We start from the raw sequence: 72089 nt of genomic DNA, 5'->3' as shown, positions 1-72089 counted from the left end.
TTTTCTTTATCAAATTAAAGTTTACATCAAAGTAGGTTGTCTAGACATGCAACTATGTGAGCAACCTATATGATGCAACAACAACAAGCACACTAGCAAGTAAGGGAAATAACACAAATAAGCTTGCACAAGTAAAGGTACGAGATAATCAAGAGTGGAGCCGGTGGAGACGAGGATGTGTTACCGAAGTTCCTTCCTTTTGAGAGGAAGTACGTCTCCGTTGGAGCGGTGTGGAGGCACAATGCTCCCCAAGAAGCCACTAGGACCACCGTATTCTCCTCACGCCCTCACACAATGCGAGATGCCGTGATTCCACTACTGGTGCCCTTGAAGGCGGCGACCGGATCTTTACAAACAAGGTTGGGGCAATCTCCACAACTTAATCGGAGGCTCCCAACAACATCATGAAACTTCACCATAATGGAATATGGCTCCACGGTGACCTCAACCGTCTAGGGTGCTCAAACACCCAAGAGTAACAAGATCCGCTAGGGATTAGTGGGGGAATCAAATTTCTCTTGGTGGAAGTGTAGATCGGGGTCTTCTCAACCAATCCCGAGCAAATCAACAAGTTTGATTGGCTAGGGAGAGAGATCGGACGAAAATGGAGCTTGGAGCATTAATGGATGTTTTTGGAGGAAAAGGTGAGTCTTCTTGAAGAAGAAGACCCCTTTATATAGTGGGGGACATATCCAACCGTTGTGCAACCCGCAACCCGCATCTGGGCGGTATTACCGTAGAAGAAGCGGTAGTACCGCTAGCAGCGGTACTACCGCTGTGGCAAGCGGACATAGGTCAACCAGGGCTGAGGAAGAAGAAGCTCGCGCACACAAACGGTACTACCGCCCTGCGGGCGGTACTACCACTAGTGAGCGGTACTGCTGCTCCCTACAGCCGCTGGACAAACAGAGAAGGGAAATGAGCTGTGCGACAGTCGGAGCGAACGTAGGAGCGGTACTACCGCTTAAACAAGCGATACTACCGTGCCCTACTGTTGTCCCTACTACCACCCCCTGCGTGGTCTTTGACGAAAAACCCGGCACGAAAAAGTCAAGACCACAGCAGGGGCGGTAGTACCAGCGGTACTAACAAGCGATACTACCGCCGGTTGGCGGTACTACCGCCCTGGCCGCGGTACTACCGTGTAGCACAAGGCACCCCTTGTTTTGCACAGCACGGAAATGCCAACAGGCAGGAAGACAACGAGGGTGCAAGGAAAAAGTGTACGTGATGATTCTGCCCATACTCTTCTGAAACGGATCCCCTCTTGATAGTACGGTTATCCCTACGACTCAATTCCACCGAAAAGAAACGAAGGAAAATAATCCGTCTAAAGTGAAGTCCTCGAGGGGAACAATTGCAAAGTGCCCCTGAAACACTTAGTGCACACGATTAGTCCGCAAACGTATTATCATCAATCACCAAAACCACTTGAGGGATAAATATGCCCTTACAATCTCCCCCTTTTTGGTGGATTGATGACAACACGGGATTTGCACAAAAAGTGACTGAAAATAAGCAATCCCCTTCTAACAAAATATAGACGGGCTCCCCCTAGAGATGTGCACCAAGGAATTAGCATGAAAGGCTATGTGCACATCTTTGGGATCAAACTCCCCCTATATTTCGTAGGCAGGCAACATCCTTGCATAAGAAAATAACAACGAGTACAACTAAGCAAGGACGAGCATGAGGGCACTAATATAAATGCTGAGGATGAAGCCTCTCACAATATACTAGGGTACTTGATACTAAAGAGATAGGATAGGGTAGTTCACATCTGTCTTACACCATATGGTCTTGCTCACAGCCGAAAGAAAGCGAACGAAAACGAACCAACACAACGAACACGAGACACGAAAACATGAACACGAGACACGAGAACACGAACACGCCAACACAAGACCTAAGGCAAATCCCTAACTCTCCCCCTTTGGCAGCAAGACACCAAAAGGGACGACACGACCCACGATGGCAGTAGGTCTTCATGGCATCATCAGTCATCCTCCTCCTCCTCCTCCTCCTCAGAGGCCTCTGCAGCACAGGGAGAAGCGTGAACGCCGGTGTCCTCCTCAGTGTCAGACCACGGGCAATGCACTATAATCCAAGACTCCTCATCAGTGATCCACTCCTCAGAGCCATCAGCAACCTCAAGGCCAACCTGTCTCATAATGGCCTTGTCACGACGACGAGCCATCTTGGCCTCCTTGTGAGCCTTGTACCAGCCTTTCGCCTGGAAGCAGAAGAGACGCTTCATCTTCCTTTTGAGTTTATTCGCCCAAGAGGGCTCTTCAGATGGGGGCTCATACTCCGGCCCATCATCATCCTCCTCCTCATCATCAGATAGGACAGTCTCCTGCACAGGAGGTGCCGGAGTAGACGAACTCCACTTCTCCTTCTGACGTAGCTCGATAGTGTCATGAGACACCATGTTGTCTGTGACAAGCTCCTCATCTGGAAACTGGGTTACCCAAGTGTCCTTGATAAGCTGCATAAGATAGGGGCCATAGATGATGCACTTGCGCTCCATGACAGCAAAGTGAAGCTCAGACCACATCACATGTGACACATCCAGCACCTGTTGAGAGCCCTGATGTTCTTGACAGAACAGAAGCATATCCACAAGGTAAGAGTGCACCTGATCCAAGTTGCCAATCCGAGGGAATAGGGAGTTCCGGAAGATCCGATGCATGATGTCTAGAAAGGGCCATAGCTCATAATAAATCTTTCCAGTCTCAGACACCTTCCTGGTAGAATAGGGCCAAAGCTTTTCCTTGTGAGTAGCAGCAACCTCCTTATGAGGGCGAAACCTAAGTGGGGTCTGGGCACCCTCATCATTGTATGTCAAGCTCACCATGAAATCTTTCCATGGTGCGGACAGACGGCGACCATTGGTCATCCAAGACAGAGCACTGGTCGGATCATGCCCAAAGTGAACGGTGGCAAAGAACTGGGCCACGAGCTCAGCATCAAAGTCTTTGTTGAAGGTGATGATCCTCTTGATGTCCAACTCCTCACACCTCTGCAAAGCATTCCCAAAGTATGGCAGGTCCTTCTCCATGTGTGTGAGATCGATAGATTTGGCCTTCACAAACAGGTTCTTCTTTTTCTTCAAGACATCATGGTAGATTGACTGTTGAAACCTGTTCCAAAATGGACGCCTCTGAGGAGCAGGCTCTTGAACCACATGATAGGGATTGTGCTTCATCTTGGTGCAAAACTCCATGGTAGACATCAGGTTAGCAGGCTTGCGTCCAGCGGAGATCTTTGATGTTGGAACCTTGGCCTTGCGCTTTGGCGGCTTAGAAGAGACACCCTCACCACCACCACCAGCAGACCCTACAGCATCTGACGAGCGAAAGCGCTTGGAACCTGTTGCATGGTCTGGATTCCTGCGACGAGCCTGATTCCCGGAGCTACTACCACCTGAAAGCACATGCACACAAAGGCCACAAAAGCAAGAGAGCATAAGCCAGGGAAAAACGACGGCCAAAAAAAAGAATTAGGTATAGAAATAGGAGCAATAGCATCTCAGGGCGGTAGTACCATGCACCAAAGCGGTAGTACTGCTGTAAGCGGTAGTACCACTAGGGTACATCGGTAGTACCACTAGGGTACAGCGGTAGTACCGCTAGAGCGGTTGTCAGCGGGCTGACACCTACCGCGGCAAGATTCGGTACTACCGGAGATGCACAAGATCATATTTCTACACCTAATCGACAAACACCCTAGTCTAGCAGTCTCCCAGGTCCTTCCTAAGCCTCGAATCAACAACTAAATCGAGGGATGCAACGAGTATAGCCCCAAAACCTAGATCCAAGAAGGAGAACCAAGAGAGAGAAGAACGGGGGCAATACCATCATCGATGGCACGAGGAGAGGGTGGGGAAGGATCCCACCAGACGGAAACGAGGGAGCCGGCCTGAATCCGGCAGCCGGACGCCGAGCCTCCGGTGCTTGGGGAGACGCTTGAGAGAGGAGAGGACGAGGGAATGGGGCAAACTGAATGGGGGGGGGGAATGGGGCTGTTTGTGGCTAGGTCTCATTATCATCATGAGGGAGTCACCGTAACTCCGGCTCTCCTAGTTGTGTCTAGGCTTAATGATTATTCCCCCTCCCCTCTTGGGGTGCCCTGCGCCTCCTTATATATGTTGAAGGGGCGGGTTACATGTAGAGTCCAACTCGGACTTAAGACTTAACTATTCTGTTTTCTCTCCATGGGCTTCTCTCCATGGGCTTTCTTTAACGTTTTGGGCTTCTTAACTGTTAACCTACAATCTGGCTTAACTGTCCGGCTTAACTGTCTGGCTTAATTGTCTGGCTTAACTGTCCGGCTTAACTGTCTGACTTGACTGTCTGCTTAACCTTCTGGCTCATATGACTGTGTCTGCCGGGTTTACATGACTGTGTCTACCGGCTTACATGACTGTGTCCGCCGGCTTACATGACTGTGTCCGCCGGCTTAACTTGCTTAACTGTTCCCGCTACTTAACCTCTGGTTTAAACAATCTGCCGGATTACCAATGAAATACCAAGTTTCAACCGGGTCATATCTCCGGCCGGGTCATACCGTGGGGTATATCCCCGACAGGACCCTTTTTCCTGGTTTCAAAAACGAACTCGGACCAATGGGACTTGCTCCTGGCCCACATCCATTGGTCCCAGTTCCAGCCACGAACCGGGACCAATGATGTGGCTATATATACCCCCTCGCCCGCGAGCAGAGCACTCCACTGCTCTATTTTTTCTGACCGGCGTGGGGAGGGCTTTGTGGTGCTCTAGCTCACCTCCTATGCACATGAGGTGTTCGATGAAATGCCCGAGCCACACTACTTAAGCTTTCTCCTCTCCAAGCTCGACCTCCAAACTCTATTTTCCTCAAGATTTGTCTAGATTTAGCGGTCCGTCCCGTCCCGTCCCCGTCTTCACCGCCGTCGGTCGCCCGCGCTGATCTCGTCGCCGGCACCATCGTGCTGAGCCTCTTGTTATTATCTTCTTTCTAAAAGAAAAAAAATCTTACTTGTATGATTTAGATCAATTTTTTTTGAACCAGGCATTACCCCTTTCCATTACTGCAACATAACGGAAATACATCAAATGTCCAGAGAAAGAGGCGGGAAAGGGGAAAGCGAGTTCAGGCATCGCCGGGAAACCCACTGTAAGCACTCGCCATCGAGATTACCTACTGTGGGGCGAAAACCCGGTGACACCATTACATCACAGCATCAAACCAAAACTACCAGACTGTTTTAAGTAAGCAAGGATAAAAGGGCCTAATCACCCAACCCACACAAAACCCACATAAATAGCTTCCCTCTTAGAGCAACAGCAGCAGGAACCACCTCGTTTGTACTTGGTCTTCTTCATTTGTTCTGGCCTCAGCAGGCTCCCTCATCCCGATGCGCCACGGCACAGATCTGCATCGGTCTTGAAGCATTGCTCTTCAACATGTTCGCTCCAGTCCTCAAGTCCTCTGCATCCTTGTGTTGTTTCATCAACCCTGCCCAGTAACAAAGGAGAGCACAAGCAGAGAAAATGCGTTCAAAAGGGTTTCTCAGAGGTACAAATTCGAATGTAACTCTGTTACGACACGTCCAAATTGCCCAACATATGGCAGCAATGCCCACTGTGTAAAAAACTCCCCCTTCTGGGAAAAACGAGTGGCACCATACATATGCTTGCCATAGATTATTTGGGCATAAGTCAGTCCCAAACATACAAGCCACTGCTCTCCAAGTTACCCTGGCCACTGGGCAGGTAAAAAAGAGATGCTGGGATGTCTCTTTTGCTACACAAAAGGAGCATTTTGGATCTTTTTTCCACCCCCTGTGCTTCATTACATCTCTAGTTAAAACAGCATTTTGTGATAGTTGCCACATAAAAATTTGGATCTTCAGAGGTATACTTGCCCTCCAGATCCAGTTATAGTCACACCCCACAATATGATTTTCCAAGAAAGTGTAAACTGAGCGGGTGGTGAAATAAGTTTTAGACCCCAGCCCCCATTTGATTTTGTCATCCTCACTAGAAACGCAAATCTTACTGACTGTATCCACTATCTGATGCCACTATTCCCCCATTTCATGGTTTAGCCTTCTTCGAAAGAAAGACATGGGATCAGCCGTAAGACAAGTTTTGACAGTACATTCAGGAAAAATGCATATAGAGAACAATCTGGGAAATTGTTCACAAAATGGAACTTGATCCCCAATAGGATCCTTCCAAAGTCTGGCAATATTACCAGATTGTATCACCACACGTCTACCTGCCATATAGAGATCTTTTACTTTCATTATTGCCTTCCAACAGGGGGAGTCGCTAGTTTTCCCTTTAATCGAGGCAATAGTATCTCTTCGAAAATATCTAGCCTTAATAATATCTTGCCATAAACCCTTTTTAGTCTCCAGTTTCCACCACCACTTGGCGAGCAAACTGAGATTCTGTTTATGCAAGTCTTTAACTCCCAGCCCCCCTTTGTTTTTAGATCGACAGATCCTGGTCCATTTGACCAAATAATACCTTTTCCTATTCTTAGAGACTTGCCAGAAAAATCCCCTTCTGTGCTTATCCAATCTTGCAATCATAGTTTTTGACAGCAAGAACATGGATAGATAGTAAAAGGCAATGCTAGAGATATTAGCATTAAGCAAAGTAAGTCTGCCTCCCGAAGAAGCATTACTCCCTAAATCGGATTCGCATCTTTTAATATACCTTTCTTCCAAAAATTCCCAATCCACTCCTCTTAAAGTTGAGTAGCTCACTGGCACCCCCAGGTATTTCATGGGAAAGTGTCCAATTTGACAGTTAAACATATCAGCGTATGTTGTCAGAATATTATCATCCCCACCAACACACAAAATCTCACTTTTATGAAAATTGATTTTCAATCCTGACATTAATTCAAACATATAGAGCAACATTTTCATATTTAAAGCTTTCTCAGGGTCATGCTCAATGCATATCACTGTATCATCAGCATATTGCAAGATGGCCACACCATTTTCCACTAATTCAGGGGCAAGCCCAGTAATCAATCCATTATTCTGCGTTTGACGCACCATTTTGGACAAACATTCAGCTGCGATATTGAACAAGAAGGGAGAGATAGAATCAATTGTTACATTGGTTGCGATTATGATCGCATTTTCTTACTTTTATTATTGTTTGTTATTATATAGTGCGATGGTTTTGGTATCCGCCTCCGTCGGCCCTCGTCCTGTATATGATTCGGATGTGGTATATATTATCTTTTATAACTATTTGGTTCATTTATTGTTTATGACAATTATGCTGACCAACGTGAAATATATTTTTTATCTAAGAGGTATGTGAACCGGAAATTCCAACCGACCCTATTGTCGAGAGGTTAAATTTAGTTGAAGAAGAAAACAACTACTTGAAGGAAAAAATAAAAAATAAGGAGGAGAAGATGATATTGGAGTTGCATGTTGCGGATGTCGTCGATGATCACAAGATCAAGATGAATGCAATGCGCTTGAAAATTAGAAAGGTTAGAAAATATGTCACTCATACCGAGGCTTGGTATCATTATGTCATTGGATCAATTGTTACCTTGGTTGCGATTATGATCGCATTTGTTGTTGCATTGAAATGTTTTACATAGTTTCAATGTATGATTTAATTAGATGCTCTGGAGAGCTATATGTTGTTCAATGAGAACTATGTATGTACTTTGGTTTTAATGTGATGATGAACTTCTATTAATTTGATCACTTATCTATTCATGATCTTCTATAATGGTTTTTAACACACTTAATTATATATAATGCACGCAGATGAACTGACAATGGATGTACGGTGACAGACACACCACACCTCCGAGTACATTCAGGGTGTGCATAATTTTCTCGGAGTGGCTGAGGCAAACAAGCAGAATGGTTTTATGTGTTGTCCACGCCCTATATATGGGAATACGAAGTCTTACTCTGACCAGAAAAATCCTTCACACCCACCTGCTTTATCGGGGTTTCATGCCACACTATAATGTTTGGACCAAGCACGGAGAAATAGGGGTTATGATGGAAGACAATGAAGAATAAGAGGATGATGACAACTATGTGCCCCCTGAATACGGTGATGTTGCAATGGGGGAAGCTGAAGATTAAGAGGAACCAGACGATGTTCCCGATGATGATCTCCGCCGGGTCATTGTTGATCCAAAGAGACAGTGTGAAAGTGAAAAGGATAAGCTGAAATTCGATCGCATGTTAGAGGATCACAAAAAAGGGTTGTACCCCAATTGCGAAGATTGTCAACACAAAGCTCGGTATCATACTGGAACTGCTGCAGTGAAAGGCAGAGAATGGTCTGCCTGACAAATGATTTGATAAGCTACTGAAAATATTAAAGAAAAAGCTTCCAAAGGATAACGAATTGCCCGACAGTACATACGCAACAAAGAAGGTCGTATGCCCTCTAGGATTGGAGGTGTAGAAGATACATGCCTGCCCTAATGACTACATCCTTTACCGCGGTGCGTACGAGGATTTGAACACATGCCCGGTATGCGGTGCATTGGGTATAAGATCAAACGAGATGACCCTGGTGATGTTGACGGCGAGCCCCCCAGAAAGAGGGTTCCTGCCAAGGTGGTGTGGTATGCTCCTATAATACCACGGTTGAAATGTCTGTTCAGAAACAAAGAGCATGCCAAGTTGATGCGATGGCACAGAGAGGACCGTAAGAAAGACGGGAAGTTGAGAGCACCCGCTGACGGGTCGCAGTGGAGAAAAATCAAGAGAAAGTACTGGGAGGAGTTTGCAGGTGACACAAGGAACGTATGGTTTGATTTAAGCGCAGATGTCATTAATCCTTTCGGGGAGGAGAGTAGCATTCACAACACCTGGTCCATGACTCTATGTATCTATAACCTTCCTCCTTGGATGTGCATGAAACAGAAGTTCATTATGATACCAGTTCTCACCCAAGACCCTAAGCAACTCGGCAACGACATTGATGTGTATCTAAGGCCATTAGTTGAAGAATTTTCACAGTTGCGGAATGGAAATGGCGTACATGTGTGGGATAAGCACAGACATGAGGAATTTGACCTGCATGCATTGCTGTTTGTAACCATCAATTGGCCTACTCCCAGTAACCTTTCAGGATAGACAAACAAGGGATACCACGCATGCACACACTGCTTAGCTGACACCGAAAGTATATACCTGGACAAATGTAGGAAGACTGTGTACCTGGAGCATCGTAGATTTCTTCCGACCAACCATCAATGTCAAAAAAAGGCAAGCATTTCAATGGCAAGGCAGGTCACCGGAAGAAGCCCGCCATCTGTACCGGTGATCACGTACTTGCTATGGTTAATGCTTTACACGTAATCTTTGGAAAGGGTCTCGGCGGACTATCTATTCCGAATGACGCTGAGGGATGCGCACCCATGTGGAAGAACAAATCTATATTTTTGGACCTACCCTACTGGAAAGACCTAGAGGTCCGCTCTTCAATCGACGTGATGCACGTGATGAAGAATCTTTGCATGAACCTGCTAGGCTTCTTGGCGTGTATGGGAAGACAAAAGATACACCGAAGGCACGGGAGGACCTGCAACGTTTGCACGAAAAAGACGACATGCCTCCAAAGTAGTATGAAGGTCCTGCCGGCTACGCTCTTACCAAAGAAGAGAAGAAAATCTTCTTTGAATGCCTACTCAGTATGAAGGTCCCATCTGGTTTCTCATCAAATATAAAAGGAATAATAGATATGCCGGAGAAAAAGTTCCAGAACCTAAAATCTCTTGACTGCCACGTGATTATGACGCAACTGCTTCCGGTTGCATTGAGAGGGCTTCTATCGGAAAATGTTTAATTAGCCATTGTGAAGCTATGTGCATTCCTCAATGCAATCTCTTAGAAGGTGATCGATCCAGAAATCCTACCAAGGTGAAGGAGTGATGTGGCGCAATGTCTTGTCAGTTTGAGGCTGGTGTTCTCGCCATCCATCTTCAATATCATGAAGCACGTCCTAGTTCATTGATACGTCCATTTTGCGTCATGCTTTTATGTTAATATTTATTGCATTATGGGCTGTTATTTCACATTATGTCACAATATTTATGGCTATTCTCTCTTATTTTACAAGGTTTACCATGAAGAGGGGGAATGCCGGCAGCTGGAATTCTGGCTGGAAAAGGAGCAAATATTGAAGACCTATTATGCGCAACTCCAAAAGTCCTGAAACTCCACGGAATATCATAAAATAAATAAAGAAAAATCGTCGCCAAAGATGAAGGTCAGGGGGCCCACACCCTGCTCAGGAGGGTGGGGGGCGCGCCCCTCCCCCCTGGGCGCGCCCCCCTACCTCGTGGGCCCCCTGGTGGCTCTCCGACGCCCATCTTCTCCTATATGAAGTCTTTCGATGAGAAAAAAAATCATAAGCAACCTTTCGGGACGAGACTCTGCCGCCACGAGGCGGAACCTTGGCGGAACCAATCTAGGGCTCTGGTAGAGCTGTTCTGCCGGGGACACTTCCCTCCGGGAGGGGAAAATCATCACCATCGTCATCACCAACGCTCCTCTCATCGGGAGAGGGCAATCTCCATCAACATCTTCACCAGCACCATCTCATCTCCAAACCCTAGTTCATCTCTTGTATCCAATTCTTGTCTCTAAGTTCGGGATTGGTGCTAGTAGGTTGCTAGTAGTGTTGATTACTCCTTGTAGTTGATGCTAGTTGGTTTACTTGGTGGAAGATCATATGTTCAGATCCTTTATGCATACTATTACCCCTCTGATTATGAACATGAATATGCTTTGTGAGTAGTTACGTTTGTTCCTGAGGACATGGGAGAAGTCTTGCTATTAGTAGTCATGTGAATTTGGTATTCGTTTGATATTTTGATGAGATGTATGTTGTCTAACCTCTAGTCTTTTGAAAACAGCGTCAGTCTAGGTTAGTTCTAATTAAATCATACCAAAACCATATAAAATTATTGTAAACATGGCATGAATACTTCATAAATTATAGATACGTCGGAGACGTATCACGATGTAAACCCCATGCCCTTTGCATAGTGTGTTCTAGGGCATTGATGTTCATGGGTCTTGAGGAGCAAACTTTTGCCGTTCAATGAACACCACATTGCGGCGAGGATCTCCTCCACTAGTTCTTTAGACATGAAGCCCCGAACTTCCTTCTCTGTCAACACCACCCGCCGAGTCTAGCCGAGAGGCTTGCCATCGCGTCTGGCGTTCTACTCACCACCGGCGAATCCCTACCACCATGCGATCGCCGCTGCGTCACATCTGACCTAGATCCGCCCTTCACCGCCGCTCTTGGAGTCGTCCCTTTTGCTATGATGCATCAGCTTGCCTCCATCGTCCTTCGCCATCTCCCCCCCCCCCCCCCCCCTCACAAGAGAACCAAACTAAGACGATCCGTGCTTTGGGAGACGCCGTCGCCCGCCCAGATCACCACTGTATCCGGATGACCTCCGATGAGAAACCCTCACCATAGCGGCAGCCCGGGATCGCCAACCAATCGCCTCCTGTCGCCCGAATGGTTATCTCTCGAGATGGACCCTCCACCTTCAACCGTCTCTCAGCCTGGTCCGAATTCCCCCATTGCCCATTGGCCAAAAAGTAGAATAATAATAATCTCGCAAAAAAATCATAACTGGTGCATCCCATCGGAGTTTGCTTCCATCACAGGCAACAGCGATCGACACGGACTTTTGGCACCATGCATCCAAATGCCGTCCGCTGATTTCAGCTGTCAGAAATGGTTGATGGTACAGCACCAGTTCCAAATGAAAACACCACTGGCGTGACGGTACGCACCCGCTCCGCTCCAAGAAAAAAGATAGGTCGTATTTTAGCGTACGTGGCCCAGGTTCAGCCCATGACTCCGTCCGGGCTCACTAAAAATGTCCTTTTAGACTAAAAAACACTAAAAAAAATCCTTAAAATCTGGGTGCTCACCTCATCGAGCATGCGGGGGCAGCTAAGATTGGCAACCCATTACGCGCGGGCCAGATGTTTAATCACCTCGTAGTACATCAGTCGCAGTGGCCTAAACTAAACTAATGCAATCATTCTGTGTGGTGCGAGATATCTTTCTATCACTCAGTTAAGAAAACCACTATATGCAGCAAACGGGAAAATAAATCAGTATAATAAACCTGCGACAGTGCAGGTGGGCCCTTTTTCCACGGCATTGCAAGTGAGTAGTAGGAACGAAAAATAGTGTTTCCTTCTCCTGGCCGGTCTTGTAAGTGTCAAGCCACAAAGCAAGCGGGTCCCATGGAAAGGCGGACCGGTCCAAGTGTCCAACTCACAAGTCCATTTCGAATGGTCTGCTTTATTGTTGGCAAAAGATAATCATGCATGCACACCCCATCACACCTTTCGTTGTTGTTAAACTATGATTTGTCATTTGGTGTTGTCGCTCTCAGCAGAGTGTTTGCTCGATCAGGCCTCTTCTCCATCGGGGGGCGCCAGGGTCCACAGAGAAAGAGGGCGCAGAGATTCCAGGATATGCCGGTCCGGTTTACATCAACGACCGAACGGTCGATCGAAGTCGGTCGTCGTCTTCTAAGTACTACTACCTCCGTCCTGCAAAATTTTAACCTTAGATTTAATTATAAAATGTTAATGCATGTAGCCAAAAGTAATACTTATCACTAAAACTAAGTTCAAATACGATCGAAGGATATAATTTTGATGACATGCATTGTTATTACTTTAGTTAAATACTAATAGTATCAATAAATCAGGACGGAGGTAGTTCGTCCGCTCACAACTCCAAGCCTGTCTCGTAATCGGTCCCATGGGACGGTCGGGAGTCGTCGTCATCGTCGGAAACCGGCCGTAACGACGGCGCATGCACGATCTCTTCCAAATGGGCGGGCGGGCGCGCCACCGTGCGTGCAGTGCAGCTAACAGTGCCCGTGTGGGGTGGTCGGTCAAGCAAAAGCAAGCATCAAACCGGCGACGTCACGTCATTTCCGCACGTTGTCGCCGTGCCTGTGCCTGTTGATTGTGGTGACGGCACGCTTCAGCTGGCCGCACGTACCTCGACGCGAACTACGAGTACCGTTCTACGGCGCGAGAGGCACTTGCGTGCGTACGTTTTCCACGCAGAGAAGAGTCCCTCGACCAGTGCATGAATTCCAAACAGATCTCCCGTCCCAGATGAGCCAGTCACGGCCGGCGGGCGGCGGCTGATCGACCTTTCAGCTTGGCCTGGGCCGATGACCGAGAGCCCGGGTGCGTTTCATCCTGACAGCTCCATCACAATGTTTCATCCTGACAGCTCCATCACAATGTTTCATCCTGACTCTCCTCTCCGGCCGTGCGTTTCATCCTGACAGCTCCATCACAATGTTTTTTTATTGTAAATCAGAAACAATCTTTCCAGGGAAGAAAAAACAGCCTTCCCAACTGCACGCCATGCGTGCACCATGCGTGGCCGGCCCCCACAATGCGGGATGTTCGGTTCAGATGCGGACAGGCGTGCTCGTGACCGCCCAGGGGTACGGCACACGTTGCTCGCATACGGCGAACAAACCACAGCACAAGTTTGTCCCATGTTTGTCTCTGCTTCTGTAGTTCTGTATGATGAGTATCTTAATTCAAACCCTCGTACACGATCAATTTGCCAAAGCCAGCTCGTCCACCATCCATGCCTAATTAATCACTATCATGCAAAACCGCCTGGATTAACGCAAAACTGTGGTCGGAAACACTATTAAGAAAAGGGAATTGCTGGCATTTTTAATGCAATCGGCTGTCAAGCAATTGAAAATTCGGAGCCAGTTGGAGAAGGCACTCATTCATTCGTCCCCCTTTTTTTGGGAGAGTATAGGAAATCATGAAATGTGTGTCTTGGTTTCTTCCTTGGCTAAGATTTAATTCATTCCCTACTAAATCCATTTAGCTCTTTGATTCAAATGATTTTTCATAATTTCTCGAGTATCAGAACCCTTAGGAATATTTTTGAAAAAAAGTTACCCTTAGGAATATTTTCTGCATTTGATTTTTTTAGTTCATAGAATCGAATAATATAAGATGTTTTTTCCTACGGAATCATTTGGAGGAGATCATCAAGCGTCAACTAAAATGTTCGATGATGCAGTCAAACTAACTAAACACTTCTAGGGCTTGAATAGACAAGTCATTCTTTTGCAAAAATATTAATAATAGACAAGTCATTCAAATCATGTGCTTTTTTATTCCCATGTTTTCACAATAAGTTAACAAAAGTTGCAAACTTGCAATAAACACAATAAGTTCTAATAAGCATGCAAATGGAGGATATATGTCTCCATCAGATTCCAAATGGACATAATGACTTGCATTTTTTTTAGAAAAGGAGGATGACCCCCCGGCCTCTGCATTTGGGAGATGCATGCAACTACTTTATTAATTATTCACAAAGACCTATAATGACTTGCAAATAAGTGAAGCATCATTAGTACTCGTAGTTTCATTATCTTGACCTAATACATGCATTATCTTACCCTAACCCCATAAAGTATCATTTAATATCGGCGAAAACCAACTCATCCACTTCGCTTGTATAAATCAATTCATCATTGTTGTACGGTTGGGCCAAGCAAATGATAAACTGTGGCCTGGTCGGAAAGACCTTTTCAAAAAGGTAGATCCATACTACCTTCGCCTAGGTTTATTAGTACCCTTGAATTTGGGTCAATGATTGACATTTAGTTTAACTATAAAAATTAAGTTATATATCGTAAAAATAATATCATTGACTTTTTAATACAAATTCAACAATTTAAGTTTTTTGACATTAACTTATATTTTGGTAGTCAAATCTACGGTTAAAATTAGCCATAGAATATGAAGATGGCCAGTAACGTAAATTTGAAGCTTTGAAATTGCACTAGCTAGTCTTACTGACTTAGTGCGATGTAGTCCGGTCCACTGATGAAAATTAAAACTCTGAAGTCCATTGTGTGCTCCAAGATAAAATTACACTATAACCAGCGTCGAGCCTAACCATCCATCGTATATCTAAATCCGGGTGCTCATCTCATCGGACACGCGGGCAGTAGCTAGCCTATCACTTGGGTAACACACCAGTTGACCGTGACAACCCACAAGAAAACACCTTTGGTGTAGTGCTACTGTGTAAACTGGCTACGCACTCCGCTCCAAGGAAAAATCCAGGTCCGCCCAAGACTCCAATCAAATACTCTTTTCGTCACATAATATAAGATCGTTTTTAAAGCTATGTGACGGACGGAGTAACTAAAATCCAGTTGCTTACCTCATCGAGCATGCGGGGGCAGCTAGCTTGGCAGCACGTTACAGATGCAGATGTCCCTTTGGAGTTTGCCTCCATTACGAGCGCCAGAAAATGTTAACAAAATTCTTGATAGGACACATAAGTTATGCAAGTCCTTGGCAGTGGCCTAAGTACAGCAATCATTCATTCATGTTCGGTGCGAGATGTCCACCATGACCCAGTTAAGAAAAGACGCCATTATATGATCCAGGAAATAGAAAAACAAGTCAAGATGGCCTCGACTTGGACCTAGCTGGGGGATCGACAGAGTGAGTAATGTATTGTTCCAGTCACGGCCAGTGTAAGCTGCAAGTAGTGCAGGTCGACCCTTTTTCCACGGCCTGACAAGTAGGGTCAAAAAAAAGTGTTTCCTTCTGCCGGCCGGTCGTGTCAAGTGTCAAGCCACCAATCAAGCGGGGCCCTGCAGAAAGGGCGGACCAGTCCAAGTGTCCAACTCACAAATCCATTTCCGAAGGTCTACCTTATTTATTTTTTAATTATTTTGAGATAGGTCTACCTTATTTCTTGCTAAAAGATAATCATGCATGCCCAGCGCATCACAGCTTTCGCTGTTGTTAAACTATGATGATTTGCCGTCGCTGTCACCGGTTGTCTCTGGACCTTTTTTTTGGATTGAATTCAAACCAATAAAAAAAAAGGTTCAGAGAGAGATGGAGAGCGAGGCAGAGGTCCCAGGATATCCAGATGCGCGCCCGAACAGCGCGCTCAACGGCCCAACGATCGATGGTTCGACGACCGCGCGGTCTCTTCGTTCCAAATGGGCGTGCGACCGTGCGTGCAGCGCAAGCACCAAACCGGCGACGTCACGTCATTTCCGCACGTTGCCGCTGTGCCTGTTGATTGTGCCGACGGCACTCTTCAGCAGCTGGTACGTACCAGGACGCGTACTACTACGACTACTGTTCTACGGTGGGAGACGCACTTGCATACGTACGTATTCCACGTACTAGCAACGAGAAACCGTACGTCGCCCCGTGCATGCATGAATTCCACACAGATCGACCTCAGTTCCAATCGACCTTGCAGCTGACCGAGCGCCGGGGTCGTTTCCTCTGCTGGCCTCTCACTTCTCTCCGGCCGTGCCGCAGTTCCATAAAAAAAAATGGAAGAAAAAGAAAACATTGCCACTCCACGGCAGGCATGCATGCACCATGGGAACGTGCCCGGCCCCCACAATGCGGGGCTTGCGGTTCAGATGCGGCCGGTGGGCCAGGCCCCAGGTTGGCCACGACGATGCTCTCAACGACGGCGGACCCAACCACAGACGTTTGTCCCATCTTTGCATCTGCTGCTTCTGCATGAGTATCTTAATCTAAAACCTCGTACGCGATCGACTGGCCAAGGCAACTCAACCACTACACCTACCTAATTAATTCATCGCCATCATGCAAAACCGCCCGGATTAGCTCAAAACTGTGTTCGGAGACAGCATTAAGAACGAATTGCTGTCAAACGTTTTAAAATTCGGACCAATCGGAAGGACATAGCACTCATTCATGCGTCCACTTGTGTATAGAAAAGCATGAAATGCGTATATTGGGTTCTCCGTTGGCTTCAATTAAGTTGACTTCCCAGTAAATTCACCAGGACCTCTTTGATTCAAACGTTTTTCACTGATTTTTCGAGTATTAGAATCCTTAAGTTGATTATTTAATTGATATAACTGAATTTTACATGATTCTTTGCCTACGAATCATTTGTAGTACATTCTACAGGATCTAGCATCATCCCAAAGGTTTAGAAAAAAATTCTTTGTATTTTTCCATGATACAATATAAGAGCATCTATAGCCGGACTTGGCAAATCCGCCTCCCTAACACACGTGCAACAGCCGACAACACCACCATCTGGGAGAGTGTCATGCGCTGACCATCAGACGCAAAGATCTGCTCCTCGGCGCCGCCCATTAGAGTGCCTCCGAGATGGAGGAACAAGAGAAGCAAATTATTTCGACGCCATTGATGTAGCATCTTTGAAAGCACACTATACCTCTACCAAAGAGAAATTGCAGGGTCCCCGCCCGCTCCCACCGCTGAAGCGGCAGACGGACACAGATGAGGACCCAACATCGCTGGCGTTGAGGAAGGCAAGAATGTTGCCGCCTGATCGCCTCTCTCGAGCGGTTCAGGAGCGAACGAAGCGGTTCTAGCATCTTGATTTTTGTGCGAGGGTAAAGGAGTTTACTCCAAATGAATCGGGTTACAATCGAGAGGCAATAGTTTCTCAATACAAGACAGACCTCTACCTAGCCACACATCAGTAGTACTCTTCGTGCGACTATACAAAACCAATCAATCTGCTACCTTATTTTGCTCACGTTTAATCTTCAACGAAAAAACTCCCTCTGTACCATAAGATGCTTGATCTCAGCAACTAAATGACCATATGCCGACCGGGATAGCTTGTCTCCAGTCAAAGCGGACAAAGCCTCTGAAGAATCGGACTGAACGATGACCGGCATGCTAGTATGTTGAGCTGCTAGTGCCATACCTTGCATTAACACATGTAACTCCGCTTCCAACGCATCGTTAAAATTAAATAGACAACAGTAGGCTGCAAAGATCACACTCCCGTCATGTCTTCCCAAGATTATTCCCGCCGACGCCGATTCATCCAACATGGAGAAGGCCCCATCAATGGATAAGGCGACCATGTCCGCCGGTGGTTTATGCCATGGCAATGAATCAGTAGCCACCCTTTCATGCACAACCGGCCTTTCCTTCAACAATGGCATTTTCCCTTTAATGATTTCCTCCATGTTATATTTCTTGGATATGCCAAGCGGTTGCATGTAACTTATCTTGATGGTTGAATATGAAGGATGTCGAACAACTCAGATATTTGGATTACGTTTGAGGGGCTTGATTGAGAGAGTATTTATGACACGCAGATGCAGGGGCACCAAGGGCGCGTTCGGTGGCCCTCCACTCTGCTCCGCTCTGCTCTGCTCCTGGAGTGGACGGGAGCTGGAGTTATAATCCCTGGAGCGAGCTAACAGCTGCTTCGTAGATTCTTGAATTTGAAGAAGCGGTGGAGTGCCGAACGCGGCGCAAGTCCCACAGTGTGATTATTTCCTGCCGGTCCAGGTCCGCCCCAAAGACTCAATCAGCTGCTCACTTCATCGAGCATGCGGGGGCAGCTAGCATGGCAGCACGCTGCAGATGCAAATGTCCCGTTGGAGTTTGCTTCCGTTACGCGGCGCCAGAAAATGTTAATAATCCTTGGCAGTGGCCTAAAGTAATGCAATCATTCGTTCGTGTTCGGTGCGAGATGTCCATCACCCAGTTAAGAAAAGACGCATGCATTAAGGATATTAGTTGCTAAGCATTTTAATGCATTTAGCATCTTATTTTAGCACCAATACATTGGGAGAGGTATAAAATGAAGAAGTATTCCCTCCATTTCTTTTTGCTTTGCATATAAGATTTGATCAAAGTCAAACTACACAAAGTTTGACCAAATTTATATAAAAATATATGAACTCTACAATACTAAAACTATATAATATGAAAATACGTTTCATGGTGCATCTGATAATATTGATTTCGTATGATGAATGGTTATATTTTTTAATATAAAGTAAATCAAACTCTACAAAGCTTGACTTTGACCAAGCTTTATATGCAGACTAAAAAGAAACGAAAGAAGTATATAAAAACATAAAATAGTGTTTCCTTCTGCCGGCGGGTCCTGTCAACTTCAAAGTGTCAAGCCAGCAAGCAAGCGGGGCGGCAGAAAGTGCAGACCAGTCCAAGTGTCCAACTCATTTCGGAAGGTCCACCTTATATTGTTAAAAGATTATCATACCCCTAAAAAAATGCTAATAGATAATCATGCATGCCCAGCCCATCACAGCTTTCGCTGTTGTTAAACCACAGCACGATTTGCCGTCGCTCTCAGCGGTTGCTCGACTAGGCGCAGAGATTCCAGGGATATCCCCAACAGAATATACCGGTGCGATGCGCTCAACGAACGACCGACCGAAGCCGGTCGTCGGCTCGTCGCTACGTAAACAAGTGACTACATACGAAGTAAAATAAATGAATCTATACTCTAAAATATGTCTACATACATCTATATGTAGTAGTCATTTGAAATGTTTAGAAAGATAAATATTTAGGAACGGAGGGAGTACGTGCCTAGAGTTCCCAGAAGCGTGCATGCATGAGCCGGGTTCCGACGCCGCACGGTCTTTTCCAAATGGGCGTGCAGTGCCTCCCAGAACATCAATGCGTGATCGCATCCGAGCAGTGTATGAAATAGGGACTCATCTTCGCTACCACACATTGGGCATATAGCATCATCTCTGATGTGCCTCCTCCTCATCTCCCCATGGACAGGTACAAAATTCTTTAGTACCCTCCACTAGAACACCCTAATTTTGGGTTGCACCTGTAATTTCCACAGTGCTTTCTACCATTCTTCACCATGAGTGGATGAAGACGGGCTCCTTTGGTTTGCTGTTTTGTGCTCCATCAGCATTCTGTACGCCGATCGTACCGAGAAAACACCCGTGTGCTCTCAGGCCCAGGCCCAAAAGTCTTCAATCTGCACTCTTGGCCTCGGCATTTTCAAAATTGCATCTGCATCCGGTGTTATAAACAGTGTACGAACTTTAACTTCGTCCCACCCTCCTGTATCATCGTCTAGCAGTTCTGACGCCAACTGAATCGGCTCCTCCGCTAGCCTGCATAAAGGTTTCATTGTGGCTGTCCCAGCGATCCATTGATCATGCCGGACTTCAGTCTTCCTCCCATCCCCAATTCGCCTAATAAGGCCTGCCTGTAGCACTTCCTTCCCCTGACAAATAGCTTTCCAGGTTGCTGAGGCACCCTTTGGACAGCCAGCTTGTAAAAAATTCCCCGTCCGAAAAGTATCTTCCTCGAAGTACCCTAGCACATAAGCTATCTGGTTTATCCAATAATGTTCTGGGAGGCGGCCAAGGATTTTTTTTTTGGCCTTACAGTGCCGAGACTGCACCCATTGACATGGTCTAAGGATATACTGGACCATGAGGTGTTTAAAAGGAAAGATGCAACAGTTATGGTGTCAGTCATGTGGGCAATTTGGACGAACCGTAACAAGTATACGCATAATGAGATTCAGTACCAGCCGATCAAATCAATGGAATTAATTAGAGAACTCATTATGGCGATTGACGTCCCTAATACCGCTGCTGTCAAATCCATAGAAAGGCAGAAGTGGGAGGCGCCAGCTCAGGGGTGGGTGAAGATGAATACTGATGGAGCAGTACATGAGACTAATATGTGTTCAGCAGTGGGCATAGTAGCAAGGGATCAACAGGGTGTATTCAGACTGGGGCAGTGCATCAAATACACGGCACCACTTGATCCTTTCTCTACAGAGCTTATTGCATGTAGAGATGCAATGTTGTTGGCTAGTGCAAATGACCTGCAATATGTCATTATTGAGACAGATTGTCAGGCCGTGTTTGAAGCATGGAAGCAAGGTGATGATCGATCCACTGGTGGTACGATCTTGAGGGAGATGCGCACCTATCTCCCAAGTTTTCAGGGGTTTGAACTGCGATGGACGGCAAGGGAAGCTAATTCAGCTGCCCACCTGACTGCTAAGCAGGCTTTATATTTAGATACTATGTCTGTCTTGTTTCATGTAATTCCTGAGTTTCTGGTCGAGGCTGTTCGATCAGATATGTCCCGCCTAAATGAATAAAATGCCGAAAGGGCGGTTCTCAAAAAAAAAAAAAATGGGCGTGCAGTGCAGCTAGCATGCATGCATATACCCATTTGCACCGGTCAGTCAAAGCACGTACGAATACGAAGCCGGCGACGCCGTTCCCGCACGTTGTTGCCGTGCCGAATTGTTGATTCCGGTGATGCAGCCGCTTCAGCTGGCACGTACCTGGACTCGCACTGCTAGCTTCTCCGTCTGTAAATTTTTATAATACGTTTTAGATCACTGTAGAGAGTGAGAGATACTCCTTCCGTTCCGAATTACTTGTCAGGTATGGATGTATCTAGATGTATTTTAGTTCTAAATACATCTATTTGTGTGACAAGTAATTTGGAACGAAAGGAGTACTCGCGTATGTCGCGATGGAACGGAATCCTCAAGCCTGTCAATGCCGAAACTGTTCTAGTCTTGACGGGCGGCTGGACGTACGTTGCAACTGGCCGGGTCGTGTGCCCGTTGCTAGCTCGAGCCGGAAACTTCTTTCCTGTGGTCTCCGGCCGTGCGTTTCCCCGAGTGGCTACCTACTCTTCTTCTTTTTTTCAGGAGAAAAGGAGATTCTAATTATTCACGGAGGCTTCTCAGCCAATGCTAAGTTTACAATAAATTATAATCCCGAATGCAACCATACTGCAGTACGGGGAGTGCTACGGCCATATGCGGCAAGTTCGTGACTAACTTTATTCTGCGACCGACAACAGTGAGTAAAAGAAATCTTCCTATCCTCAGTTGAGGCCAGATTCTGAGTCTCCTTAACCAACATGCGATGTATCGATCGATCCTCGGAGTGTGCTGTGATCAGTGACACCGCCTCCGCGCTATCAAGCTCGACCAAAATGGGTAGCACCGTACGATGGAGGGCCAGCTCCAGCCCCTCCCGACACGCCGCTAGCTCAGCGTCCAACGCGTTATCACTTATACAGATTTTCCGACAAGCGCTATAGATGATATCACCATGTGCATCCCGTAGGATCATACCACCTTCTGCCATATCTGTGGACGGAATGAAGCTTCCGTCCGTATTTAGCTTCGTCCAACCTGACTCAGGGGGCATCCAGCACAGCTCTTCCTTAGACTCCGCGTTGGCCTTATAGGGTGGCGGAAGGGCATTGAGCACCATTTTTCCTTTGACAACATCACCGCTGGGGTACTGGTGGAGGCATAAAAGCGAGCTAATATATCCATACAGGACCGACGAGAAGATTCAATAGGCGGAGGCCTTTTCTCATGCGCTATCTCATTCCGCACGTATCAAATCCTCCACATGGTCATCGGAACGACCATACGCGCCGTCTCGTCTAGTGGTTCGAGGAGCGTAAAGAGCCACTCTGGGCCCGAGTTATAGATTGTTTCGACCCTCGGGATGTGCCAGTCAAGCGCCATAGCATGCCATAGTTCCTTCGCTAGGGGGCACCTGCAGAATGCATGGAGCACATCCTCTCGTTCCACACCACAAACGGGACATATGTCAGATATCTTAAGGTGACGAGTAAATTTGTTAGCCCAAGTAGATAGTGAGTTTGTCACAATCCTTCAAGTGAACACGCGTACCTTCGGGGGAGCAGGGCACCCCCATATGGTCTTCCAGATGACGCAACGATCATCCGGTGCCCTGCTTGTGGCGGTGGCTTGTGAGGAGCAGGGTACCTGCCCTTCGTGACAGCTTGGTCCATGTGAGCACGTACTATTGTTCCCTTTTGATGTGCTTGTACTATCTAGAGACTGGAAGTGGAACAAGTGATATCACCTTAGGGTTCGATTCTCGTTTTATACGGTAATGCTAGCTGGTAACGTTCTTCTCTATCAGCGGTGATAAACAAATGTATTTTATTTTACTGACATTTTTAGTTGAGACGCGAGATCAAACAGTGACAACCTTAGAAGGACGATATCCCTTCCCTGGAGAAGCCGCGAAATTGCCATGCGTCTTTGAAGAAACTGCCAGTAAAAACATTCGTGAATGTCACCATCTCCGGTGAACCTTCACTGCCTATTGGCTCCGTTTTATAAGGTGCTTTTTTTTCGCGAGGGCATTTTATAAGGTGTTTGACAGGAATGAATAACGATAACGCGGCACCGTAAACAAAAGTGGACAAGCAAAAGAAACGAACATACATACATGAAGCAAACTTGAATAAGCATTTTTGGAAAAGGAACTTGAAGAAGCATGCACGCTTCGATCTCCGGCTTTCGATTGTTGGTTAACTTTTTTTTTTTTGAAGTTCAATTGTTGGTTAACTTGAAGAAGCATGCACGCTGCTTCTATCTCCAACATCTGCTAATTGGATTAGGCTGGGCCACAGGCCATGCGTGCACATGTGTTGCTGGCTTGCCGGAGTACACCATTTAGTTTAGGTGTTTGGAGGTTAAAAGAAACACAAAAACGTTGTAGAAACACTGGAAAAGACTTGGCCAGTTGCGTGTCATGCACCATGCATGCGTGCCCGGCCCCCACCGTGCTGGAATTCAGATGCGGACATGCATACGGCCAGGCGTGCCCGCGGCGAACCCAACTACAGACTTTGTCACATCCCATGTTTGCATCTGCATCTGCATGAGTATCTTAATCTAAAACCTAGTACACGATCAATTGGCCAAAGCAAAACTGCCTAATTAATTCATCCCTGTCATGCAAAACCGCCCGGATTAATGCAAAACTGTGGTCGGAGACACCATTAGAAAAAGGCTGCTGGCATTTTTTTTAACACAGAACAGACGCAGGCGCTCATACATTCACCCATATGAACGCACATACACCCTCTACCCCTATGAGCAGCTTCGAGAGACTGAGCCGGTCTATCATCTTGAGATTTACGAAGTCGTCGTAGGTGTCTCATCGTTGATGGGAACGTCTTTCCCACTAAAAGCGCATCGCCGGAAATCCTGAAATATCCAGGAATAATGTAAGCACGAAGATTTGAACCCTGGTGGACTGGGGATATCACTGTTTCTCTAACATTCAACCACAGGTTGGTTCGTGGCTGCTGACATTCTTAATAAGTACAATTTGTTGTCAAACATTTTATGAGGGGGGGCCAATTGGAGAAGGCACTCAGAGGGTGCTTGGATTCAAGGGACTTATTTTAGTCTGACTAAAAATGGTCTCTTTAAGAGGCTAAAGTTTCAAGCACCCCTGATTAAAGAGAGGCTAAAACTAGTCTTGAGACTAAATTTTTTTAGTCAGGGGTATCCCTACTAAAATGTGGATTAGTCCTCTCTCTCCTCATTTAACTCCTCTCCTTTAACACATGCGAGTTCTGGATTGGAGGGTTTAGAGAATAATAAATGCTCATTAACTTGATTTTAGTCTCTTTAGTATTTGAATTCAAGCATGGGTAAGGCTAGCAAGTTTTAGTCCCACTACTTTTAGTCGTGAGACTAAAACGTATCCAAACACCCTCTCATTCATGCGTCCCCTTTTATAGAAAATCCTAAAATGCGTATCCCGCGTCTTCTCTTGGCTTGAGTTTAATTGGTTTCCTAGTAAATTCATCGAAGACTTCTTCGATTCAAAGGATTTTCACATAATTTTCGAAGTATCAGAATCCTTAAGGATATTAACTATGTTGGTTGTTTAATTCATATAATCAAATCATATACTTCTGCCTTTCTACGGATTCGTAGCTAAAGATGTGGCGCGGTGCCCGATCCGGCCCGCTTCGTATTCAAACTTGGACAATTTAGTTCTAACTAAGTTGTGCTGTGTTAGCTTAGTTTGTATTGCCATCCACCTATGTGGACCAATGCGGGACGCTGCCCTGCACCCCTATTCGTAGCACATTCTATAGGAAATGTAGTTTCAATTCAAACGTTTGTTATTCCCACGTTTTAACGATTTCGCGGATCAAAGAAACCCACATAGTAGGATTTTACTATATGCTTTAAGCATGCAAACAGAGGAAATATGTGTCCCGCAGATTCCAAATGGCCATAATGACTTGCTCATGAGTGTATTATTACTAGTTGCATTATCTTATCGTAAGCATTAGTTTATCCTAAACCCATCAATTATCAATTAAGATGGGCCAAAACCAACTCATCCACTTCCCTTGTAGTATAATAACTTCATCCATGTTGTATGCATCCTGCAGCCGACCCAAGCAAATGACAAACCTTGGTCTGGTCGGAGAGACCTTTTTCCTTTTGAAAAAGGTTGATCGGCACAATTTTGTATGTACAATTTGTTGTCAAATATTTTAAAATGGCGGTTAGAGAAGGCAATCATTCATGCGTAGCACGAAATGCATTGAAAAACAAGATGAAATGCGTAGTACCTTGGGTTTCTCTCTGCCTCGGATTTCATTTTTTTCCTAAGTCAACCAATTGATTGACTAATAGCAGTAACAAATGGATCCAGCTTGCCTGCTCCTTTCTCATGCTTTCATTTGTGCTATCACTTTATCCTACGGCTGTTTTTTTTCCTTTTTTTCCTTTGATTTTAACGGGGTAGACCACGGGCCTTATTTTGCTCCAATCAAATTAAGTCACGTACGCACGAGCACGGATGGGCGCACGCGAGGGGCACAGGCAAGTCTCGTCCGTAACAAATAACGCTCTCCCCACATTAGCAGTACTAGGTTTTTTCGGGTTTTATTTAAGTATGCAAATGGGGGCAAAAAAATATGTCTCCAGCGGATTCCAAATGACTGGCGGCCAAAAGAGAGGAGCGAGCAGAATATTCGCATTCGCCTCCGCCTCGCTGGCTCCCCCCTCCCCCTCCCCTCTCGCATTTATAACCGCCCTCGCCGCCGGGGAGGCCTCGACCCGCACCACACCGCACACCACACCCGCCCGCCCCAACAACAGAGACGGACCCGGCCATGGTCTACGGCGGAGAGGAGGCGCTGAGGCGGCAGTACTCCATCGGCGACGAGATCGGGCACGGCCGGTTCGGGACCGTCCGCCGCTGCCACTCCAACGCCACGGGGGAGGCGCTGGCGTTGAAGACCACGCCCAAGGCGCCGCTGCGTGACCCTCTCGACCTGGCCCTCGCGGAGCAGGAGCCCAAGCTGCACCTCCTCGCCTCCTCCCCGCCCTGCAGCCCGCACCTGGTCGCCCTCCACGCCGCCTTCGACGACGCCGACGCCGTCCACCTCGTCGTCGACCTCTGCGCCGGCGGGGACCTCCTCTCCCTCCTCTCCGCCCGCGGCGGCCGCCTCCCCGAGCGCGAGGCGGCGGGGCTCGCCGTGCAGATCGCCTCCGCGCTCGCCGCGTGCCACCGCCGCGGGGTCGCCCACCGGGACGTCAAGCCCGACAACCTCCTCTTCGACGCCGCCACGGGCGCGCTCAAGCTCGCCGACTTCGGCTCCGCGGAGTGGTTCGGGGACGGGCGCCGCATGTCCGGGATCGTCGGCACGCCCTACTACGTCGCCCCCGAGGTGGTCGCCGGGCGGGAGTACGGCGAGAAGGTGGACGTGTGGAGCGCCGGGGTGGTGCTCTACATGATGCTGTCGGGGTCCGTGCCCTTCTACGGCGCCGCCGCCCCGGAGATCTTCGAGGCCGTGCTCCGCGGCAACGTGCGCTTCCCGCCGCGCGCCTTCGCCGGCGTCTCCCCCGAGGCCAAGGACCTGATGCGCCGCATGCTCTGCAAGGACGTCTCCCGCAGGTTCTCCGCCGAACAAGTCCTGAGTAAGCAGCGACCCCCGGCAGATCCACTGAAACAAAAACGCTCGCCGTCCTTGGAGTTCCTCGCTGACGTTTGTGGATCGGGTGGTGATTTTCGCAGGGCATCCGTGGATCGCGAGCTGCGGAGGGGATGCGGTTGCGGGCTGAAGAAATCGATGGACCAACATGCGGGGCGCGCTCCATCCATCTGTAGATAGAAGACCTTCTCCACGGAGGACGACGGCTCGGTTTCTGCGGCTCTTCTGTGTTTCTCCGGCAAATCGGCGATGGACAGAAGCAGCGGTGGTGCCGGAGTTGAGTTGAGTTCAGTAAGTAGAACTAGTGCTAGTTCCTTCGTGATCATTTAGGCCTGGAGGTCTCTGGTGAAGCTGGAATTGCAGAAGCTTTCACCTGAGTTAGCCTGAATGTGTGTTTGTTCGTCGTGTTTGTTCTCTGAATCTCGGCAGCAGTCCTTGTACATACAGTCTTGATCAGTTCTAGCTGAAGAGGAAGAGAGGGTTTAGTAGTACTTAGTGGAACTTAGTACGCAGGCTTTGTTCAGAAGAATGAAAATGAAGCAAAAATATGTGCATGTTTTGTACAAATTCACTGCGTGCTGCTTCAGTTTAACTGGCCATCATCTTCTGTGCTTGCACAACACTCTTACAAATGGACACCAGCTAACCAACACAGAGTGCTCTGCAAGTCTGCATGGTGCGATGTCATGTGTGATCGCGGGGCTGGAGATTTGGTGACTGTCTTTGCTGTCCGATGATGCGTGCTGATAATGAACGAATATGATACGCTTTTGATTCAGATACTAGCAGCAGAGCAGTTGCAGTTGCATGGCTTTTTGGCCTTTTCAGTCGCAACTTGCAAAATCTTGTACTATGTATGTATGTATGTATCCCGTGGATGTTGTCTCTGAACTTTTTCAGCAACTTGTGGGTTGTTAATCACCATTAACCAATCGCATTACGCAGTCAGTCACATGATGGATGGCTCAACCCAATATATACCTAACTGAAACCACTTTTACTGCCGAAAATGAAGAGCCGAAAACACTCTGCCACCTAACTGAAAACACTTTTACTACTTCCGTTGCTTTAATAACTTCTGAAACCGAAAGCCTGAAAACGCTTCCTCTGCCGTTCGTTTCACCACACCACTTGCTCGCTGATCTTCACAGGCATGCACATGATGCGCGTCCTTGGCCGTCCGATCCCGCGATCTGCTAACGAAGCAACGGCCAACGCCGAGAGAGGTGGTCACGTTCTGCTCCCTGCTCGCCAAGCAACCGCCCTCCTCCGTCCTGTGCGCTCCCGTGAGGTGAGTGACTGCTCCGGATTCCTGTGCCATGGTTGGAGGGAAACATGCCAGCCCTGCCCATGTCCTTTGTGGCAAGTTGCATCTGCTGACTGCTGAGCACTCTGAAACCATGCAGATAATGAGGAGGACTGTTGCCGGGAACGGCTTTGTGCTGTAGCCACCTTACCTACCTAAGACCTAACCGAGCCATCCTCATGACAGGCGCGACCTGGAAAGCTCGCTGCTTCTGTTGCTCCTTTGGGTTCGGGTGGTGATCGGTGAGGAGGCAGCGCAGCAGCATGATGTAAATCAGGTGATGGGCTGGTGTGCACCGAGTAATCTGTTTTAACTTTACAGCTTGCCACCATCGGCCACACAAAGATATCAGGTTCGGTAACTTGAAAACATGATGTTTTTTTTTATTTAGAAAAACAGGGAGGTGATCCTGGCTCCATTAATCAGAATGAAACCACGAGTTGCATAGCAGTAAAAAATGGTTCAGAAAATAAAACGCTATATAGCAAGTTCAACATAGGACAACACTAGCAGGTTACCATCCTTTCATCCGCGCCGGCTCCTTCCGCCATACCGCCCTTCGACCCCGTCCATCTCCACGACGTGCCAATCCTAAAGCTCGTGGTTTTTCGGCGTCGCCCGATGCGACCCACCGACGGCGGGCGCAACCCCACCCAAGCCCCTCCTGAGGTGGTGATCTTGACCAGTGAAGCGACTTCCTCATCTCCGGCCCCTGATCCGTGACAATGGTCCAGTTCTTCGAATCGGATGACGGCGGCGTCGTGCGCTCCCCTTCTTGAAGGCGCCATCTTGCTTGCTTGCGGCGTCCCGGGTGTTGGAGTTAGAGATGATCGATGCCTTGCCGGTTCGGCTTGCCCCTCTACCCGGACTTGGCTTGGCGGTTTAGCTGTGTTTTTCCTTTGTTTGGGCTTAGCATCTCGTGTCTCTCTGCTCTGGGTCCCATGTTCGCGGCTTCTCCTATATGCGTCTGTGATATGTGTTGTACCCTCTTATGTACTCATTCTGCTTTCCTTCTATCAATGCAATGATACACAAGCTTTGCGTATTCAGAAAAAAAAAGTCTCATGCTTTAGGGGTGGCGCTGATAATGGCTGGGGCGACCATCCGTTGTCCACGACAGAGGATGGGATTGTAAATAGCACTTGCTTGATCTTCATGTCAAGTGCTGGTTTAGCTCAGAGATCCATCATTTGTTCCAGAGGCTTGGCGCGAGGAGCTGCCTTGGAAGCTGCAGACCCATGTTTCCATCTAGCCACATGGAATCAGCATGGGTTTCTTTAGTTGATCTATCAGGAATTGAGTTAAACCCTCCAGTTTCAGTCTCTCTGATTCAGGGGACAAGATCGACCAAATTTTTATGGTTCGCAACATTCTCCCTATCATCTGTTTCAGAGATAATCGTATGGTATTGTCAAAGATCATGAAATTTGTTATATTGTGATCCAAATTGATATATAAGTATAACGGCTAACTCCTGACGAGCAGAGCGGAGGCCTGTCATCGGAAGGCCCCAACAGAGATGCAGGGGGCGGGGGCCTATGTCACCCCTGTTATATATCTCTCTTGTACGCCGCTGCACGTGATAGTTGATCAATTGTAAATCCCTGACATTTGTATCCTCTGCCGACATAGTAAAAATTTGCAGGATGGGGCATGTGGTTTTTTCCCCTTCATGCTGAAGGTCTCATCACTTAACTAGATGGATAGCACGACCCTAGGAGGGAGACATCCAGCCTAAAAAAAGAGGATGGTGACATCCTGTTTGATGCCTTTTGTGCCAAATAGTTGTGGAATATCCATGCTAGCCTATACGGGCTACAAAGTTTTTTTTGGGGGGGGGGGGGTGTTAAAGCAACACTTTATTCATCAAATACCACAATTTGTGGGGTTACATTCGGGTCATGGGGTTGCATAGGCCACAATTGGCGACCTTGGCCTAAAGAGAGGGAGAATCGAGCTAAATTATGAACATCCTCATTAACTAAACGACCTTCAGAAGCAAAATTACAATTAAAACTAGCTGCATTAGACTTGATCTCACCAATGATCACTCCATGGCGTCCCCAAGTACCATTTGCCAGATCATTTGTCAGAACTATACATGCTTGAACTGGAGCGACCAATTTACTTTTTCGTGTTTTCCGAATCATGCGAGTAGCAAATAGTAGCCTCCTGAAGCGAGGCAATACGAGCCGACCCATTAGCGTTTCGCGGGCCGGGATCAAAATTGGTTTCATTACTTTTTTTCTTCGATTTTGTAACATTTTTTTCCCTTTTCGTTTGGGTTTCAGCGGTTTTTTCTCTTTCCTCTTTTCCTTTTATGATTTTAGTAAGTCCAACATTAGTTGGGTTTTTTTATTTTTTTCTCTTTTCGGGTTTGTTTTTGCTCCTAGTTTTACTTCATTTTTTTGGCCTTTTACGTTGTTTTTGCTTTCTTATGTTTTTTCTTTTTTGTTTTGTTTGTAAATTTTAAACTGTATTTTTATACATTAAAATTTTGCAAACATAGAGAACAATTTTTAATATATGTCAAACATCTTTTGTAATAAAACGATGAACATTTTATAAAAAAACTAGGTGAATGTTCTTTATATATAGTGAATATTTTTAAATTTATAAGATGAAGTGAACATTCGTTAAATATAATCTAAACATTGTTTTGTAATAAATGATGCACAATTTTAAAATATACGATGAATATCTTTTTATATGCGTAAATATTTTTCTAAAATAAATCATGAAGTTTTTCAAATTTACGATGGTCATTTTCTAAAGATTTTTTTCTAGTAAGTTTTAAATTATTTAGATTCTTAAAATAGCCAACAAGTTTCTGTGTGGAGAAAACTCACCTAGAAAATCAAAGATAAAAACACACCAAAGGCTCAGCAGTGCTGGCCATAGTGGGTCCGCCATTTGTTCCCCGTTTTAGTCCAGGTTGACGCCAACATGCGCCCAATAGGAGGTCCCATATTTTAGTAGTGTCAAATAGGTGCGGAAACATCCCCACCAACCTATATATGGTCGGAAGTGGAGTGGCCAATTTACCTTTTTGTGTGTTTTTTTAGAAAAATGGCTTAAATAGCAAGTTAGTCTTACGTCCCAAAACGTAATATCATTTTTGACACTATGATTAAAAAATAGCTTAATTAACAAGTTAGTCTTACGTCACAAAAATGGCTTCATGAACAAGTTACTCCTACATTTTAGAAATTGTAGAAAGTGTTTATGAACTAAAAACAAATGTTAAATAAATTGAACAGCGAACATATATAAAGAAAAAATAAATTTATTTTTAAAAGTTATAGTGTATTTAAATATATTTATTGTGTTTTGTAAGGTGTTCAATGTGTGCTTAAAAATATCCGTCGTATATTGATGTGAAATGGCTCACCAATCGAAGCTAAGGCATGATTATAAACTCAAAACTCTATGTAGTACATCATGTCTAGTAATTTTAATATATTTGGGTTACAAAACTTTATTCGGAGATTGTCATCAAGACCGTGTTTGTACAAAATAGTTTCTTAACTTTGCTAAAATTAGTAATCCTTACTTTTGAAAAAGGTGAGAATTTGAGATTTTGTTCGTAAAACAACATATATTTTCCTCAGAAACAATGATGCCCGGAATATTTATATTGAACTTTTATATTTTTACACATCAAATTCAAACTTATCCAATATATTTTATATCATATTAAAATATTTCTAAATATTAACTAAAACATGTTTGTTATACAATTCTGATGTCTATCACTGAACACTACACGAAAAACATGCCAAAATGAAAATTGTGTTCCATAGCTAAAGTTACTTCCCATTTTGAGACAACTCCACTTAAAAGATTAAGAATGATTGCCGTAAATGTGTGAAATAGGCAGAATATCATGCCTCCATGGTTTAAGTTATGACATTCGCATATATGTTTGTGTGTTTGAATATTGTTATATATCTCAACTCATATTTGTAAACCATCAAATTGATGGAAATATCCTATAGTAGTTTCTAGTAACTAATTAAATAGAAGCAAATAGACATAAGACTAGTTTATGTTAGAATAGTACTTTAGGGTTAACATGAATATCTTAATCTTGTATTGGAACACATAAATATTATCAAAAATTGGGCACTAATCAGAATTGAGAGAGTCCTCCAAGGATAGCTCTCATCCATAGTATTGGAGTGATTACCTTCGATCTAGTTCATGATTTTGATATTGCCTTTTTTGTTGGAATATGCCCTAGAGGCAATAAGATTATATTATTATATTTTCATAGTCATAGTTAAGAGCTTATATTCCATGCTATAACTACTATAATCCTGGAATATGCGACTAAGTGGAAAACTCATATGCGTGTGTGAAATGATAAACGGTAACAATAGATTCCCGATGTTGTTGGTGTTCACGTTTTTCCGATCTTAGGATGTGCTTAGTGTAACGATAGTCATAAAACAACATTGACGGTATGCCGTGAGAAGAATGATCATATTGAATCGACCCAGTACTTGTCTGTTATACTATGTGATTATATTGTCTGAAATCATGTGTTATAACACGAAGTGTTAGCATTTGTTGTACCTCCTCAGACCATGAGAGTGTCTCATGTCACTTCCTACCATATGGTGGGCTTTGGGGTTGCTCAACCATCATCTGTAACAAAGATGATCATAACGACAACTTTCAGGCACATCCGGATAGCTCGAGAATGGGATTTGCTCCTCTGTCGAGGGAGAGATATTCTTAGGGCCCTCTCGGTGAGACGGCATCCATCATCGTCTGGCCAGACACATGTGACTACGTCACGCGAATGTCGGAACACGTCAACGAGAAAGAAGAACACAACCGGTAACGTGAGCAACGGTATAGTGAGCATGGTAATGACTCAGGAGGATACCGATGCACACCGAGAGGCTTTATTTAGTTGCTTTAATAACTTCTGAAACTGAAAGGCTGAAAACTCTTCCTCTGCCATTCGTTTCACCACACCACTTGCTCGGTGATCTTCACAGGCATGCACATGATGCGCGTCCTTGGCCGTCCGATCCCGCGATCTGCTAACAAAACAACGGACAACACCGAGAGAGGTGGTCACGTTCTTCGCACTGCTCACCAAGCAACCGCCCTCCTCCGTTCTCCTCCAGCAGCAGCGGAAGGGTTTTTGCTCTCCTGTGACCGACTGCTCAGGATTCCTGTGCGCAGCGTCTAGTTGTCCATGGTGGGAGGGAAACAAGCTAGCCAACCATGCTGATGTCATGTCATGCGTGGCAAGTTGCATCTGTTGTGAATAGGATTGTTGCTATGAAGGTTGGCCGGGAACGAAAGTGCCATTCTACACCGAGCAGCAAATGCTCCTGCTGTGAACAGTAAAATCAAAAAATAGAAAAAGAAATCAAAATATCCTGAATTTTTTTTGTGACATACTTTCGCAAATGTTTGTCGTGCATGCAAAATTTCATCACGAAATCACATTGGTGAAAGTCGTGCCAAAAAAACAAAATCAGAGCTCCAAAATGCTTTCGTATGTAACATTTTTAGAGTATCGATTTTGTTTCTTTTTACCATGTCCTCCACCAATGTGATTTTGTGATGAAATTTTGCATGCACAACTAACATTTACGAAAGTATGTCACAAAAAAATCAGATTTTTTTTATTTTACTATTTACACCAAAAGCATTTGCTCCTGGATGTAGAAACTTCACATTCGGAAACGAATGGCTTTATGCTGTGGCCACCTTACCTACCTATGACCTAACCGAGCCATCCTCATGACAGGCACGACCTGGAAAGGTCGCTGCTTCTGTTGCTCCTTTGGGTTTGGCCGTTTGGGAGGTGATCGGTGAGGAGGCAGGGCGGCATCGTGATGTAAATGAGGACATGGGCTGGTATGCACTAAGTAATCTGTTAACTTTACAGCTTGCCACCACCGGCCACAGAAAGATGTCAGGTTCGGTAACTTGAAAGCATGATGTTAAAAAAAAAAGGTAATCCCGGCTCCAGTAATCAGAATGAAACCACGAGTTGCATGGCAGTTAAAATGGTTCAAATATTAAACGCTACTCCGTCCGTCCTATATTATAAAAACCTTTTTCAAGAAGCTTGACAGAGGGAGTATATAGCAAGTTCAACATAAGACAACACTTGCAGGTGCCTAATGCAGTTTTTTTTTTTTTTTGCGGGGTGCCTAATGCAGCTTTAACAGGCAAACAAAGACTATGCGAAGATGGGACTTGCACGTCTTGCCTTCAGGAGTGGCGCTGATGATGGCTGGGGCGACCATCTGTTGTGCATGTTTTACAAACTTTTTTCAAATTCAGCTAAAAAGCAAACTTTTTACAAATCCGGGAACTCTTCTTTAAATCCATGAACACCTTTCATTTTTTATGATATTTTCCAAAATCCTTAGAAAAATCAAATTCGTGGCTTTTTTTTCAAAATTGATGAACCCTTTTCTCAAATCGACGAACTTTCTCCAAATTCATGAATGTTTCAAAAATAATTGGTGAACTTTTTCCCCCTAAATTTCTTGAACTTTTTCCCAAATTTGTGAACTTTTTTTAAAAAAGGATGATTTTTTTTCCAAATTCATTAAGTTTTTCAAAATTTGGTTCTTTTTTTTTCAAAATTGATGAAATGTTTTCAAATTTCTGAATATTTTTTCCAAAAATCCATGAACTTTTTTCGAATTCCATGAACTTTACAAAAAAATGTTTACCATACTAATGAACTTTTAATTACTAATCTATTAACTTATTTCCATGTATTTGGTCAATAGTTAACTGGCCAACCATGGATATCAGAGATCAAAGAAACGAGCGATCAGAAAAAAAGGCGAGGGAGCAACGCAAGGGAATATCTGCCCTTGTTGGGCCAGGCTTAGGGTGCGCAGCATGTTAGCGTCACGGAGCTGTCGAGCGCTTAACGAGAGCAACTAGTTAACGAGCGCTCCTTTGGAAGTCTCGCAACGATCAGCGTCACTTGGCGCGCTCTTAGCCATTCGCCACGTGTCGCGCTTTGTGCGTTCCCTCTGAATTTTGTTTTCTTTATTTTTCCCCACACATTTCAGCTTTTTATACGGGTTTTTTTGACATTTTGGTTTTCCACCGGCCTTCCTTAGCTTTTCGCGAAAAAAATTTTAAAAAAAATTGCGCAAAAAAACGCGTTTTCTTTTTTCCCCTTTCGCGAGAGTCACGCTTTTGCTTCCGCGAGAGGCACGGTTTTGCTTTCCCGAGAGTCACGGCCGTGCCTATCGAAAACAAAAAAAACATGTTTTCTGTTTGTTTCCTTTCGTGAGAGTCACGATTTTGCTTCAGCGAGAGGCACGGGTGTGCTTCGCGAGAGTCACGGTCGTGCCTCTCGGAAACGAAAAAAACACGCTTTCTGTGTTTTTACTTTCATGAGAGTCACGGTTTTGCTTCTGCGAGAGACACGGTTGTGCTTTAGCAACAGTCACGGCCGTGCCTCTCGGAAACGGAAAAAAAACGCATTTTCTACTTTTTTATTTCGCGAGAGTCACGGTTTTGCTTCCGCGAGATGCACGGTTGTGCTTTAGCGAGAGTCACGGCCGTGCCTCTCGAAAACGAAAAAAATGCGTTTTCGATTTTTTTCTTTCGCGAGAGTCACGGTTTTGCTTCCGCGAGAGGCACGATTGTGCTTTGACGAGGGTCACAGACGTGCCTCTTGGAAACGAAAAAAATATTTTTTTCCTTTCGTGAAAGTCACGGTTTTGTTTCCGCGAGAGGAACGGTTGTACTTTCGCGAGAGTCACGGTCGCGCCTCCGCGAAAACAAAAAAAACATGTTTTTTCCTTCTATGAGAGTCACGGTTTTGCTTCCACGAAAGGCACAGTTGTGATTTCGTGAGAGGCACGGGCGTGCCTCTTTCGAAAAGGGAAAAACCCGTGCTCCCGGTTCGTTTTTTTTGTCTGGTTTTTTTCTTAAAAAAAGTTCGTCAAAACCTATCAACATGGTATCTAGTTTTGAAGATCCCGATGCGAGGAATCCAACGGTGAAAGCGATTCGAGATTTGGATGCACGATTGGAGAGATAAAATGTTTCGAATAAATGGATCTACAAAAAAGAAAAGAAAAACTCGCCACCTGTCACAATTAGGGGAATTGAAGTGATCTTTGCAACGAGTACTTCTCAACTAGTGATTTCGGCGCTTAACGCGTCGAACAGGAGATCTCGAGCGATAGGGTCCCATTCCTTCCCACCAGCTAATATGGCTAGTAGCCCCGTGGGAACATTTAGAAGAAAGTATAGTTTTCCCCCTCAAATCTCTCTAGTTGGATCAAATTCCCCCCAAAGTCTAAAATTGGTTAAATCACCCCCTCAACTCTGCAATACCGGAGCAATTAGCCCCTTAAGGCCTTGTTTGATAGGAAGGGATTGTAGAGGTTTTGGGAGGAGGGATTTCAGGGGATTTGGTGAATCCCCCTCTTTCACCCAATCCCCTCAAAACCCCTTGAATCCTCAAAATCCTTCCTTTCACAATCCTCGTCGTTTAAAATTTCTATTTGGTAGAAAGGGTCTGTCATGTTGACATAACATGATGTAGAACATTTAAAAATCCAATCTTTACAATGTAACTAACTCCCCTTATATACTTGCTACAGAATTGTAAAGGTCACCTGATAAAAATGACTTGAAATCAATATCTCATAATTTAGCAACAGTTTTCCCAACAACAACATAATTTTGCATGACTTGAAATCAATATCTCATCACAGCAATAACACAATTTATCATAACAACATGACTTTGAATCCCAAATCCAAGCATTCATTATTTATCATAACAACATAATCTTTCGCAGTAGACAGTTCATCACAGCCACAACATCATTTTGCAACGAAGATAATGCAAAAACATGTATCCATCTTTTGGTGTCATGGTCATCTAGCATTGAGAACCTGAGAAAAATTTATTCATCCAGCTTGTTTATTGTTGCTTCTTTTGGTGCATGAGAACCTGATAAAACAAAAGGAGATGAACATTAGAGTGCCTTTAGAAAAAAACCATTACAAAAAATAGCTGAACAAAAGGGATACTATGGCAGAAATTGTAAATCTTTTTTCAGGAACAACCATTTGTCAGGACAAAGGACATTTATGTAGAATTGGCAGGCTAATGAAACAATGAACAGTGCAAGAGGATATCAACAAAGCACTAGTATGTTGAGGAGCAAAGATAAAACTTTATGTCACACTATAGCCATGGTCACTGAGACGAAAAGAAGGAACGTTCAAGATAACTGATCTCAATGTACAAACTTTGTTCAAGGGGCAACACAGGGGTAACAAATTTAGTTTCAGATTTCAGATTTAGGCATCCTCAAAAGTAAGTAATCTTCAGGTTAAGTTGGAAGTTCAACGCTGGAAGCACCACCTCATAGATCTAGCACCAAAATAGGAAATCTAGACAGTGCAAGAAGGATACACAAACCGATGTATAGGGCCCTTATCTTTTATGGCACCATAAACAGACAGTGCAAGGAAAACAACAAATGCACTTGCTTTGGGAGTATATTCTAAACACAACCCCAACTAAATAAAACAACCTTATCAAAACCTAATTGTTCCTATTCCTGACAAGAAAGCCAAACTTCACATTTATCAAAATCCGATGCGACACACATTTCTAATTTGATGCCACACACATTTAAAAATTACAACATAAGATGCATGGTTCAGAGTTGCGTGTTGCAAGAAAAAAGCATCAGTCTAGTAGGACAAATCAAGTAACGGACATGATTTAGAATCCAATTTCAAAAACCAATAAACACCAAAATTTGGTATGGTATATATATCAAGCATGAATACTATTTATGTAAACACAAAATCACAAGGGGGGATTTTATGTTCTAAGCATATGACTAAATTGCAAAAGCGAGCAAATGAGAAAGCATATGTCGAGCATTCATAACACTAGCAGCTGGTTATCAAGTACAAGTATCCACTTGCAGCAAACCCTGTACAGTACAAGTATCCACTAGCAGAGCATATACATATGTGTGTTGATGGAAACATACTCGGAGTAGTTGCAGAGAAAAGCAAGTTTAAAAGGAACAGAGCAAAGGTTATATTTACATTTATTGTTTATGTTATAGCTCTCGTTTTGTTTTGTAAATCTTAGATAGGCTGTTAGACAGTGAAGACCATAGCAAATTCCTTACGTTGTAGCTCCTGTTTTGTTTTGTATTGGGATGTGGATGGCTCGTACATGATGAGGCCCATCACATATATATTTGATACTGCCGTAGCTCCTGATTTCACTTCTATTGGCATGTGGACAATACACTCATACCAAATGAGAACATGTTTACTTCAGGGTCCGAAGGCTGATGGCGAGGGGAAGCCGAAGAGGGTTAGGAAGCGGCAAAGATAACAATCAAGCAGAGACACCGAGCTGATGGACCTATGAAGAAGCTTCAAACAACAGCGTCGTTGCTCCTCGATCTGTCTCCAATCAGCTCCCCCCCTATGAAGGATCAAATTGATGTACTTGTTTACATGGTAGCTTACAGGTTCAGAAAGAGTAATTTGGTAATTAACATCAGACCAGCCTAATCAAACCCTACCCGGCGAGATGTTCAACAAATCGTACACTACAATGAGCAACCACCATCACCATCAGAAAATCCCGACGTTCTTGGAGAGCTTGCCATTGATAAAGAGGCGGATGGACGATGTGCGGGATGTGGTAGCCATTGCGGCCGGGAGAGGAAGTGGAGGAGGGGAGGGGCAGGGCGGTGATGACTTACCACCGGGGAGAGTCGGGGCGGCAGGCAGAGTCGGGCGGCGGTGTTGGGGCTCCTCCTCTCACCGGCGGGGCTCCTCCCCTCGGTGGTGGCGGCGTGCGCTGGGACGCTGCTTCCCTGAGCCCTTGGACGAGGGTTCTGAATCGCGTGGGTTTGGGAGGATCGAAGGGGATCGGAGAGGATCGGACCATGCGAACCCCCTGTACCAAATGGGCCAACGGTTTTTTTTGGGATTTCTGGCCCACGCGAGGAAAATCCTCTCGAAACCCCTCCCATCCACTCGCGCCAAACGAGGCCTGAGTGGTTTTGCAAAGGATTGTAGGTGGTTTTGACTAAAGGTTGTTGACTGGGGATATGATGCTGACATGGCAATGAACGAGCAAGACGCCGTCGTGCTGCCCATACTGCCCCGCTGCGAACAGAGAGTAACAGCCGCCGCCCCGTCCAGTAGTAGTAGACGGCTGCCATGGCTGGGCTCGGCCAGCGCCCTCGTGTACTACGCACATGCAACTCTCCTCGTGCTCGACCCGCTCGCCTCGCTGACCTACGCCACCCATGGCTAAGGCCATAGCCCAGAGCTTGGCCGGCCACGGCCTGAGACCACCCTGCAGCCGCGTCCCGCACCGCGAGCACGCCCTCAGCTACAGTCGTGCTACCGCACTATAGCGCACACACATGCGCGTGTGTCTGCACTCTGCAGATGCCTAGCCGCCCGCGCTTGTGCCCGGCGAGCTCCCTTGGCCCGCCATGGCCAAAAGGACCAAGCTCCGATGCCATGTTTGCATTTTTGGGCTGAACCCCTTACCTCACATGAACATCCAGCCACCCCGTCGCCATGTTTGCCAAGCACAGCACAACACAAGCACGAATGCCAACGATGCACGCGTAGCACACTCAAGGTCTAAGCACACTCGACCAACGGTTAGCTGGCCTCTGCGCGGCACGCTCAGCGACCCGCGTCGATGTCGTCGGCGATCTCAACATCTTTTTTGCGTCGCAGCCCCGCGCCCTCCAGCCTCGTGGCCCTCATCGCCTCCCTCCCGCCGGTGCACGTGGCAGATTCGGCGAGGCAGCTCGAGGCGCCCGTCGGAGTTGGGCAGGAGCGACACCATCATCATCGTAAGGACGCACCTTGGGCACCTCCTGAGCCGTGGCCACCGCGCGCTCGGCTACAATCTCCGCGGCGCCAAAGCCAACAACCTCAGCCTGGATGAATGGTCAGAGCCACTACTTGCCCGGCGCGATGCTCGCTTGTCAAGAACATTGCGTCGTGGGGCACAAGTTAAATGACAAGTCAACAACCTATAATCAAAACCGGGTGCAGTCCTTCCCAAAACCACTCGAGAGGCTTATTGATCTGGTATTGTAGAGTTTGGGGGATGATTTAACCGGTTTTACACTTTGGGGGGAATTTGATCCACCTAATGGATTTGAGGGGAAAAACTATACTTTCTTTGAACATTTATAAGTGGGGAAAAATGAAAGCCCAAGAGGCCCAAGTTTCTCTCGTGAGATCTGCTGGGTCTCCCAGCGGGAGAGCTATATCTCGCTTACAGCGAGTGTAGTTCCCGTCTCGCATGAAGGGACTGCATATAAGGTCGGCCCATTAGCGTATATATACTTAAAAGAGGTGAAAGGGAGTACCCGGGAATCAATCCCGAGTGACGGCCGGAGGTAGCCGCGCGGAAGCGCGTTCCCCGAAAAACTAGGAGCACCCCCGGGTGGCGATTAGGGTTTCGAGTGGAAAAACAACGGCCGCCAATCGATCTCGTCGGTGGTGCGCACAGTGGAGGATTCGGGATGGCGATCCCGGAGTCGTCGAGTACCAGGGAAGCTCTCTCGCCTAGAGCGGCGAGGGCGCGTATGGAGGAAGCTATGGGGAAACTCGATCTCACGGAGGAGGAGGCGACACCATTGGTCCTGGATGATATTGATGAGGGGGCGAGGCAGGTTTGGGTGATCGCAGGGAAGGTTTTGAACCAAAATTTGTTGCATATCCAGACGATTTCTAGTGCCTTGCGCCCGGCCTGGGGAAACCCTAGAGGTCTGGTGTTTCGCCCGGTAGGAGAGAATACCATCGTGGCAGAATTTGAGACCCAACGTGATCGCGATCGCGTTTGGGAGGGATCTCCCTGGCATGTAAGCAAACATGCCGTGATCTTGACTGAGTTCAATGAGTGTATGTAGCCGTCAGAGCTACAATTTGACAAGCTCCAGATGTGGGCTAGGGTTCTGAACCTTCCCTTCAATTTGAGGAACGATGCAAGGGGGAAGGCAGTGGCACAGCAGATCGATCGGGATGCCTCAACAATCCAGTTTGATCCTGTTGGTGGTTTTCTGCGGGCTAGGGTTACGATTGATGTTCGTAAGCCTTTGCGCAAATGGATCCTGATTGATTCTGCAGCGAGGAAGAGTAGGGACTGGTATGACATCCAGTATGAGAACGTCCCTAATTTCTACTTCTCGTGTGGTCGATTGGGACACTCTGATCTTCAGTGCCCGACGCCAGGCTCACGGGATGAAAACGGCGATCTACCCTTCAAGACTAGCCTGAGAGCGTCGGATGAGAAAAAGAAAGCAATGTCTAATGAAAGTTCGTCAAAAGAGCAACGATCAAGCCAAAGCAGTAACAAGGATGCTCGTAAGGCGAAGGAGAAGGCGGATGCTTACCCTAAGGTTGTCTCCCCGGCTAAGAAAATTAATCATACAAACAAGAGCAAGGGAGGACCTCAGGTGCAAAAACAAGTGTACAGACAAATTGCCCTGCAACCAGCTGAGACTCAAGAGCAGGTGCAACAGGATGTGGCCACCCATGCTATGGTGGTGTTTACAGCAGGAAGTAGTAAGCTGGGGGGAGAGGGAGTAGACCATGGGACAGAACCAAATCCAAAGAAGAAGAAACCCACTCCCACAAACTCTCAGAGCTCGGATAGTTCGGCGGCGGCTGCGAATCAGCCCCGCCTGGATCAATGAGTTGCTTGAGCTGGAACTGCCGAGGGCTTGGGAACCCCGGGGCAGTTCGCGAGCTTCGCAATATTGTGAAGCAAGAAGGGCCCGACCTCCTGTTTGTTATGGAGACGAAGATTTCAGCGACATGAGTTGAAAGCCTACAGAACTTGCTTGGTTTCTCGGGCTGCTTCGCGGTAAGCAGTAGGGGACTGAGCGGTGGCATTGGTATGTTCTGTACCTCAAGTCTGGATGTGGAACTGAAAAACTATAGTGCCGGCCATATTGATATAATGGTGCGAAAAAAGTACGATGCCACTAAGCAGTGGCAGGTGACTGGTTTCTACAGAGCTCCAAAAGTGGAGGACCGATGCCACAGCTGGAGATTTCTGAGAACGCTTTTTGCAATCCAACATGAAGCTTGGATGTGTATTGGAGATTTTAACGAGACCCTTGTCGGCTCGGAACACTTTTCCAGAACCCCCCGACCAGAACGGCAAATGCGGGCGTTTAGGGAAACGATGGATGAGTGTGCGCTCTCTGACCTAGGATGGTCAGGAACGGAATATACGTGGGACAATATGCAGTCGGGCCGGTCAAATGTGAGAGCCCGGCTTGATAGAGCTTTTGGAAATGCTGCATTCATGCAGATGTTCTCAAACGTAAGGATTAGACACATTGTCACAACAGAATCTGATCATTGTTTTGTTCTCGCAGACTTGCGAGAGAACCTCATGTCGACTACACCTAGAGGCCATAAACCCTTCAGATATGAATACATGTGGCAAACGCATGTAGACTATGACAAGCTGGTCCTGGATTCATGGCAGAAAGGTGCAGGTCAAGCAGGTTTGCAGGGTATAGCTCAGGCCCTTAACTCGCTGCAAGGTACACTTGCTGCATGGGGGGCGAGAGAGTTTGGGTGTTTGTCACGCAAGATCAAAAAGCTACGCGAGCATCTGACTAGACTGCGTGGTCAAGCTTCAAGAAGGGGGCCAACTGTTATGGCATATCTCTCTCAAGGTAGTTTTGGTGATTGATGACAACATGTTTGTGGACTAATCTTGTGCTTTGTTTAATTCACAGATTCTCCCCTGGCACGAGACGCCTTCTTCCCCTCGGAGTGTATTTCAAGACGGTGTAGCTCTTTCGTTTCTTTCTCGGTGGACTAGTTACGTAGAGGGCACCGTACTATCAAGAGGGGGTCCGCTGGGGTTTTGCACGGGTGGAATCATCACATACACACCAGCTTCTCACCCTCCGAGCATTTCCTTTCCATTGAAGAGATCTCTCCTCTCTCTTCCTTGTCCTATCTGGGTCAAAGCGGTAGTACCGCGTACCCAGCGGTAGGACCGCTGAGGAGCCACAAGCGGCAGTACCGCTCCGCAGCGGTAGTACCGCCCGTGGCTCCACAACAGTAGTACCGTTGGGGGCCTAGCACCTTCGCCTTGTCCTCAGCATCTTTGAGAGATTTCTTCTCTCTCTCGCGCGCGTGCCCCAGCGGTAGTATCGCACTGCCTGCGGTACTACGGCCGAAGGGTCACAAGCGGCAGTACCGCTCCACAGCGGTACTACCGCCCTTGACCCCAGTGTCGTAGTACCGCTGGGCAGTCTGGCTCCTACCGCCTCGATTCGAGAGGTCTTTTTCTCATGTCGGGTTTTGCGGCACTAGTCACGGTTGTAGTGGCGGTAGTACCATTCCAGGAGCGGTAGTACCGCCCTACCACCGCGGTAGTACCGCATTTGGGTCCATTCCCTACTGGTCTCCTCAGCACGGCAGTACCGCTGGCTGGCGCGGCAGTACCGTTGTCCTGGCGGTAGTACCGCCCCCTCTCAGCGATAGTACCGCCCTGTGCGGGGCTGGTTGGTGGGGGGCAACGGGATTGTTTCCCCCACTATAAAAGGGAGTCCCCTTCTCCCTTCTCACCTACCTCTTCCTCCCCCAAGCTCCATTTATTGCTCAAGCTCCATTAAATACTCCAAGCTCCATTTTCGCCCGATCAATCTCTCTAGCCAATCAAACTTGTTGATTGGCTCGGGAGTGGTTGAGAAGGTCCCGATCTACACTTCCACCAAGGGATTTTCGATTCTCCCACTCATCCCTAGCGGATCTTGTTACTCTTGGGTGTTTGAGCACCCTAGACGGTTGAGGTCACCTCGGAGCCATATTCCATTGTGGTGAAGCTTCATGGTCTTGTTGGGAGCCTCCGATTAAGTTGTGGAGATTGCCCCAACCTTGTTTGTAAAGGTTCGGTCGCCGCCTTCAAGGGCACCAATAGTGGAATCATGGCATCTCGCATTGTGTGAGGGCGTGAGGAGAATACAGTGGCCCTAGTGGCTTCTTGGGGAGCATTGTGCCTCCACACCGCTCCAACGGAGACGTACTTCCCCTCAAAAGCAAGGAACTTCGGTAACATATCCTCGTCTTCACCGGATCCACTCTTAGTTATCTCTTACCTTTACTTGTGCAAGCTTTTTAGTGTTTCTTCCCTTTCTTGCTTGTATGCTTGTTGTTATTGCATCATATAGGTTGCTCACCTAGTTGCACATCTAGACAACCTACTTTGATGCAAAGTTTAATTTGGTAAAGAAAAGCTAAAAATTGGTAGTTGCCTATTCACCCCCCCCCCCTCTAGTCAACCATATCGATCCTTTCAATTGGTATCAGAGCCTCGTCTCTTTATTAAGGACTTTACCATCCAAAGAGTATGGTTGATACCGTAGACAGTGTGGAGGAACACTCCGGTGTGAATCCGATCTTGTCTACGGGAGATGGGGGAACTTCGGTCTCTCGTGAGGAGTTCAATGTGGCCTTGGAGACATTGAAAACCTCCATGACGACCGAAGTTGAAAGCATGTTTACTAAATTTCTTGAGGGGCTTAAACTATCCACCACACCGGTGAAAGTGGGTGATCCCGCCAACAAGGTGTCGGATGCTATCCCCGACAAGGGGGAAGCTAGTAGTGAAAAGGCTCCTTCTTCTAGTGGCAAGAATGGCACCGGCATCTTTGCCCATGTGGAACCACCACTTGTTTATGGTGGACCGGTTCCTTCCACTCATTTGAATCATGCCGGTCCTCCCCCTATGATTGTGAAAAATGAGGATTTTGATTCTTGGGTTTACCGCTTTAAACGTCATTTAAATTATGTGAACACTAACCTTTGGAGAATCATTGAAGAAGGTTTCTATCCACATGATCCAAGCAACTTCATCCTCGAGAAGCCGCGGGCAATCAATTCAATGAGAATGCTCTCTTCATCATTCAAGATGCAATTCCACCCGAAGACCTACCTCATCTTCGTCCCTTCGCCTTGGCCAAAGATGCATGGCATTGTGTCGTGTCTCTCTACCGGGGAAGCACAAGCATTCAACGCTCCAACTATGAAGTGGTACAAGATGAGGCCGATGAGTTTGCAATGAAGGAAGATGAAGAACCTCGTGAGCTTTATCGGAGAGTAACCAAACTCGCGGTCTCACTACGAGATCACGGGAGCAAGGACACGGATGACAATTGGATCAAGCGCAAATTCCTCAAGGCAATGATGCCCTACCACAAGGCCATGTCCTCCGTCATTCCTCAAAGACCGGACTTCCACACTTTGACCTCAAGTGAAGTGTTGGATGAGTTTGTGGCCATGAACATTTTGGACAAGACCGCCGACAATGCGGTGCTCCATTCTCAACGGGCAAAGAAGCCTAACCTTGCATTGAAGGCCAAGCTCACCGTGGAAGAAGAAGAAGAGGAAGAAGAGGAGAGCAACCCCGAAGATACGAAGTATGCATATCATGAACACATGGCACTTGCGTCAAGGCAATTTTGGAGCAAGAAAAACTCGAGGCCCAACTTTAGCAAAAACAACTCGAGTGGCACAAGGGGCAAGCAACGTGTAAGGACTTGCTACAATTGCAGCAATGTGAGTCATTTCGTTGCGGGATGCCCGTATGAGAAAAAGGAAGACAATGGTGGCAAACTCATCCGAAAGGACAAGGCCAAGTCGTTCCCCAACAAGAACAACTTCACCAAGAAGACTCCTCCCAAGGCTTTGGTTGTGCAAGAAGAGTACAATGAGGATGATGAAGATGATGATTCGGTTGCCATGGCCTCCGTTGCCATTGCAACAATGTCACGGGTGTCTCTCTTCGACTCACCCAACGAGAGCATCACCACCAAGTGCCTCATGGCTAAAGCCACCAACAAGGTAACCTCTAACATCAAAACTACCATCATTAATCATCCTTCCCCAACGGATAGCATTAATGAACTTGAGGGAGATACTGTGGAGGCTAACGAGTTTGAGGCCTTTATGGGCAAACTCAAGGGAAAATCCAAGAAGCACTTTGTTGCTCTTTTGGAACAACTTGGTGAGGCCAATGACATGATCGAGGCTCACGAAGACACCATCTCTAAGATGGAAGGGCATAGTCGTGACTATGCCGATGAGATTTCAGATCTTTCCAATGCTCTTGAGGAAGAGCGTGGTCTTCGTTTGGCTCTTGAGGAGTCACACAACATTGATCATGCTAAGTTAAAGAAAGATTATGACCATGCCCTCATTGTTTCTCGTGTGCTAAATTCCGAGAAGGCCAAACTCCGGGTTGATCTTGCTAGACTCAAAGAGGAGTTTGATATACTTGACAAGGCCCACAAGGCCTTGAAGGGTATTCACGCTAGTCTCAAGGAGTCTCATGATCAACTCCAAGTGAAGCTAACTAAGGAGAAAGCAACTTTTCCTCATATGGTTTTAATTGATAATGCAAATGCTACTAACCCGTGTTGTGAGCATATACATCTTGTTGAGGAAAATGCTAAGTTGAAGGAGCAACTTGAGAGAGGTCTTGCGACTTGCATACAAGGCAAGAAGAACCTCAACGATCTCTTGATCAACCAAAAGGGAGGTGTGGCCAAGGAAGGGGTTGGGTACGTGCCCGACTCCAAGAACAAGAAGAAGAATGACAAGACCAAACGACCTCCTCCCCTCATGCAAACCTTTGTGAGGGAGGGAGAGAGTGCCCCCGAGGAGAAGAAGAAGAACAATGTCAAGAAGGGCAATGTCACCCCTCCCAACAAAGCCGGCGATTTCAATCCTTCTTATGTGTTATGCCGTGCTAGTGATGGGCATGTTTATGCCAAATTTGTTGGTTCTCTTCATGAGTACATTGAATGGTCTATTTGGGTTCCTAAGACCCTTGTTACTAACATCAAAGGACCCATTACAAAATGGGTACCTAAAACCAAGCATTGATCTCTTGTAGGTGTTTGCTTCCGGTGGTGGATCATGGTTGCTCGATAGCGGAGCTACAAATCATATGACCGGAAGCAAGGACTTGGTGGTGGACGTGCACAAAGTTCCATCTATGCCCACCAATGTCGAGTGGGGTGACGCCTCATCCTCTAAGGTATTGGGACTTGGCAAGGTGGTCATCTCTCATGATCTCACGATCGAGAAGGTCATGCTTGTTGAGTCCCTTGCATACAATTTACTTTCCGTTCGTCAACTTGCAATCATGGGCTTTGCCACTTTCTTTGATATCGATACCGTGGCCCTCTTGTGGAGCAAGACTCTTAAAGTAGCTTTTGTTGGGCATGTCGAGAATGGTCTATATGTGATTAACTTTTCGAAGCGACCCACTAAGACCGCGACATGGCTAATGGCTAAAGTTGATGTGGGATGGCTTTGGCATCGCCGTTTAGCCCATGTCAATATGAGATCTTTGCAAAGTCTCCTCAAGGGGGACCATGTCCGTGGACTAATGAATGTTAGTTTTGTTAAAGATCGTGCTTGCAGTGCCTGTATCGAAGGAAAGCTACATGAGAAGGCTCACCCTCCCACGACTATCATTTATTCAAAGAGGCCCTTGGAGCTCCTTCACATGGATCTTTTTGGGCCCCCATCCTTCGATAGTCTTGGAGGTAGGAAGTATTTCTTGGTGATTGTAGATGACTACTCAAGGTACACGTGGGTGTATTTCTTCAAGAGGAAGAGCGAGACCCAACAAACCGTCTTTGACTTTGCAAATGAAGCACAACGTCAACACAATGCAAAGATCTTGACAATAAGAAGTGACAACGGCACCGAGTTCAAGAACTACACCTTGGATGAATTTCTTAGTGATGAGGGAATCAAGCATCAATATTCCGCACCATACACCCCTCAACAAAACGGTGTTGCGGAGAGGAAGAACCGGACGTTGATGGATGCGGCAAGGACCATGATGGCGGAGTTCAAGTCTCCATACAACTTTTGGGCCGAAGCCATCAACACCGCGTGTCATGCATCCAATCGGCTCTACCTCCGCAAGGGCTTGAACAAGACTCCATATGAGATACTCACCGGTAACAAGCCCAACCTCAAGTACTTCCGGGTATTCGGATGTAAGTGTTTCATTCTCAAGAAAGGTGTTCGGTTGTCTAAATTTGAGGCTAGAGCTTATGAGGGCATATTTGTTGGTTATGCTACAAACTCTCATGCTTACCGTGTCCTCAATAAATCCACGGGACTTATTGAGGAGACGTGTAACGTGGAGTTTGATGAGAATAACGGCTCCCAAGGGGAGCAAAGTGGCACTTGTGATGTAGGTGATGAAATTCCTCCTCAAGCCATAAGAAGAATGGGTGTTGGTTTCATCCTACCCATTGAGGAACCCCTTGTGGACGAAGGAGAAGGACAATGCTCCACTCAAGTGGAGCCATCACCAACCCAAGGCCCACACGCTTCCAAAGAACAAAGTGAAGGCCCTCAACCTCATGAACAAGACCAAGGGCAAGATCATACTCAAGACGGTGTTGACACACCAAGTGATGCCCAAGGTCAAGTTCTCTCCCCGAGCAAGTTCAAGATCAAGAACAAGTTCATGACGGCGCTCAAGATGATCAAGTAACCGCTCCTCAACTCACCACCGAGGAGGAATTAGAGCGTCGTGCCGCCAAGGTTGCTTCCAAGCTCTCCACCGAGGATCATCTCATGACGAATGTGCTTGGAAGCTTAAGAAAGGGGGTAAGCACTCGTAGACAATTAGCAAATTATTGTGAGCATCACGCGTTTGTCTCTTGTGTGGAACCCCACAAGGTCTATGAGGCGCTAGAAGATCCGGATTGGCTCAATGCCATGCACGAAGAACTCAACAACTTCGAGCGCAACAAAGTGTGGAGATTGGTGCCAAGGCCAACGGGGAACCACAATGTCATTGGAACCAAGTGGATATTCAAGGACAAGCAAGATGCCCATGGGATTATCATTCGCAACAAGGCTCGTTTGGTAGCACAAGGCTACTCCCAAGTCGAGGGTATCGACTACGGTGAAACCTTTGCTCCCGTTGCTTGTCTTGAATCCATTCGCATGTTGATTGCATATGCTTCTCATCATAACTTTAAGTTACAACAAATGGATGTGAAGAGTGCTTTTCTTAATGGTCCCATTAATGAATTGGTTTACGTCAAGCAACCCCCCGGGTTCGAGGATCCCTACTTTCCCGATCATGTGTATCAAGTCGATAAGGCACTCTATGGCCTTAAACAAGCCCCACGTGCGTGGTATGACCACCTTACCGAGTTGTTACAAGACCGTGGTTTTGAAGTTGGGCTAATCGACCCCACTCTTTTTACTAAGAAGGTCAAAGGGGAGTTGTTTGTGTGCCAATTATATGTTGATGATATTATCTTTGGTTCTCCTAACAAAGCTTTCAATGAGGAATTTGCCGCTCTCATGACCTCAAAGTTCGAGATGTCCTTCATGGGAGAGTTGAAGTTCTTTCTAGGGTTCGAAGTGAAGCAAAGAAGAGAAGGAACCTTCATCAATCAATCCAAATAAACTCAATACATGCTCAAGAGATTCAAGCTAAGTGACGTCAAGTCGGCCTCCACTCCAATGCCCACCAAGTGCCAACTTGACTTAGATCCCAATGGTAAAGTGGTGGATCAAAAGGTATATCGTTCCATGATTGGATCCTTGCTTTACCTTTGTGCATCTAGATCGGACATCATGTTGAGTGTGGGAATTTGTGCACGGTTTCAAGCCACTCCTAAGGAAAGTCACTTTGTGGCGGTCAAACGAATCTTTCGATATTTGGCTCATACCCCAAACTTTGGCTTATGGTACCCAAGAGGATCAAACTTCAAGCTTGTAGGGTACTCGGATTTCGATTGGGCAGGAGACAAAGTGGATAGGAAGTCCACTTCCGGAGGGTGCCAATTCCTTGGTTGCTCTTTGGTAAGTTGGTCTTCCAAAAAGCAAAGTTGTGTGTCTCTCTCGTCCACTGAGGCGGAGTATGTTGCCGCCGGTAGTTGTTGTGCACAACTTCTATGGATGAGGCAAACTTTAAAGGATTACGGTGTCACTTGTGACAAAGTGCCTCTTTGGTGTGACAATGAAAGTGCCATCAAGATTTCTCTCAACCCAGTGCAACACTTCAAGACGAAGCATATTGAGTTTCGGTATCACTTCATCCGGGATCACATTAGGCGAGGAGAAATCAAACTCAACCATGTCAACACTCATGACAACCTTGCATATATTTTCACGAAGCCCTTGGATGAAGCAAGATTTCGCGAGTTAAGGCATGAGCTAAATATCATTAATTCGAGCAATGTGGCTTGAATCCGTGCACACCCTACCATGCTCATTTTGTTGTCTAGTTTAGGTGTAGGCATGGACATAGGGGGAGTGTTGTTCTCTCAATGAACTCTCCCTCCCCCCATTATGCATAAATTCATCAAGTCTTTCACTTTAGCCATTATTGATGGCACTTGTGCTTCAAAGACGAGTTTTGGTCATGGGCCCAAGGTTAAAATCTTCGCGGTGTCATACCTTTTGACTCAAACATAGGTGGCCACGGCCACCGCCCTCTTTTGAAGAGGTGTGTCTTGGTCGTTTGCTGGTGTGGTTTTTTTTCTCTTTTTCTCTTGCCGTTTTTGTCGGTTCGTCGAGCTAAAGCCGTGTCTGTTTAGTTGCCGTGGCGTGCTGGGCGGTACTACCGCTGGTGGTGCGCGGTACTACCGCTCGTAAGCGGTACTACCGCCCCCTAGCACGATACTACCGCTGGGGGACGAGAACAGGGGGTTAAGTCAGGGCAGGGGGAGGTTTCTTCTCCCCCATACCCATTCACTTCGCCCCTCTTTTCTCTTCCTCTCTCCAGCCTCCTCTCACCGCGGGAGGGCTCCGGCGGATCTCCGTCTCCGGGGCGTCCCTCTCCATTTCCTTTGGTGGAGTCGATTCCCACCTCGTCCTCTTGCCATGGATGTCGGTATTGCCCCCATTCCTTCTTTCGTTTTGTCTCTTTTTCAGTTCTTGTTTCTTAGGGGCAATGGTGGTTGCATCTCTAGTTTTTTGGCTAAATCTAGGCTTGAGTTGGTTGGAGAAGGCAACTAGACTATCTCGATTAGAGTTTGGTAGGATTATTTTTGAATTTGGTAGGCCGGTAGTGCCGGATCTGACCACGGTAGTAGGAACCCGCTGTTTCACCGCCTCGTGCTATAAGAAACTGTTGTTTCTCTGCCTCAAGCAGTACTACCGCTCTCTTTGGAGCGGTACTACTGCTTGACCTAGAGCGGTACTGCCGCTCCCTTTGGGGCGGTACTACCGCGGGCAGGTCACGGTACTACCGCTGCATCCCAATTTCCATCATTTTCCTGCCTTACCTTGATCTTTTTGTTGAGTTTGTTGACTTATGCTCGTTCTTTCTGGTTGTTTTGCGTGTTCTTGTGTTTGGCTCCAGGTGATGACCTTTCCGAGCAGCAAGGTCGCCGTATCAACCCCGGGCGTGCCACATCAAAATGCTACCGCACCTCAGAGCCAGCCGGTGGTTCCTCGAGCACCCAACCGCCTCCAGCAAGTGCATCTGCAAGTGTTCCTCCACCTCCTCAGCAATCGAAGCGAGCCGCCAACAAGGCAAAAGGGAAGACTGTGACTGAGATGACCAACAAGGAGTTTTGGGAGAAGCGTCGCCGCAACCCCTATGCGGTGGACCAAGAACCCACTTTGGTCAACCGCCCGTTCTGGAACCGTTTTCAGTTTGCCATCTACTTTGATGTGATCAAGGCCAAGAAGAATCTTTTTGTTGATGTTCGCTCCATTGACACTGATGCTATGGAGAAGGACCCGGAGTACTTTGGCGAAGCTCTTCAGATGTGCACTCAGCTGAACATTCTCAGGATCATGCAATTCAACAAGGATTTCGATGCGGATTTGGTGGCTCAATTCTATGCCACCGTCCATCTTGGGACGGATGTCGACAGGACTCTGACATGGATGACCAATGGCAAGCTGCTTTCTGTCAAGTGGAAGGCTTTCATGGAGTTACTTGATGTGGTGGATACCGGGCTTGAGACTCCTGTCGGGTTCCGCCCTCACCGCAATGCTACGTCCACCCACAAGCAAGCCCTTTGGCCCTACTGCACTGTGAAGGTTCACCCAGTAACTAAGAAGAAGACCTATGAGCTGTCTTCGTATCTGGACATTCTTCATTGCATATTCCGTGAGACTCTCTTCCCTCGGATCGGGCATCTGGATATGGTCCACTCTTACCTCGTGGACATGCTCCTTTTCTGTCAGCATGAGAAGGAAGCAAGCACTGGAGAGAGCCTGGATATCTCTCATGTCATGTGGTCTGAACTTCTATCTGCCGTGTCTGAGCGCAAGTGTCCTATCTATGGTCCATTCATCATGAGGCTCATTGAGAGGGCCTGGGCACAGACTTATCCCAGAGTGCTGCTAGAGACTGGAGACTTGGTTTCTCATGAGATCAAGCGTCTGAGGAAGAAGGACAATTGGACAGTGCCTCACACAGGGGGTCCATCTACTACTGCTGCCACAGGGGGTCCGTATGCTGCTGCTGCCATGGGGACCGAGGGTGAGGCTGCTACTGATGCTCATGAGGAGAACTTTGGCCCCTCTAGTGCAGAACCGTCGTGGGCACAGAAGCTTAAGCGCAAGATGAAGAAGCTTTTCTGCATGGAGTCTCATGGTCAGTACATGACTCATGTGCGGAGAAGCATGCCAGGACGCGCCACAAGGAGCTCATGCGCCAGATGGGAGCAACAGTTGCCAGTGGGTCTGAGGGTCAGATCACTGAAGAGGAGGACTGGATTCATCAGAATTGCCACTGGACCGACTCCGATGCCGAACAGCAGTTTTTGACCCATGATGAAGATGTAGAGATGTGATGTTCGAGATCTTCCTCCTCCCATCACCTGGAGTCGTAGTGTCACTCTATGCCCTTTTTGGTGTCTCGCTGCCAAGGGGGGAGAGAGTGTAGGGATTTGCTTCTTGTGTCGTGCTTTGAGTCGTCTTGTGGTTTCTTGTGTGTTCTCTCGGTGTCCTTCTTTGGTTTGGTTTGGTGTGAGACCTAAGTTCTAGACATATGGTGTGAGACATATGTTCCCTATCGCTACCTTATTACTTATGTCATTTCAGAGTACTGTAGTTTATTGTGAGATGCATGCTTGTCCTGTTTATTCACTTCTCTCATATATCTTGTGCTTAGTATTGTTGGACTATAAAATATAGGGGGAGTGTTGATCCGAATGTGTGTGTCGTGCCATCTCTTGGTGCACACATTCTGGGGGAGCCCGTCTATATTTTGTAGTTCTTAGCTTTCTTCGTTTTATTTCTTTTCCTTGCGCAAATCCCTAGTTGTCATCAATCCACCAAAAAGGGGGAGATTGTTACGGCATATCTCTCTCAAGGTAGTTTTGGTGATTGATGACAACATGTTTGCGGACTAATCTTGTGCTTTGTTTAATTCACAGATTCTCCCCTGGCACGAGATGCCTTCTTCCCCTCGGAGTGTATTTCAAGACGGTGTAGCTCTTTCGTTTCTTTCTCGGTGGACTAGTTGCGTAGAGGGCACCGTACTATCAAGAGGGGGTCCGCTGGGGTTTTGCATGGGTGGAATCATCACGTACATATCAGCTTCTCACCCTCCGAGCATTTCCTTTCCATTGAAGAGATCTCTCCTCTCTCTTCCTTGTCCTGTCTGGGTCAAAGCGGTAGTACCGCGCACCCAACGGTAGTACCGCTGAGGAGCCACAAGCGGCAGTACCGCTCCACAGCGGTAGTACCGCCCGTGGCTCCACAGCAGTAGTACCGCTGGGGGCCTGGCACCTCCGCCTTGTCCTCAGCATCTTTGAGAGATTTCTTCTCTCTCTCTCGCGCGCGCCCCAGCGGTAGTAGCGCACTGCCTGCGGTACTATGGCCGAAGGGTCACAAGCGGCAGTATCGCTCCACAGCTGTACTACCGCCCTTGACACCACTGCCGTAGTACCGCTGGGCAGTCTGGCTCCTACCGCCTCGATTCGAGAGGTCTTTTTCTCGTGTCGGGTTTTGCGGCACTAGTCACGGTTGTAGTGGCGGTAGTACCGTTCCAAGAGCGGTAGTACCACCCTACCACCACGGTAGTACCGCATTTGGGTCCGTTCCCTACTGGTCTCCTCAGCGCGGCAGTACCGCTGGCTGGCGCAGCAGTACCGTTGTCCTGATGGTAGTACCGCCCCCTCTCAGCGGTAGTACCGCCCTATGCGGGGCTGGTTGGTGGGGGGCAACAGGATTGTTTCCCCCACTATAAAAGGGAGTCCCCTTCTTCCTTCTCACCTACCTCTTCCTCCCCCAAGCTCCATTTATTGCTCAAGCTCCATTAAATACTTCAAGCTCCATTTTCGCCCGATCTATCTCTCTAGCCAATCAAACTTTTTGATTGGCTCGGGAGTGGTTGAGAAGGCCCCGATCTACACTTCCACCAAGGGATTTTCGATTCCCCCACTCATCCCTAGCGGATCTTGTTACTCTTGGGTGTTTGAGCACCCTAGACTGTCGAGGTCACCTCGGAGCCATATTCCATTGTGGTGAAGCTTCGTGGTCTTGTTGGGAGCCTCCGATTAAGTTGTGGAGATTGCCCCAACCTTGTTTGTAAAGGTTCGGTCGCCGCCTTCAAGGGCACCAATAGTGGAATCACGGCATCTCGCATTGTGTGAGGGCGTGAGGAGAATACGGTGGCCCTAGTGGCTTCTTGGGGAGCATTGTGCCTCCACACCGCTCCAACGGAGACGTACTTCCCCTCAAAAGGAAGGAACTTCGGTAACACATCCTCGTCTTCACCGGATCCACTCTTGGTTATCTCTTACCTTTACTTGTGCAAGCTCTTTAGTGTTTCTTCCCTTGCTTGCTTGTATGCTTGTTGTTATTGCATCATATAGGTTGCTCACCTAGTTGCACATCTAGACAACCTACTTTGATGCAAAGTTTAATTTGGTAAAGAAAAGCTAAAAATTGGTAGTTGCCTATTCACCCCCCCCCCCTCTAGTCAACCATATCGATCCTTTCACCAACAGATGAGGAGAAAGCAGTTGCGAAGAAGCTGAATCTTGGACTGCATCAAGAAGAAATTTGGCTCCGACAGAGATCGAGAGTCCCGTGGTTACGGGAAGGAGATCAGAACACGGGTTATTTCCATGCTCAGGCAGCTCAGCGTAAAAGGGTGAACATGATAGAGAAGCTCGTCCGTGCTGATGGAACAATTTGTGATACTCTAGAAGAAGATCGCGATGAGGTTCAGAGCTTCTACGAGCAGCTCTACACTTCGCAAGGCTTCAATCAGATGAAAGAGCTTTTGGATGTTATAACTCCCCGGGTGACACCTTTCATGAATACTGATCTTGAAAAACCATACACGAAAGAGGAAGTTCGTAGAGCTCTCTTTCAGATGGCCCCATCAAAGGCCCCTTGTGTGGACGGATTTATAGCGGGTTTTTATCAGCGCCACTGGAAACTGCTCAAGGATGATATTGTTCCAGCAGTGCTTGATTTCCTAAATGGGGGAGAACTGCCAACGGGCTTAAATGACACGTCTATAACTCTTATCCCGAAGGTACGTTTTCCACAGAGAATTACCCAATATCGCCCTATATCACTCTGCCCGGTTTTGTATAAGATCGCTGCCAAAGCAATCGCTAACCGAGTTCGTGAGTGTTTGGATGAGATTGTGGGTGAAGAACAGAGTGCTTTCGTCCCCGGCCGGCTGATAACCGATAATATCCTCATTGCACATGAGAGCGTGCATGCAATGAGAAGAAGGAAAAAAGGGGGCAATCCAGTTTGTGCAATCAAGCTAGACATGATGAAAGCCTACGACCGTGTCGAATGGCACTATCTACAGGCCGTCATGCTCAGACTTGGTTTTGGAGTGGAGTTTGTTCGCCTTGTCATGAAGTGTGTCTCCTCTGTCAGATTCTCCATCCGTGTCAATGGCGAGCTCCTTCCGTTTTTTACCCCGTCGAGGGGTTTACGACAGGGGTGTCCCATGTCTCCGTACCTTTTCTTGCTGTGTGCGAAAGGACTAACTTCATTATTGAATCGTTTCGGTGGACAGGAGGTGGATAAAGGTATAAGAGTAAGCTACTGCTCACCATGGATCAACCATCTCTTGTTTGCGGACGACAGTTTGATTTTTATGCAAGCAAAGGAGCAGAGTGCTCACAGACTAAATGAGATTTTGAGAATATATGAGGAAGGTTCGGGCCAAGCGGTTAACAAGGAAAAGAGCTCTATTTATTTTAGCCCAAACACTCCGGCTCCGACTAAGTTGCTGCTAAAGCAAACACTGAATATTTCAGTGGAAACTTTTAGCGAGCGCTATCTGGGTCTACCCACCGCTGTGGGTAGGATCACAAGTGGGACGTTCGATCATATTGGGGAGAGGATTTGAAACAAACTCCAAGGCGGATCAGAACGTCTGATTTCCTGTGCTGGACGGGAAGTCCGGATTAAGGCGATTGCCCAGTCCATTCCCATGTTCAGTATGAGTTGCTTTAAGCTAACCAAGAAGGTATGTAAGAGTCTTGTCTCTTACTCGGCTAAATATTGGTGGAGTAGTTCCCTTGATCGCAGATCACTACACTGGAAAGCATGGGACACTTTAACCAAGCCAAAGGCGAAAGGAGGGATGGGATTCCGAGACCTCGAGCTATTTAACATGGCTCTCCTCGGGAAACACGGATGGCGATTGATGACAAATCCTGATTCCCTGTGTGCTCGAGTTCTCAAAGGAAGATATTACCCTACATGTGATTTTATGCAAGCCACAGCCCCTCGGTTCTCCTCTTCAATTTGGCGCGCTATCATCGCTGGGAGGGACGCAGTGCAGATTGGTCTTCTTAAGCGTATAGGAGACGACACTATAGTTTCTATATGGAATGACAAGTGGATTCCGGGCACTATATCTATGACACCGGTCTGCAGAATTGGTACTGCTCAGGTGAATTTTGTGGCGGACCTCATTGACCCCAGCAATGGGTCGTGGCTGGTGGATGTGGTGCGCGAGAACTTCATACCCCCAGATGCCGATGCTATTCTCAACATTCCATTGAGGCAGGGAGGGGGTGATGATTCGTTGGCATGGGCTTTTGAACGATCGGGTTGCTACACTGTGAAATCAGCGTATCGTGCTCTAATGACTCGCAATGAGCATATTGCTCTAGAGGAAGGGACGACTACCGAATCTTCAACGACAGATAAACAGATGTTGTCTCGTTTGTGGAAGCTCAAAGTCATTCCCAGAGTGAGAGTCTTCTGGTGGCGGGTGTTGCAAGGCATTCTCCCCGTCGAAGCCACTCTGAAATACCACCATATTGCGACGGTAAGCACATGCAAATTGTGTCTTCATTCTGACGAAGATATGATGCACGCACTACTGGAGTGCCCTCACGCCAGGCAGTTTTGGGATGCAACACCAGAGTGGCTAAATGTTAAAAGGCCGACCCTGCACCCGCTAACCTGGTCAAGGGATATCCTATGTGACGATATATTTTCAGAGTCTGAAAGAGCAACTCTAGTGACTGTTATGTGGACGATTTGGACCTCTCGGAACAATATCACCCACGACAAAGCTGCGTTCAATCCTAGCCAATCCATGAGAAAGGTGCGGGAAACCCTAGCAGTTCTGGAGCTGCATCGTGAGCATGCCCGTAGTTTGCCGGGCCATGGCTGGCGCCCACCAGAGTTGGATCAAAATAAATACTGATGGAAGTATTGCAATGGATGCAAGAAGGGGAGGGATAGGGGGAGTTGCTCGATCTCGGTCTTCCTTTCTTGCGTCATGGTGCAGACCCTACTCTGGGATTACGGATCCGCTGATAGCTGAAGCTCTTACCATTCGCGACGGAGTCATCTTCGCTCGTCTGAGAGGCTATGCAGATGTGGTTTTTGAGTCTGACAATTTGGAGATTGTGAATCTCTGGAATTCGCGCCAAACATCCCGTGCGGTGGTGGCGTCTATCTTCTTAGAAATTGGGGAGCATGTTCCTTCTTTTAAGTCTTTTGTAGTTCAACATGTTGGTAGGGCAGGCAACGTCTCCGCTCATCTCTGTGCAAAGCAAGCGAGCACTTTAGATGTTACGGAATGTTGGCTTGAGTCTACTCCTAGTTTTCTTGTAACCAGCCTCCTAGCAGATTCTGCTGGTGCTGTCGATGTTGAATAAAGAGCTCCCGATTTACTCTCAAAAAAAAGAATCAATCCCGAGTCTCCTGGCTGATAGGTAGTGCTGCTAGCCAGCGAGGCATGCCCGAGTTCGTGCTAATACAGAAGGCGCGACCTATCTGAGGAAAATGATCCGATTTGTCATTGGATTTTTCACAGTTTCTCTTATCTTCAAGGTGGTTTTTTTTCTTTCTTTTCCCACCTGTTTAATTTCTTTTCTTTCTCAGTTTTCAGTATTTTTTCTTTTTTACTTTCATTTTTCTCTATTTTTCTTTGGTTCCTTCTCAGTTTTTTCCTTCCTTTCTTTTTTCTTCGGTTCCGTTTGGTTTTTTCTCGTATTTCATTATTTTGCATTTGTTCTTTGTTTTTCTTTTGCCAGCTCGGTTTTTTATCGATATTCATTGGCTTCTCGTTTTGTTCAACACGTGTTAAATGTTTTTCATTACACATTCAACATTTATCGTATACAAGAGAAACATTTTTTATGCACGTTAAACATTTTTAAATTCATGATTAACATTTTATAAAAACTTATTTATGTTTAGTTTTTCCATACACATAGAATTTTTTTATATATCTAATATATTATTGTAATACACGATTAACATCTTTCTAATACAAAATTAACATTTTTGATACATGGTCAACTTTTTCCATAAACATTTTTAGTATTTTCAAGTGTGTAATTAACATTTTCAAAAACAAGATTAACATTTTTCAATACATGTCAACATTTTTTATATACACAATTAACATTTTCAAAAGTTTGATTTACATTTTTCATATTTCTATACACATTTAACAGTTTCAAATGCTTGATTAACATTTTTCAAACCCAACGTTTAATTTTATTGACTACATGGTCCAAAAAACTTCTATAGACATTTTAACATTATTTAAACGCTATATTAACATTTTTCAAATATTTTTTAAATAAATAATCAATTTTTGTTACATACACATTCTATTTTGATATACATGGAAAATATTTCCTCTATACACAACTAGTATATTTCAAATGCTTGTTTAATTATTTTTCAATTGTTTACATCATGTGTTTTTTGTAATATACTTATTTATAATATTTTGAAACTGTAAATAAAAGTTAAAGAGCAAAGAACAAAAGCAAAAAACGTTGAAAACAAAACGAGGCTCTGGCCTCCCGAGCATCTGGGCTAGACCATGTCGCTTCCCTCGGCCTCCCTAGAAGCGAGGTATAGCCGCGCCTGTCTCGATGCTTATTATCATCTCAGGAAACAAAATGAAAGTGCGTATCATGTGCGACTACGTCTCACCTATTGCGGGATATAACATTTTTTCTAAAAAAAACTATGTCGAGATATTTTGTTTGGTGGCAAACCCTATGTCGAGATGGTAGCTTGCGTTGAAACCAGTTAGTGGATCGGCTGAGTACTGATAGGTTATCTTTTATATTTTAATTGCCTTCATTCGTTAGTTGTTTTGTTTATTTTTTTCCTTTTCCTTTTTTCAAACTTTGTTCATATTTTCGTAATATTATAAATAATAAAATAATATATACCAAATATTAGTTTACTTAATTTTAAAAAAGTGTTCAGCATCCATTTAAAAGATATCCATGCAGTGTAAAAAATATACCGATAATATTACAAAAATGTTCATACGATGTATAAAATTTGTTGGTAACTTTTAAAAAATGTGCATTTGATTTTAAACTTTCATGCGTGTCAAAAGTTTGTTCATGATGTTTTTAGAAACTATTCACCTAATTTAATAAAAATGTGTTGTTCCATTTTAAAAAACTTCTTGATGTTGAAGAAAAATGTTCATCTGTTTTAAAAATATGTCCGTGACATTTTTAGAAAATGTTTATACAGTACAATATAAGAGAATGCTCGTGTGATTTTAATATCATTTCGTACCATTCAAAAAGTTGTTCACTGTTTTTTTAGAAAAAAAGTCCTAACACTGAACAAATGTTTTGCACATTTAAAAAATGTTCAACATGTGTTAACAAAAATCTTGAACGTGTATGTAAAAAATTAGGCAGTGCGTTCAACATGTACATGCTAAAATGACACATGAGCACAAAGTGAATGAAATAACCCATACGTCGTTGAGGGCAGCCCGGCGGCTCGGAAGGGAAAAGGAGAAAGCGAGGAAATGCAGGAGCTGTCACGAGGTCGACGCGACGCCGGATCTGTCCCTGCATCATTACTGCCTGATTTGATCGCTTGGCTTGTGGTCATTGGGCTGAGCGGAGCGGCGCGGCGGTGACAGCGACGGCTCATCCGATCTGATCCGCCGCCAGGAGAAAAACTTCGCTTCCGCTCCGGCTTTCCATGCACGCCGCCGGCCGGCGCCATTGCTTTGCGTCGTCTGCCATGCCATGGCAGTTGGCAGGGACGAGACGAAGCAAACAAACCAAGCGAGGCCTGCTCTCGTCAAGCGTGGCTGCGTACGGATCCTCTAATCATCATCATCGCCACATTGTCGTGTGTTTGGTTCACCTTCACCACGATCGATATGCCGCGGAGCGCTCTGCGCACCATAGTGGAGTAGGCGGGGAGCAAACAGATGGATTGCCGTGCTAGCATGCCATTTTCCTGCTAATGGTGCTCAACCATATCTTGATTGACTGGAGGTGTCGACTTCGACATGTCAATTGCAAGTGGAGCGAGGCATTCCACTGCACAGCTTCTCAAATTAAAGCCAGTGCATCCAGAATCAGCCTAGCTGGTTTAGGAGAGGTCTGCTTCGGTACACCTCCATCGCTTAACGTATAAGGGCATTTTGGCATACGGTGCTTAACGTATCCCGCCCCGTATGTGGCGTACCCATACAGGTAGAGCCGAGCGCACGGCTCGAGACTATACGGCCGGCTCGCATCTACCCTTTCCCCGTCGTGTGAAAAAAAAAACCACGACCTGCGTTGATCACGCGGCCCGTTCCAACGTCGCCCTGCCCCGCCGATCGCCGCCCTTACCCGCTGATCGCCGCCTTTTCCCGCCGATCTAGCCGTGATCACGCTGTCAATTCCAACGTCTTCCCGTCCGGCCGATCGCCGCCTTTCCCCGCCGATCGCCGACCATTTTCCCCGTCTTCACCCGGGATCTGGCCGACGCGGACGTTGTTGGAGTCGCCCGCCGTACGTGATGTCGCCTCCGTGCAGGTCGTCGCGGTGACATGGCTTACGTGGACCCCGTCGCCGCCTGCAGCTCCGTGATCAACCTCTCCGGGAACATCCTCGCCGTCCGCAGCCACGCCAGGCCGGCCGAAGTACACGTGCACGCCATGTAAGCCGTCTAGTTTGTCAAAAAAATTGTATCTGTAAATAATTATGTGCAATCACTTGTTAGATAAGAAGTTGTCATCTGTATGATCGTAGTACATTTAATTTGATTTAAAATTGATAGATCAATTTTTATTATAATATTGCAGTGTTGGTTGTGAGATCATTCAATGGATAAAGAAACTGCATTTACAGATCTGTTTTTGGACACGAGTGAGTGGGATGGTAGCGATAGTGTTGATCGAACGAATGGTAATGATAGTAAAGATGATGATGATGGCAGCGACAATGAATCCTAGTCGTCGTACGATAATTTACCTGAGGTGGATTTTCAAAAGAAGGAGGAGGGTGCTTGTAGTGAAAACATAAGTGTCGTGTACAATCTTTTCGTCGGATGAAGAACCATATGGTACTTACATGTGCATATGATTCTTTTATGTGCAGGAGGATATTGACGTCCAGAACGAGGAAAATCATGGTGTTGAATCTTTCGCGGATAACATAAGCCAGGTTCGGTCCAAAATTTAAAATATCATTGAATAATAAAAACTTGTTAATGACAACTTACACTTGCTTATGTGGAATATTGTAGGCTAACTTTGATGGTTGGAGTGGTGATGATGAATATGAGCATGAGGATGGAGCTAATATGGACATTGAGGAAGCTGAAATCCAGCAACGTGCGCTGGAGACACAGTTGAAGGTTATGGGTATGACATTTACATCACAATGGGAGGCCTACATGTTCTATAATAACTACGCCAAAGACCGTGGATTCAGTATCAGAAAAGATAAGGTGAAACGAGGAAAAGGACTTTCAACCACTGTTCGGTATAGGCGATACGTTTGCTCGAGGGCAGGAAAACGTCTCAGTAAATTTTTAAACCCGGAGGGCCGTACCCGCAGGCTAAGACCTGAGACTCGTTGCGAGTGTGGCGCACATTTAGTCGTGAAGTTGGACAAAGGACGTGGAGTTTGGTTCGTGGCAGCTTTTATGGATGATCACAACCATTTGTTAGCTAGACCAGATGAGGTGGTATTTCTGCGGTCACATCGAGTGATGGGAGATCACCAGATAGCTGAGATCTTGGCGATGGAAGGAGCTGGGATCAGAAAGCATATCATCGTCGACAACTTCATTAGCAGGTATGGCTCGTATGATAAGTGTGGGTTTCTGAGACGAGACGTGTACAACCTATGTTGCCGAGAAAAAATGAAGTTGATTGCGAAGGGTGATGCTAACACGGCAATCGGGATTATGAGGAGCAGAAAGGAGAAGGATCCAGACTTTTTCTTTGAGTACGTGCTCGATAAGGAGGGCCGTTTGAAGAGCATGTTCTGGTGCGATGCACAGTCGCGGCGGGACTATCAGTTGTATGGAGATGTGACTGTGTTCGACAGCACGTATAAGATGAACAGATATGGTATGCCGTTCATCCCCTTTGTTGGTGTAAATAATCACCGTTGCACCACAGTTTTTGGTTGTGCCATTGTGTCCGACGAGACCGAAGCGACGTACGTGTGGCTGCTCCAGACATTCCTGAAGGCCAATTGTCAGAAAAAGCCAAGGTCAATCATCACAGATGGAGACGCTGCAATGATACGAGCTATTCGGTTGGTTTTGGTTGATGTGTTGCACCGTCTCTGCTCATGGCACGTGGAAAAAAACATGCAGAAGCACCTTAATTACAAATCGCTAAATGAGTTCAGGGCACTCTTGTACTACTCCACCTCTCCAGCCAACTTTGAGGCGAGATGGCACGCTTTCGTCCGTAAATGGAAGACTGATAAAACAGAAGAGTGGCTGAGTAGGATGTACAGGAAGAGGAGTCTGTGGGCAGCATCATATCTGTCAGATGGTTTTTTTCTGGGTATGCGCAGTAATCAGAGGAGTGAAAGCCTTAACTCTTGTCTTCACCTTCACCTGGACGGCGGTATGACTATTGTTGACCTAGTTGTGCATTATGAGAATTGCATAGTTCGACTACGTGAGAACGAGGCGCATGATGACTGTGTTTCAAATCAGTCATTGCCACCATCAGTCACAGAATATAAGGATATTGAGAAGCATGCTGCCGAAGTATTCACTCATTCCAATTTTTATATTCTTCAACAAGATCTGAAGAAGATGGGAGAGCTTGAGATTTTTGAGACGCTAGTGGGAGTTGACTGCCACACCTTCATCGTGACATGGAGAAATAACCGCAAATTTCAGTTCAGCGTGAATTATCGAGCTGAAAACTCTGAGAATACGATAGACTGCAGTTGTGGACGAATGCTTCGGAAAGGATTGCCTTGCAAACACATTCTGTATGTGTTGGTTCATCTGAAAATATCTAAAATACCTAAGTGTTGCATCCTTAAGAGGATGTCGAAAGTTGCGAGAGGTGGGCTGCCTGCACAGCGAAAGAGTGACATGTTTGGCTGGGGTTGGACAGGGGCAGAGCAGCGTGCTCGCTATAGTCAACTCAGTATAACAGGAGCTGAAGCTTTTCATGTTGCTTCAAATGATCCATTCGTCTTTGATGAGTTGATGCAGTGTCTGTAGAATATAATAGCGAAGAAAAAGGTCCCTGATAATGATGCTGTTGGTAGTAGAAGAAATGTGCATGAGGAGCCACGTCAGCCGGAACAACATGTTGATGTCATAGGTGATCCCGTGAAAGTTTCCACGAAGGGCGCCCCTAAACAAAGCACGACAGGGCGGGCAAAGAAAGATCCAAATGTTACAAAAATGGAAGACCAAAATCATTTTCTGAGAAAAAACCCGGTCCTCTTTGTGGCATTTGTAAGAAAGAGGGCCATAGACGGCAAACGTGCGCTGAAAATGAAAAGTTTTACATTATTTTAATTATTTTTTGGTTCTCTCTTTACAATTGTCTGATGAGTTGTTTATAATTTATTATGTAGGAACCGGGCATAAAGATGAAGTATTCATAATCAATTGAAGGCACTCGCAATTTCAGTTTATTTATTTAAGGATAAGAGAAATGGCACTTTGAGTTTATTCTTTAAGCCACCTTGTTCGATGGAAGGCACTGGCACTTTCAGTTTATTTGTTTAAGGATTAGAGACATGGCATTTTGAGTTAATTTTTATGCCACCTTGTTCGATGTTATGAGACACGCCATTTCTATTATTATGTGTGAAACACGATATATTTGTATGAGTGTGTTACTGCTGTCATGACTTTGTCAACTGATTAACATTTTTTAAATTTAATGTACGTGAAAAAATATTTGAAAAAAAGCCCAGCCGTGGCCGGGCGCGCGCACGGACATTATACTACAACGCCTTCTAGGAGGCCTTTTGGCCGGCGAGCGGGGAGGCCACGGCGTACAACAGGGCATTCATTAGTGTTCTGTAGCGAGCTTGTGAGAAGGCAAAGACGCGGGTATATAAACCGGTCGGCGCCTCTCTCCGCGGGCGAGGTGGGACTAAACTTAGTCGGCACAACGCGCCAGCGTCCCCATCCGCACAAGAAGAGGATCGGCCCACGCGCCCGACGCGCGTCGTTTATGGGCCGACAGATCGCCATATTCCCCCTCGGGATCGTTGCATGTGCCCGCTGGGTGGGGCGGGACGAGACCTCTGCCACCGGGCGCGCGGCTGTCGGTCGGTCGGCTGCTGGGCCAGCAGACCCGCGCGTGGCGCACGACGAATCGCGCTAGCCCGCACTAGCTGGACTACGCAGGCCCGCCACTGCCTCGGCTGTCGGCCACCGCACGGGCTGGGCTGGAATATTCATCGGATCCAGTGCCGCTGCTGCCAGCACAATCAACGTGGGAAATTATGCAGGTTTTGTCCACATCGCGCCAACTCAGGACGGCGGGGATATTTTCTAATAAATAAATGACCGCCGCGAGTAGAAACAACAACAGTACATATAACATCGCAGCCGCAAACTGATACATTTTAGAACAGCAAAAATATTACTTCCCACACGCATTTAAATGTTTAGTCTCACACGAAAGCGATAAATAAAACGTGAAAAATTATCGAAATCTATCCCAATGCCATGTCGCAGTACAATCGTTCAAAGTATCCAACAACAATAGGGAAACCTTCTACGGGACTAAAACCCTACCGATGCTAATACCTATTCCTTCTCCATGATTTTAACAATTTTCATCTTGACCTTCTCTAATTTGTTCACCTCTGAAAAAATAATTTCTGCGACAATACGTGGCCTTGACTCATTAATCTCTTCCTGGTCAAATTCATGTGTCCAACGATCTCCGTCCCAGTATTTTATGCACCACATCACAAAAAGTCCACAAGACACTCTGCAATAAACATGTGTGATCAGCTTAGGATATAGCATGCACTTCCTTGTACTCATTTAACTTACCCATCGTTTTGTCTCGGCATTTTATACTCATTAATTGGCCACGATGAGACATCTGGAAATTTTTTTGATTCAAGAGTTGAGTTGGCCTCCATAATATCCTTAGAAATTTCAGCTCTCTGAAACAAATTAACAAACCAGAATTTAATGTATGACTCAATATTTTTCTGAATGCGAGTGTGAAAATTATAGCGTACCAGGGTGGCAATCATATTGCGAATTCTTTGGCTAATTGCGCCATTAGAATTTGAGTCAAGAACTTGAAACTCCTCCTTGACGGTGTGCATCACTATGGTTATCCAATGATTATCATTAACGTGCATAGGAAAATACGCCTACATAGTAACCAAATGATGTTAGTGTAATTAAATAGTAATGTCTAATAAAAACAAATAAATATGAAAGCAATACCTTGTCCCGTCTGAAATACTCATCCATTACTCTTGCGATGACTTTTGTTTTCTTTGTAACATGTTTTGAATCTAAATCATTTACTGACTTGGTCTTTCCCATTGCCCTACTCAACATAAATTTGGAGAACCACATTGTTGATATGTAACGATCAGAAAAATCACGGTGTTGTAGGTGTTTACAATATGCATTGATGATCTGCATACATAAACAAAAAATTTCTATCAACTTGTGAAGTACAAATGAGAGATTTGTTAAAACCAAACTCATACTTACAGCGCCATGCAACCATTTAAACGTCAGGACATCGTGAAGCATAGCTGGCATGCATATGTCCCCATCTGGTGGCGGCATATCGACCACGGTTCGGTGTGCATGCTTCTTTGTCGATGCTAGAGTCTCAACAAAAACTCTGACTGCCTCTATGTGATCCGGAGTCATATTAAGAGAACTTGCTAGAATTGAATGGGGTGACGATGCAAACAGATCTAAAACAATGCAGCTACAGTCATTAAAAAAAATACATAACGCGTGAATGAATTATAAAGTAGTACTTGACTTACTTTTTTTAACACGTTTCTTGCGGGTAATGAGAATGTCGTAGGGGGATTGGCAATATTTCGACTTTTTTCTTTTGCGCTTACCATCATTTTCCTGACTGTCTTCACCATTACCTATGTTGCTCTCTGCCGGGAAACTCTCAAACGTGTCTTCGGACTTTGTTGGTGACAAAGCATCCATAGACTCACCAGAAATATCAGCATTTTGCGGGGTTTGGGACATAGACGGAAAGTCTTTTGTACGTACAGTTGATGCCGAAGATGGAGAGTTTCCATTATCGTCTATAATGAAAGGATCAGTAGCTTCACCTTTACCCGGTGTCGTCGCCGGAGCACCCGTGTCATCAACGGGCACGGAAGTATCATTGATACCCGTGAAAGACGTTCGTACCTTTACGTCTGTAGGTGAATCAATATCTGGCCAATATTTTGATGACTTGTACTGGCCATTCTCCATCCCAACTCCTTCACCTACATTGTTCGATGAAACCGCGGACGTGCTTGGCTTTCTACTCTTGCCACCACCTTTCCGTTTAGGTTTCTTCGTTTCTTCCTCTGGGACAGTCCCATCGTGCTACCTTAGCACGTCTGTACTCTTCGCTAACGCAGTTTTCAATCTGTATAACAAACAAAAAAATAAATTAAATAACAAATATAATTGATTACTATGTGCAACCAATAAGGACTATACTTATTGACTTGCATTGCCGGTGCCACGCCCGTGCATGTTGTCATAGTCGTCTCGCTTTTTCCCTTCCGTTTCTGGCCAGTTAAGCATTAGTGGGTATTCACGAGACAAAGGATCAAATGTATCCACACCAATTGGCTCAACTTTTTCCCAGTATATATACTGCATGATAGTAAACACAACTAGTCAGACACATAGATCACATAAAAATCATATGTACATACAACTATTACGAAATGACTTGTACCTGAAGAAGAGCCAAGTTCCCGATAGGCCACTTGAATTTTTCAAGATCTTCGACCGATTTTTTAATAGCATCCATGCACACCCCCAACGTGAAATCGTTCCAATTGTATGACTTGATAGCGTTCACGTCCTCCACCATTTTGTAATAACGATAAGGAACAAACTTGGTGGATTGTGGTGCTAAGACTGTACCCATAAGAACCAGTACGGCCCTTCTCACAAAATCATCATCATATGACTGAGTATCAACAATATTTTTTATCAACTCATCGATGAGGATTAGGCCTGTTCTTTTGTCTAGAAACCGATTCGGAACAATTTTTTGGCATCTAGTTGTACTGTTGCTATCATGCTACTGACATCATCACCCTCGTTACGTAGCCCGAATATGTCATAAACATCTTCATTAAGCACACTGATGCCGTCAGTATTTGACCGAATAATAAATCGCTTTCTACTACTATCATATGTTGTAATCATAAATTCCAATAAATTTTTCCTCATTTTCACTGAAGGAATTCTCAACATACTATCCAAATTTGTGCCACGTAGCATCATGCGCTGTTTGGGTGTGAATTTTCCCACCAATTCGCACCACTTCTCAACCGAGCAGTACACATCTCCCAATTCTTGCATTTTAAATAAGATGACAGTTATCTAACTAGTTACGAGATTCAAAAAGCATTACATATGGTTTAATACCATACCTTCCGGTGTCTCGACGTGCACCGGCAGCCCCCGTTGCCTAACCCCACCCGGTGTGGGTTAGTCGTGGCAGCCGCGCGCCCTCTGCCCACACCAGCACGCTGGCCGACGGCCCGTCCTAGGGTTTAGGGTGCCGGCGACTTTGCCGAGACGGCACGGCCGGGCCTGAGATCCAAGTCGCGCACAGATGCCGGATTGTATGGCCGCCATCAGGCCGGCAGGGAAGGGAGTTGGGACGGCCACGGCGGTGCGACCGTCGGATCAGGGAGGGGTGAGGACGTGCGTGGAGGCGGCGGGGTTAGGCGGTCCTGGGGCGAGGTAATGGCGGCGTGGTTTCCATGCCATGCACGCACGTACGGCGTCATACACGTGGTCACGCCATAGTGGGCCACTTGGCCCGTCCCGTAAAACTACCGCCGGCTGGCCCACGATGCATTTATTAAAAACATGCATTGTACTTTAACATTTCAGTTTAATACCACATCGCTAAGCCGGCGCGCCGTTGACTCCTTTATATAATTTTCTTTTGGTCAATGCACAAACATCTCAGTTTGTGGGACTCTATTTGGAGGATATGTAGGATCGATGTGAGTCTTCACCTGCTCTGAGCTTGTGAAGGTTCACATGGATCATGCATATTCTTCAAAAAGAGAGCCATTATCTCCAATGTTTTTAACGTCAGAAAATATTTAATGCAATCATTCAAATTTTTTGCACACGCACTCATCACCAGGGCCATCATGCGTTCTCTTTTCGGACTCAGCCGGTGGACTCCAAACTTTTTGCACACGCACTCATCGACAGGTCCATCATGCGTGCAAGTTTTTATAATTTTCCGGCACCGTATGAATTTCCTATGGTTTTCTCCGTGAAACGCACCGAAAACACTGACCGGGCGTGACGCAATGTGCGTTTGGTGTCCGATGTCGTTCAAATCTTGCGTGGGGCCCTAAGATGGGCATGCCCACTGCCTCCCAAAATTGGATGACGTTTCGTGCATGTCACCTCGTACCACCAATGCAACCGGCACTGATCGGATATGAATGATGTCAGCCCCGTACTACGTTTTCTTTTCGGACTCAGCCGGTGGACCCCAAACTTTTTGCACACGCACTCATCGACAGGTCCATCATGCGTGCAAGTTTTCATAATTTTCCGGCACCGTATGAATTTCCTATGGTTTTCTCCGTGAAACGCACCGAAAACACTGACCGGGCGTGACGCAACGTGCGTTTGGTGTCCGACGTCGTTCAAATCTTGCGTGGGGCCCTAAGATGGGCATGCCCACTGCCTCCCAAAATTGGGTGACGTTTCGTGCATGCCACCTCGTACCACCAATGCAACCGGCACTGATCGGATATGAACGATGTCAGCCCCGTACTGCGTTCTCTTTTCGGACTCAGCCGGTGGACCCCAAACTTTTTGCACACGCACTCATCGACAGGTCCATCATGCGTGCAAGTTTTCATAATTTTCCGGCACCGTATGAATTTCCTATGGTTTTCTCCGTGAAACGCACCGAAAACACTGACCGGGCGTGACGCAACGTGCGTTTGGTGTCCGACGTCGTTCAAATCTTGCATGGGGCCCTAAGATGGGCATGCCCACTGCCTCCCAAAATTGGGTGACGTTTCGTGCATGCCACCTCGTACCACCAATGCAACCGGCACTGATCGGATATGAACGATGTTAGCCCCGTACTGCGTTCTTTTTTCGGACTCAGCCGGTGGACCCCAAACTTTTTGCACACGCACTCATCGACAGGTCCATCATGCGTGCAAGTTTTCATAATTTTCCGGCCACCGTATGAATTTCCTATGGTTTTCTCCGTGAAACGCACCGAAAACACTGACCGGGCGTGACGCAACGTGCGTTTGGTGTCCGACGTCGTTCAAATCTTGCGTGGGGCCCTAAGATGGGCATGCCCACTGCCTCCCAAAATTGGGTGACGTTTCATGCATGCCACCTCGTACTACCCATGCAACCGGCATTGATCGGATATGAATTTTTTATGATTTTTTCCGTGAATTCAATTCTATATTAAGTAGTGTTTTTAATATAATTACATAATAAATTATATATTAAGTATTGTTTTTAACATAACTACTAAATAAATTCTATACCAAGTACTGTTTTTAAAAAAGGGTATTTTCCAAATTATTATTATTTCTAAATTATAACAAAAACCTCTTTACTATTATGAAAACTACTTTAGCCATTAATGCAAAACACATAAAAAAATAATGAACATTACATAAATTATTGAACATTTATACAATACGTAGGACTTTTCATTATTATTTATACAATACAACATTTATTAAAAAAATTACTTTTATTTTTTAAACAATAAACACATAACAAAAAAAACAATGACACCGCGCGTTGGACGGCCCAGTGACTGTGCGCGACGGCGCGCGTGGGCCGGCCCATTGAGTGTGCGCGCGGTGCGGGGGCAGGGTCGGCGGGGTGACGACTAAAGTTTAGTCCCACCTCGCCCGTCGAACGACGCCGCGACCGACTTATATACCAACCTCCCACCACCGTTTCGAACTCCTCTCATTCCCGCCCCGTCCCGCCACTGCCCCGTTGGCCTATGCTGTAGGCCATAGCTGGGCCGAAAGGCCGGCCCTTTCGCCACCCGGCTTGATTGGGCCGGACCGATTAAGCGCAGTTGCGGCATGCAAGCACAGGTGGGCTTTTTTTTGCATCACAATTTTATTGCCTTCTATGAGTCACGGCGCGGGGGGGGGGGAGGTGGAAGGGGCGCTTTTTTAGTCCCACCTCGCGCGCCGAGGGACGCCACGACCGGCTTATATACCCGCGTTCGTGCACATTGCTATATGAGACAGTTAGTAATAATTTGGTTTGACTTTGCACTGCTAGCGGCGGCACTGCCGCACTGCCCGGTCAGTGTAAGCTCATTACACTGTCCGGGCAGTGCGGCCGTGTACTGCTAGCAGTGTAAACTCAAATCATATCATTACTATCTGTCTTATTTTTTATTATTTGCCACACTATGCAAATTTCATGAGTACTATCTACAATATTTTTTTGACATCCTTCAAATGAACCCAAATTACATTAGTAATATCTACCACCATATGTATAATGTCAATACAAAATAAATTCTGTATTAAGTACTCTTTGTAATATAATTACTTAACAAATTCTGTATTAAGTAGTGTTTTTAATTCTATGTGAAGTACTGTTTTTTATTAACGGTCGTTTCCAAATTATTAGTTATAGCAATAAACTTATTAATTTATTTTCGACATCTTTGAATTTGAGGTCATTCCGAATATGTCAGGGTGACCATACCAACTCACTTGCAAAATTTGAGGTCATTCCGAATATGTCGAAAAATTGACCTCCTTCTCCGGAGACCGTTCGGGCAGGACTGAAGGACCCGTCCGCAAGGAGTTTTTTTTTCGACATCCTTGAAATGAACTCAATTTTTTTTATAGTGTTCCTCCATCATCACTAGGATGCATGCCAAGTTTTGTATCTTTTTTATCGCTTTATGAATTTTTTATAATTTTTTCTGTGAAAACAGCACATAACACACCCCGGATGTGACTCAACATGTTTTTGGTGTTCAAATACGTTCAATTCTTGGATTGAATATCAGGGTGACCATACCAACTCACTTGCAAAAGTTGAGGTCATTCCGAATATGTCGAAAAATTGACCTCCTTCTCCGGAGAGCGTTCGGGCAGGACTG

General features: G+C 46.1%; 1 protein-coding gene and 1 long non-coding RNA gene across 2 annotated transcripts; one reads left to right on the top strand and one right to left on the bottom strand.

Annotated features, from left to right (window-relative positions):
- Positions 1–25704: 25704 nt before the first annotated feature.
- Positions 25705–27230, top strand: LOC123128895 (phosphoenolpyruvate carboxylase kinase 2). The gene is made up of 2 exons (XM_044549009.1): positions 25705–26645; positions 26743–27230. Exons 1-2 carry the CDS (start codon positions 25838–25840, stop codon positions 26787–26789), a joined length of 855 nt encoding a protein of 284 aa, XP_044404944.1. The 5' UTR covers positions 25705–25837; the 3' UTR covers positions 26790–27230.
- A 9451-nt stretch (positions 27231–36681) lies between these two features.
- On the bottom strand, positions 36682–38933 carry LOC123131264 (uncharacterized). Its single transcript, XR_006464116.1, has 2 exons — positions 38728–38933; positions 36682–36935 (listed from the first exon to the last, which is right to left on the bottom strand). It is a non-coding gene; the product is annotated as an uncharacterized lncRNA (long non-coding RNA).
- Between the last annotated feature and the right edge of the window lie 33156 nt (positions 38934–72089).

This window comes from Triticum aestivum, chromosome 6A (assembly GCF_018294505.1).
Source record: "Triticum aestivum cultivar Chinese Spring chromosome 6A, IWGSC CS RefSeq v2.1, whole genome shotgun sequence".
NCBI lineage: Eukaryota > Viridiplantae > Streptophyta > Magnoliopsida > Poales > Poaceae > Triticum > Triticum aestivum.
The sequence above is the reverse complement of the archived record's forward strand: the minus strand, read 5'-3'. Positions and strand labels throughout refer to the sequence as shown.

Bases quoted from the DNA above. Each gene is read 5' to 3' on its own strand.
- LOC123128895 (XM_044549009.1), top strand. From the start codon at position 25,838: ATGGTCTACGGCGGAGAGGAGGCGCTGAGGCGGCAGTACTCCATCGGC. The intron at 26,646-26,742 runs GTAAGCAGCGAC...TGATTTTCGCAG, and splicing joins CTCCGCCGAACAAGTCCTGA to GGCATCCGTGGATCGCGAGC.